We start from the raw sequence: 58,788 nt of genomic DNA, 5'->3' as shown, positions 1-58,788 counted from the left end.
CTGTATGAAAAGCTGCATCTTTTTTCAGCAAAGGGAGCTTTATCCTTCCATTTCCTCTTCTTTTGTTACCCAGCTCTTCCCATTAGAAGTCATGTTCCTGCCTGGCTTTCCTTATTAGGATGCTGATTACTTTGATTCCTTTATAGGGCTGAGCATATCTGTGGCTTAGTGCACTAGTTTTCTTTGACATAAAGCCATTATCATTATTGATGAACCTGTCACTAGCTGGCAGGTTACCAACAAGTGCTCAGAGGTAAAGCTTTTCTAAGGCTGTGCTTTGCTACAGCACTGTGTGCTAGGGCTTCAGATGAACATTGTGTTTTTGGAAAAAATATTGGGTAGCTGTTAGATGGAAGAGGGGAAGGAGAACAAAACCAGTGCCAATCCTCTTTAATTTCAAATGTCTAATCAAATGCAAAGCTCTTTTATCTAGTGATGTCCTAATATGTAATGAAAGCATTGGCCTTTTACAAACTAAAGTATTGCTCTTAGTATTACCTACTTGCACTAGTGTGGGTTTATCAGCAAAAGAGGGAAGTGGGATATGGGATCCCTTTGTGTTTCTGTATGGTACATGAGAATATCTAGTGAAAGAGAAGAAGTTGAGTATAGTCTTCGTCACTAAGCTTGAGTACTTAGACAATGGAAAAATGATAAGCAACAGAAGGGCTTTCCAGCTGAGCAGGCAAAGCTGCAATAAACTCTGATTCCTGAAAACCGAAGCTAACCAGATCTTGAAATAAGATGTAGTTTCCTAACAATGAGGGTGATGACACTCGAAACAGTTTATGGAAGAAAGCAGAAGATTTATCATTGTTTGGAGTTTTTCAGGTAGAATTAGGTAGCTTTCTGGAGGACATGCTTTAACACAGCTTTGAGGAGAAGTCCTCCAGCGTGTTCACACATGCAGTTGGTTTAGATGATCAGAGGTCTCCATGCTCTCCAAAGAGACTGCGAAATCTAACTTCTGCAGTCTGACTTCTTAGCCTATTTCTGCTACAAATACTATTAAATATAGACACGTGCTTTCTTTTTCCTGCTTTGGTTTTATATCAGTGAGATAAAGCTGTCGTGCCCCTTGGGCTTAGCAATACACAGAAACTCTAGTTTCATACCTACTGAAATTGCATGGACGAATTCTTACTCAGCATACCACCACAGACTTCCTTAAGAAAGATGTCTACTACAAGACAAACTCAAGCTCTTTCTTGACTAAATCAACCAACCCAGAGTCAGTGCAGCATGAGAAATCCAACTGAAAGATCAGTTATTTCTTTTGAGTAGGAGAAGGAGCATGAAGTAAAATAGTATGTGAATAACCTATGCACATCTACACTTCCATTGACCTGAAAGTTAACATTTACAGAGTGGAAATGCACTGCTGGCTTTGGGTTAAAGATTTATTAAAGGACAAAGAGGTCTAGTAGCTTTGGAGGTTAGGACTAAGTTCAGGATTTTTATCTTGCTGTCTGACACTCTCCTGTCTTCCTGAGGCTTGTTCTGCAGTGGCTGACGTGGGCTTGGTGGGCTGTCCTACCCAGATGAAAGAAAAAGGTCAGATCACAAAATTTAATGACTGTCCAAAATTAGCTCCCTCCTTGCCAGTTGCACCAGAGAGGGAAGGGCAGAATAGGCCAAAGTGACTAATTTTTTTCCTGACTCCTGGAAGTGGTTCTTCCAGCCAGAAGGCAGAAGCATCACAGCAAGGTGCAGTGAGCAGGTGGCTTCTCCAGTCTCTATCCAAGCAGCATCTGCTTTTTGCCTAAAAGGCATGTGCGCTCTCTACTGCAGACAACTCTAATGACCTTTCCTACACAAATAAATGATAATAATTAACCTGTCTGGCATCTGCTGCTGAATGGCCCCAGAAAAATGACAAGGACATATTTCATAACAGCCACTCTACAAAAATGTACATGTTATTAAAAAAGCCTGGTTTTGCTGCAAAGCTGTTAGTAGTGACAGAGAAGTACAAGTATTGCTTTATTGTCTTATATTATGACAAAAGATTACAAAATGGGATTCAGATAAACTGGTACTAAGTGGTATACTAGCAAATAAACAAAAGAGCTGCTCTAGAGAGCTCCTGTAGGATTTGGCAGTGCATAATGGGTTAACAGAGAATAGATGAGAGTTAGGGAGGTTGAGATCACAGATACAGGTGGGAATGAATATATTAATAAATATGTACCTTAATGAATGCATTTTAGCTGGACAGGGATAGGCAGGAGATGAGATTTGTCCTTTTAGAAACAAGATACATCGCTATGAAAAGCAATGGTCCATTGCAGCAGCAGGTCCATGACCTCACCAGGAAGGATTCCTGTCTCTCATTTGCCTCCTGCATACGTTGCACACGTGGCGAGTCTGGCAGTTTACCCGAGTAAAATTCCCAGATGTTTCAAATCTTTTGCTCTGGTACAATATTTTCTGTCATTTCCAGTATTCTGTGACATATGGTAGAAGATGACACATTGGATTTCTAGCAGGGCTTATTGCCTGCACCAATGACAAACCCCATCACTGCTATTCTGTGCCGCTGCATTAATGCGTGCCTAGCTAGTCCTGTTCCTGCCAGTCCCCTTTTTTAAGCCATACGAACATGTTCAGACCAAACCAACACAATGGCATGCAGCCCTGCGCTGTACCTCCTATGCACACAGGACAGAGTGGCTTTTGTTTTGGGGCTGGACAACCACTTGCTACAGGAAATGATGGTAAGCTGTGATCCAGTAACTGTACTCATATTATCCAGTAGCACTAACAGACTACAGTCCACCCTGGGATCGACTGCACTAAGTATTGTACAGATAGTTACGAAGGTGTAGGCCCTGCTCTGAAAAGCCTATACCCTAATAGGCAAGTACCCAAGTGAAAGTACAAGGAGGGGTGTACAGCCTGGCTTCTGTCATGCGTAAGGAAGCATGCATTGCATAGCGGGATACTAACGGAGAGCATTGTGACACAAAGGGGCTGCTATCACCTTATTTCTCCCCTCCTTTTCTCCAAGGAACCCAGATCATTCACCCCCACATAGCCCCATCACCTGAACTTGTAAGTGATATGTCAAGAAACAAAAAGGCTTTTAATGCACATGCTAAGAAGCCTGGTTATCTGAGTCTCCTTTGTCTACCGGATCAAATACAAGCTGCCCCATCTTCATTTTCAAAAGCTTTTCCCATTGTCCTCCTCGTCTTTCATTTACTATTGAGATGTCGAACAGTGGATGCCATCTTCCAGCTGTTAAAATTTCAAGCAAGCCCCTGGTGTTTTCTCTCACTCTAACTTTCTGATTTAGATGAAGTCCTTGTAAATCCCCACAAAACTGCCTCAAGATGCCTGTGAAAATGGTTCATACCTGGTAATCTGCTGGTGTGCAGGTACCATACAGGTACATACACATCATGTGATAGTTAATACTGGTGCATTTTCTTCTTATGCTTTTTCAAGATTTCTCTCTTGGGTCTTGTCATGTATTTCAGCTGGAATTGTTTTGGGGTAAAGACCACATTAAGCCTTGCACTGGACAGATGTCATTAACCCAGAAGGATAGCTGAGAAGACATTGCACTTCTCTACCTTTAATTCATTATGCTTATGAATCATGTTTATGTGATAACAAAGACAGTTGCTATAATATTAATGAAGTTCATGTGTACTGATTGTTTCATAAGATCTATATTTAAGAGCTGCTGCAACTAACTAAAGGGGTTGGCTGGGCTGGATCAGAAACACCATACAAGGATATAAGGAAAAACTGTTTGACTGTGAGGACCATCAAGCAGTAGAATGTGCTGCCAATGAAGCTGTGCAGTCTCCATCACTGGAGGTTTTCAAGATTGGATAAAGTCATGAGCAGCCTGGTCTGATCTCAGAGCTGACCTTGCTTTGGGCAGGAGTTTGGACTAGAGACCTCCTGAGGGCTTTTCCAGCATGAATTATCCTATGGTCCTGAGATCCTAAGATCAGAGCTGACAGCCAAGGAAAGCTAATATGGACTTTGGTCACAACATATGCTTCTGGAAAGGGCCAGCTCTCCCCTTAGGCAAATGTCTATGCCTAGCTCTGGAACTGAGCAAAGGCAAACCCTCCTCTGCAGACCTTAAAAAGTGGCAGCTCTCTGTGGCTCCCAAGTATAACTCAGGGTGGTGTGAAAACGTACTGGTCTTTAGAGAAGATAAAATTTTGAGACCTGCCCCTCTTGGAGCCAGAGCTCTCTTTGACTGCCATGGGGTCACGCTAGCTGGTGACTGCTGTGGGGAGTGAAGGCTTCCAGGGTGTTTTAGGAGAGGATCAGATGTTAATGCCAGGGTCACATTCAGCTTTCAGCATGTGCCTCCCCGATTTCCTCCTGGAAAGACCTGTAGAAGAGCAAGCCAAAGAAAGGAGAAAATATTGCTTTTTTTTTTTTTTGAGGAGAGAGAGGAATCCTAAGTAAAAAAAAAAACCCAAATAACATCAACCATTTTTTCTACAACTTGTGAAAATGTAAAGTTATTTACATTAGAATTCTGTAGCTACTTACAACAGCTTTCTTGAAAATGTAAATATTTCAGAATTTTAAAAGCCCTCTTCACTAGCTCTAATCACTGAGATAGAAAATCCTCCTTTACTTTTGGCCCAAAACTGCTGTGTAATGTTGCTACACAGAGTTTTACAAATATCACTATATCTTTACCAGAATTGGGATGTGATCCTTTCTACCCCTTATGTACATAAGATAGCATGGCTCAGAAGCATAATGAACAAATATTTGTTACACATTTAGAGTACCATATATGAAAATTGCTAGAGGTATAATTTTCAAGAGTCTTATAAAACAGTTGCAAAAATGGCTTTTTTTTACTCTTAAGTGTTAAGTACCTTCTTTTTTTCCCCATGTGTAAGAATTACAGTTCCTTTTTTAACAGCTAATGGGAAAAAGGAGCAGTGAGGGACCTGTGTCCCCCCATCCCCCATTTATTATCTATCTTTAAAACAGTCCCTGGATTGGTTCAATGGAGAAAGGCCTGTATCTGGTTAAACGCAGACTGGGCTGAGTAAACAGTTTGAAAACTCCTTTGGACTTTCTCACTTACGGCACAGTCAGTTTGCAATCAGTCTGGTTTGGTCCATGCAGCTCCTGTCACCCAAAAAGTATCAGCTAGAAGCATTTGTTTGAAGAAGGCAACAACGGATCATTTTGGCCAAATACCTACTTGGGGTTTGCATCTGCTCAGAGTGACAAAGGAACCAGGAGGAGATGCCTGGGTTGAAGGTAAGGGACAAGGCACCTGCGAGCTGTGAACGCTGGGTGTGGGACTGCATGTGGAAAACACCCCTTCTCAACACCTCTGTACCTTCGCTTCATTACTGGAAGACAGTTACTTTTCCACCAAGCTCTTCGGGTGTTTGGTGGAATTTACCTGCAATGAGGCACTGAATATGTGGGGAGAAAGTGGTCCCTGTGGAGGGAGATTGGTCAGAATGAGCTGGCAGAAAATTGTCAGGTTAAAAGTGAGGTGTCGGGTTCAGGTTTGGGCTGGTATCATTTTTTTGGCCAGATACAGCACGACTATTTCATTTAGTTTTAATGTGCCTCTCCTCTGTGTTTCAAGGTGTGTTTAAAGCTCTCTTGGGATAAAGGCTTTTGCTGAATTTCATTTGAATAGGTTTTTAAATCTCTCTTTTCATCCTTTTGAAATCATTCTTGATCAGGCTGTCCCATTTCAAGAGCTTTTCAGCACGATATTTGTTCTTCTCTCCTCTCTCTGTACACCTCCCTCCTTCTGCTCTGGCTGCCAGGGGGGTGTTTCCCCCTCAGCCTATGAGATCTGGCTTGTAACATCTGTGCAGCTGTTGCAACCTTCACTGGGAACTTTCCCAGCAACCCCAGGCATGAGCACTAGCTTTGCTGTGGGAATTCCTGGCATTCTTGGAAATGCCTTGCCAGGGGGATAGAGCAGGGCACAGCAAGTTGGGATACTCGGGCTCCAAATCTGGCTCTAGCACCGTTTCCCTCGGACAAGTCATGCCTTCTCCTCCAAGCTCCAGCCCTCCCTGTTTGTGCAACAGGGCAGCCAATGGGAACGTTCCCCTCTGCGTTTTCTCAGAGTCTGCTGTCAAGCATGGGGGAGTTCTGAAACAAGGGCAGGAGGTTATTGTTTTATTATTTATTCACAGAAACATAAAGATTGCCATCAGCACCTTGCTGCCTTAGCAGTGGGGGTCAGTCACCCCTGTGTCATGGGGATGCATGAATAATGTTGTTGCAGGCAGGAATGGCACCATCTCCTCCCACAACTGCTGTGGGTGTCAAGAGCTGATACAGCTCTGCCCATGCCAGACTTTGGAGTTGCCATTGTTTTTAAGACTTTGTCAAGTTCTGGATATTTCTGATATATATGCATGTGTATATATAAAAATGTGTGCGGTTGTATGTATAATTACAAACATATGCACACACACACACACACACACATATGTATATGCATACACACACACATACACATGTACTTCCCATCCTTTATGACCCAAGACTATCATTTAGCAATGGCTTCCACTGGCTTATGATGGATGTGAGGAAAAGGACTTGCTTGTATTGATTTTAAACTTGCTGCCTTTTTGTCTCATTGAATACCCCTTTTTCTTGTGTGACTAAACAGAAGTGTTCTTTCACTTTCTTCGGAAGCATTCATTATTTTATACAGCATTCTTATATGTCTTCTTACTCATCTCTGAATAGTCCTGTCTTTTCCATCCTTCCTCATATAATAAAATTTCCTGTGCCTCTTCCTTGCCATCTCTGAATCTCCCTAAGCTTTCACTGTCCTCTTTCAGCAGTGAGACAGCCCAGTCTTGTATCACTTCAGATGAGTGGCCTAGTGCTTTCTGTCATGGCCATGACAATATTTTCTGTCTTGGTCTCCACTTCCTTCCTAGAAACCCTTGCACCTTGTTGGCCATTTTGTCAGTGGCTGCACATTGAGTGGAGAGGGGCACAGAGTTGTCCACAAGGATGTACCAGGTCTGTTGCCAGTGACTCCCCCCCTTAGCCGCTTGAGTAGACAATAGTTGAGAAAAATGCCATCCAGGTACCTCAAGATGTTTATCCTGTCTTGAAGCAAGGCAAAGTGACTGGCCGGTCCCAAATTGGCACTCTTGAACTGGCTGGGGACTTCCCTGGAGGCTTTGGTTCCCCTGAGCTTTTCAAAGAAGCAAGTTCCCTCCACCAATCAGAAACTCAAATACTAAAACAGCCCAAGATCAGCTTGTTAAGGGTGATCTATCCACTTGCTCCTCTCCCAGCAGTTGAGTGCCTGTCAGCTTCTGCCAGCGATGTTCATAAACTCTGCAATGCCATGACAGCCATAGCCAATGGCCATAGGCTTTACCTGGAGTCCTGCAACCCCATGGGGCAGAGTTAAGATTAGGGTGCAGTACCTGTCATCAAAGCTTTTTTTCTATGCTGCCAGGTGGCTGTGGAGCCCCACACAGGCCTGCCTTGTCTGTGGCCTCGTATTTTCATTTCCTTGATTTTGCAGGTTGTGTTAGATGCTCTTGTGTCGACTAATCTGAGCTGATGCAATGTGCCATGCTTTTGGCTGATATGAATGGCTGTTGTTCTTCTGTAAACTGCAGCAGTAGCTGATAGAGAAACATATTATGCAGTGTTTGAAGAAGGGCCTTAATTATATTGCAGTCTATGTGTTCAGACTTCAAATGCATTTTTCCCATGCCTGCTTTCTAATCTGGTGAGCAAAAGGTTATGGTTCATAGGCCAAGGCATGACATCCATTGAGAGCACCCATTGAGAGCACTGGGATTGCATCCCAGTTATTCCAGTCGATGAGCTTTGCTGAGCTTTTTACACTGTGCTGGGCTTTTCTCTCTCCCTTTTTATTGAAAAATGACAAAACAAATACAAAGTGTAATCAGATGAATTCCTAAGATCCCATTTACATAAAAAGCTACAGGATCATGAACAAAATATTAGAAATAATAATTAAAAGCAGAAGTGAAAACAAAGGACCATAGAGAACTTTTTGTTTTACAGAGAAAGCATCTGTTCAGTTACCCAAAATAGTCCCTCATCAACCTACCTGACCTGGAGCTGTTCAGAATATTGCTAGGAGTCATGGAGATGAAACAGAGACCTAAAGAGAGGTCACTTTGGCCTAAAAATCCTGTTTCATGTCATGGAAAAGAAGGGTTAATTTTCAGCTTTCCAGCATCTTTTAGAAAGATGCTGCACCGTGGGTGCCAGTTCCACCAGCAAACCTGAGCAGGCAGAGTTTCCCACGTCTGCTGGGGCCCACCAAAGCGAGAAGGCCTCCTGTGACCTGACTCAGGATCATGGTGTGCAAAGTGAGCGGAAAGCCGGGATATGTGTGCTCAGAGGGTCACCAGGGAGAAGGCACATGGGGCACTTGGTTCTTGTGCCATTGCTCCAGACCAGCCCACAACCGCAGAGGTCATGAGAGGTGCTGGGAGAGCATCCTGAAGAATGAAGCACCACCAGGACAAACGACCAAGCGCCATGCCCCAGCATCTCCCAGTGCCCCCTCCTGCTGGCGTGGGGAGAGGATGGCTGGCCTGGCAGCTGTGCCTGCTCTGTGAAGACAGCAAATGAGGGAAGTTGTTCGTTAGGACCAGGTGAACCCACCAGCTTTGCTGGAAAAGCCCCTACAGTAGTCACACAACACTCATCATTTTAGTTGCAGTCTGCATGAGCTGTGTTCAGAGCTGTAGCTGAGCACTGGCTCTCCCTCACGCTGAAGCGTCTGAGTCCTTTCACATTTTTATCACTCGACAGCACTGATTTTTGGAAAAACAAAAACCAAACAAACACAACCCCCCCGACCATAACATGAACATTCAAATAAGGCTTTAGCTCACCAGCTCTATGTTTATGCAGGAGTGCTGGTGTGGGATTTTTTGGCAGATCAAGTAGTGTTTTGAACTGACCTCTAAGGGATTAAAGAAGAGATGAGTCTTTCTGAGGTGTTCCATAGGGAAAGACAAAATAAAGCAAATGAATGAGAAAACCCATGCCAAACAACCAAGCAAAACCTTGGAGCCCAACTCAGTCCAATAAATCACTGATAGGACAATTCCTCCCCTCCCTCAGCTACAGCCCTGCCAATGAGAGGGAAGTGTCTTTTTTTTTTCCCCCAGCTCTCAATGCAGTTACCTGAGGATTTTTTTTTTCTTAGCAGGGAAAACTGATGTGACCAAACAGTGATGCAGCAGCTTTCCCCTAGCCTGGTTCCCAGCGGTGAGGTGGGCACGGCAGTGCAGAGCTCCTGCAGTGCAAGATGTGACCCTCTCCCAAACACCAGCTCCTCCCCGGCTCAGCTCGCTGAGCTCCCTGCAGCTCCCTCCCTGCAGCTGTCTGTCCAGCCTGGAGGAAATGTGTCTGCAGCCCTGAGCTCTCAAGAGCCACCTGATTCGGGCTGGACAAGGTGCAGTGCAGCACAAACGTGCTGCATGAAGGAGCTGCCAGGACAAACTGCTTGCTGATTTTTTTCCTTCCCTTATTGCAGCAAGCAGTAGCAAAGGGGATCTGGGGGGAGGCTAATCGGGATGCAGTGGCCGGGGCAGGTCAGCTATGCAGATCACTGGCTTTTTAGCCTGAAGGCTAGGTGATGGGCTTTTTAAAGCACAAACTTGGTGCAGTGTGAAGCATCTGTCCTCCTTGACTCCTCCTGCACTGCTCTTGCTCTCAGCACCATGGCACGGGGCGGCTGTGGAGCATACCCAGGGTGCCAGATATGCAAACTGTGTTGCCAAAGAACCACATACCGTCCCCTTCCCCCTCTCCACCAGCTTTAATTCAGAACATTTTGCAGGTATGCATATTTGGCAAAGCAGCAGGCATGTTGCATTAACCCTCTCCCTGCTGTGCCGATGGCAGAGCCTGCCAGGCCTTGCCATCTGGGCCTTGAGAAAATAAGAATAACCTCCCTCCTCTTCTTCCCCCTTTCCTCCCTCTGCCTTTTCACCAAGGCTGTTGTGCAAGCTAATGCTGCCACCACCTTTAGTTGTTGGCAAAGGCAAATGCAGCGAGGAGGGCTTGGTTAATTCTGGAACTGCTGCAGTCCCATCAGATATTGCTGCATTTCCGTTAAAAAAAAAGAAAAAAAAAGAAAGAACTAAAGAAAGAAAGAAAGAAAGAAAAAGAAAAGCTCCAGTACAATACACTTGTCAAGGCTGCTTAGGTGACCTGCTGCTTTGCATATCAATATGCTTCTTGCAGAACACTGTAGAAAGCACAGTCCTAGCAATGTATATTCATTTGTAAGAAGGAGGAGAGCAATATCCTCTTTTAACCTACTGAAACCAAGATGTTTTCAGGTTTGGGCCAAGCAGGGCTTCAGCCAGTCTCGGTCCCTCTGGGAATGCATGGACTTTTCTAACAGACTTCAGCCTGCAGGCAAGACCCCTTTAGCATTTTTCAGTCCCAAAGGGCAGCTGCCCAACCCAGCATGCAAGTGCCGGAGGCCTTGGCATGGTGCTGAAACTCCCTCACCCCTGTTTACACGACGTCTGTCCTCCCTACATGTTACAGCACACTGATGTGAGGGTGACTGGCATTTGCTGTGTTTTGTCAGTGCTTGAACCTGGGGTTAGTTGTGTTGGTGCAGGAGTATGGCAGTGGTGTAGCTACGTAGGCATAGCTGTAGGCTACATGAGTAGCGCATATGAGTGTATATAAGCCCAAGTGTCGGGGCTCCCGGGCTTTGCGATCCCAGCTCTGCTGCATTAAGTCAGACAAGCAGCCCAGACACTCTTGCAATTGACAGAGGGAAACATTAATATTTAACTCTGTCTCCAGGCCTTGACACTGAACCCATGGATCATTGCCAAAGTACCTCTGCGTTCATGCAGAGTTCAATGGAGCTGCTTCATGCCTTTCTATAGGATGTGAAGGGACTATATTTACATTTCAATGCAAAGTTGAGCTCTCTGTTACACCTTCTTCCCTCTTGTGTCTCAGACTTACTGTGGGGCTTTTCTCAGCAATGCAGAGCTGGGGGCTGCAGACTCTGGTGTCCTTGCAGCTTTTAGCCCTGCTCTCCCACAGCAGATATAGGCAGAGCAGTCCTAGGAGAGCACACAGATCTGTTCCTTCCACATATGTGTCTGTCAGGTGGGCATTGCCTTAGAGGACTGAATTATAACCTGGTAATGGTTTAATTGTTGCTTGCTGTCATGGCGGCAGAGTTCAAGCCCAACTGGGTGATATTAGTTTAGGGCAAATCAGTGACATAGTTTAAGTCCCAGCAGAGTTTCCTTTCCCCCTCATCCTGACTAAATCCTGATCTTTTTCCTGGTGATTGTGGGGATGTATTACAAGATGTATCACAAGAACCCTACAATCAAATGGCTCCCAGTTTCAATCCCTAAGTATCTGAGGGCCATGACTCAGGGCACTCATTTACAAGACAGTCTGTAGACTTTAGAACATTAAAGAAATCCACTTTTAAATTGGTAGCAGTTTTGACTTTGACGGTGGCTAGCATGCCTCCATAATATTGGTTCATACTTCTTTCTCCTATACATCACCCTGCTGTTCTTGAGTCATATTATATATATGTTATTTGGCAGGCTTCTAAATTGGTGCAAAATGTGATCAACACGTACCTGCAGATTTAATAGAATAGGAAATCCTGTCTGTTTTTCCCAGTTAAGCACGTGGTTAGCTAACGAAGGCAGTCTCACACTGCGGACCTGTGAAAATGGTCCATGGAGATAAACAAGTAGATCACCTGAGCAAGTCTTAGTGCATACAAAGGGTCTGGAAAAAACTTGGGGAAGGGCTGGATTGTTTGGGGAGGTTTTGCTTGTGTTTTAAATCACTGGTGTGTTTGTGGGGTTTATTTTACAGTACATGTCGGGATTTGGAAATGAACACGTTTCTGAGGATCCACGCTGCCCTGGAGCTTTACCAGAGGGACAGGTACCAAATTCTTTAATGTGTTATTTTACATGTCATGAAGTAGAGTGAATATCTGTTCCCTGTGTTTCTTTTTGTCTGAAAACATTTCCATTCTTTTCTCTGCCACCACAAAAATATTCAGGAGCCTTCTTTATGCAGGACTAGAATATTAAGATGCTGGCAAAAATCAGAATTAAAGATTTCCATTCAGACTATCTGTTCTCAAGTTCTTTGAGAACTTCCAAGTTTCACCTTGGGAGTTGAGGCTATCCTGACTTACTTCTGCTCAGTAGCATTTTTTTCAGAAAGGATTTTGGAATAAAAATGGCTCAGCCATGTTGGGAATGAAGCAATTGGCTCTAGCACAATTGGCTCTAGCACCAGAATAAATTGGAGTAGAAGTGTACAGCTTGGCAGAGAGATGGTGCTCACACAGAGGACTTGACTTTCAGGATTTCTATAGGAATTGATTTTGAATAAGCTGGAGCATAAGCCTGTGACAGGACAGCAGCTTCTCTGTAAGGAGGGGACAGGAATGCATGCAGCAATAAACTGACAGTTTTATTGTTAAAAGTAAATAGTTGCAAACATATTAGATTACAATAAATTATGTTGGTTTGTTTAGTTTTAAAGAAGGGAATCACCACCCCCTTGATGCTATCCATTCAGTCCACAGATATGAGAATGAACCATTGAAGAATTGAAACTGTCTCACCCCCTTTATGTTGGTCTACTTTATAACAGCATAAATTCTGTGAGGTTGATTGTGCCCTCCCTTGAATATTGTGTAATCCCTTAGATTTGGATGGCAGCATTTTATGCTCACTTAATGATTTCCCTTGGTGCAAGTCAGCTCTTCATCATTTGTGCAAACAGGCATGCAGAACTAAGGTTAAACAGAGAACTTCACCCATAGCATTTCCTGAGTTTTTGTATGTCCCCAGTTTTGACGTTTTACTTGAAGGATGCCAGTATGTAGAGTAACACACAAGACCAGGATGAGTTAAATATGTATATAGGTCCCCTAGGTCTGCATTACAGTCTACGGTATACCCACGAGAAAGAGAAATTGCTATGCTGGATCAGACACTAATGCAGAGTCTCATTTCTGAGAATGGCTATAGCAGATGGGTAGAGAAAAGATATATGAAAGAGACACCTTGTAACCGGGAGATCGATAGCAGTGACTGCCAAACTGAACAGGCAGTGCTCCAGCCTCAGGCCAAAGTGTTCTCCTTGCAGGCTGCAATCTGTAATTTCCCAAGACAACACCACCATAGGGTGAGGGCATCCGAAATTCATACTAGTACATGTAAATTAAATGGAGTCCTCCAGTTCCCAGTTGAGGTACCCTTATGTAGACAGAGTTTGGACTCAGTGACAAAAGAGTTAATAGAAAATCTGAGAATGAGTGAGACAAAAAAATCTCCAGTCCCGAGAGTGGATCCTTTCCCCTCTGCAGTATTTGTAAGGCTGGCACTCCCCCTGCTTCACTGATCCCCCTGCTTCACTGCATACCTGCACTGACAAGATAAAGTTGGAGAGCTGGAAAGCTATGCACATTATGAGGGTTTTACCTCTTCCTTACACTCACCTGCCTAGGCAGTGTTTGATACTGCATGGGTGGCTGATCTGCTCTGCTGCGGCAGGATTGCAGGATGCTAAACTGAGCCCTGCAAGGGGGAGCTGGGACAGCAAGTGCCGGATGCCCACCGGGGCATTTCCCCCTGTACTTGGATGCCTTTGCTTCTTGCTGGTCTCGGATAGATACTGGCCAACTTAGATCAAAATGTTTAGCTGCTCTTCTCTGAGAAGTTATAAACTCATAAGAGCTGTTAAACCTGTGCTAGTCCACACCCATGGCTCTGCAAAGGGGAAAGCACGTCCTTTGTGCTCCAGAGAAGGAACTTCATTGCCCAGAAGCCCTTCAGAAAAGCAAAGACCCCACACAAATCACTCCCGCTCGTGGGTAACCAGCAGCATTGGCAGAAGGCAGCGTTACACCATGGAAATGTCTGCTCTGGGCACCTTTCCTCTAGGCAGAAGGCAGGGTGGGAAGGGGAGGGTCAGCATGTTAGAGGGAAAAAGCAAACACGCAGCTTCTGTAGGGTGGGAGTCCTTATCAGCTCTCTGCAAAAGACGGAGAAACATGATGCTTCTCCCCGCTAGAGCAGCCCCTCTGGATATCTGGTCTCTAAAAGGTGTGCTTAATAACTGGCTTTGTATTCTGTAAGCTTTGTTATTAATTCCCTTTGCCCACATGTTCCTTTCACAGATGCTCCCAAACGCTGCCCTTTACGGATTGCTCCAGCAGCTGGTGTATCTGCTCTTGGCTCTGCCGATTCCTTAGGGCACCTCTTGAAGCTCTTGTGTGTGGGAATAGGTTTCAGGGTCTGGCTGATACCTGCTGGCTATCTAAGCCTCATGAAAGTAGGAAAATGTCACTGCCTGGGCTGCGGAGCAGACCATGCAGTCGCAAGGATGCACTCCACCTCGTGGCATTAAGCTACCAGGTGCCTAGGGCAGTTCCCTGCTGGGGGCTTGAGAGCTGAAACCTGTGCTGTTGTGTCTCATTCTTTATTTTTCTTTCCAATTCAGAATAACCCGCAAGTCTGCCCATATGGCCTGTATGCAGAACAGCTCTCGGGCTCTGCTTTCACCTGTCCCCGGCCCACAAATAAGAGAAGGTACTGTAACACTGACCCCCGGCAGTGACCAGGTGATGTGTGTGTGGAGGGAGCAAGCGGCAGGGAGCGATGGACAAGCTGGCTCCATGCAACCAGCCTTTTCTGCAGTCCTGGTCGGTTGGGAACATTGAGTGGACACATTCAAAATACTTCACCACTGGAGCTGGCACTCATAACCACCTGACTGACAGTGTCAGAAATATGCCTTGAAGCATGACTCTTCCCTCACTGCAGGAGCAGCCCTGCCCTCTGGTCAGGGCTGGTGAGGGCTAGCTTGTGCTGCACCCATTTTGCAGTGGCCAAGCAGCTCAAGCCAGCACCTGCCCCTGGCACGCCACTCACTACTGCGCCGTCCCAGCAGATGCTGGAGACAGCTTGTTCCACTCCAAAGCAAATGACCTGCACTGCTCCATCTCAGTCATCTTGCTCTGGCCATTATCTGAGTGCAGAAGATGGGTTTATCATTTTGCTTTTCCCACAGAGGCTTTTCTGTCCTTTCTGTTGTTCCTTCAAGTGAAAGGCAAATGCATCATCTGAGCTGCCTAGCAGTGCTCTGCTCGCTGGGCTGATGCCAGCTCTCGCTGTGCGTGGGAAAGGGGATGAATCATTGTTTGCTGCATGAAGATGTCCTTGATGGAAATTTTCCAGCTCTCCAGGGAGAGCTGCCTCCTCCCCTCTCCCACCCACCCAGCCAAACTGCAACCAACACCGTTAACACATCAGAGGCTTTGGCAGCCCTGACTAGCTCAGGCTTTCATGCTTACCTCTGCTCTCCTGCCTGGTTAAAAGCCCTTCTGGCTCAGTGGTGGGTGTACATGAAGCGGGTGTGCTGGCTGTGATGCCGGGTGCGGAGAGGGAAAGCAGGGGCTGTAGTAACAGGCATAAGGAACAGAAAGGAAGGAGAGCAATAGTGCAGAAATCCACGTATGCTGACCCAAGGCATTGTTGCATTTCCCTCTTTAGAGGGGTGGCAGAATAGCCCAGACCATTTCCCCTCACTTTGACCCTTGCTGCAGGACAGTGAATGGCTCTGCGATGGCTGGTGACCCAAACTGACAGAGCCAGGAGGCCGCAGTGGCTCTGCTGCCGCACTTGGCCTCAAGGAAAAGTGGCCCGAGCTTAGTAACAGGCCACTCAGCAAACCCAGCAGTTAAATCACACCAGGCCAGGGACTAGCAGATCTTACAGCTTGAGCAGGGCCAGTGCTTGGACAGAGACCTCTAGAAAGAATTCCAGAGAGTGACAGAGTCACAGGTGGCCCACACAGTGTTAGGAAGTGTCATACCTAAAACGCTGGTCTTCACTGCCTGGGCTCACCGACGCTTCTATTCGCGCAATCAGCCAAGCATAGGATGCTACTTTCAGTAACTCATCCAAACGCAAATGCTGGCTGTGATCTGCTGTCTCCTGAAAGCTCCTCTGGGCTTTCATTTAGACACTGTGCTCTTCCCTGCCTTCTCTGAACAGCTTTGTAGCTCTGGTTAAATAGCCCTTGTCCTCCACCTCAGAGAGAGCTGTGTTTCAGCCACAGGTAAAGCTTTGTCTTTTTATTTAATATGTATACACATATATATGTGTGTGTGTGTGTGTATGTGTATATATATATGTGTATCTATATGTCTGTGTGCATGCATGTAATTATATAGAAATATATATGTAGACATCTACCTATATGTAACAGCTGGTTTTCCTATGTGTACTCAGAGCCTAGAAAAAAATCCATATCTCTCTGGAAGTCTCTAGCTGTGAAATATGTTTGATATTTAACATACCTTTTGGTTTAGTTGCTGTTAATGTGAATTTCATTCACATCTTGAGGAGTTAAATCAGCCAGTAGTCATTCAGACAATTTAAGCTCTTCCCCAGCCAAATCCAAGTCTTTTCCTTCTTTCTAGCTGGCTGTATCGGATCCTCCCATCTGTCTGCCACAAACCCTTCCAGCCTCTTGAAGAGGGCCACTTGACACACAACTGGGATGACATTGAGCCTGACCCCAACCAGGTAGCCATGTTGGAAAGCAGCCTGGCCAGCCTTGTTATACTCTGTCATGGGTTTTACAGCTAACATGCAATAGGAAGATGCACCATTTGTGTGGCTGCAAGCATCTATCTGCTGTAGCCAAATTCTAGTTGAGTTAAATCCCAAAAGTGTGTTTAATAACTGCATCCTCTCCATGTCCCATTTGCCCTGCATCATGCCCCGGCCCGGCAGGCAGAGCAGCAGCACGTCTCTGCTATCCATCCCCTCCCTTCCCGGGCTTCCAGAGAGGCTGCTGGCTTCCAGCCTGCTTCTCTGCAGCCCTCACGGGAAATCAAGCTTCATTCTAGAGAGTCACGCAGAGACATGGCATTTGTCTTCCTCTCTTATGGCCTCGCCATCATCTTTAATCATGATTTCTTCCCTGCCAGCCCCAGAACATTTGGCTTTGCTAATCTGGCTCTTTCCTCCTGCCATTCTCCTCTCAGCATAATCTCATGTTCATTGGTTTTAGCTCCTCTCAGGTTTTGCCCTTTGATGCATCATCATTAGCTAATTTTCAGCTTTCTGACAGTCTTGCCATTTGTCTAAATATTTTCCCACTTCTACTGGAATATGTTTTCCGGTCACTCACTGAGGAGCAGTGACAGGCTCGTATTTAGGTGTCTTTGGTGCTCCATGTCAAATGAAGCTCCAGTGACTTCTGTTATCACCTCATCCATCCCTGATGCCCTTTCATAGCCTGCATCTAAGATTATGGTTATCTGTGATTATGGTATTTCCAAGGTGCCCGTCTCTCGAGCATGACAGGCCATTTACATGCAGTACATCTGCTACCTAAGAGACTAGCCATGCGAGGGGCATCCATACAAGAAATGATGAAGCAGAAGAAAGCTCTCCAGCCTGGGAAAGAGATGACTGAGGGAAGCTACGCCTGAGGGGCAGAGGGAAAGTGAATAGCCCTGATTAATGGCAAATTCAAAAAAGAAGGAGGGCTTCCTTCACAAAGCACAAAAACTATGGAAGTTGTTGTCACAGGATGTTGTGAACGCTAAGGGTTTATGTGGGTTCAGAAAGTGATTGGACAAATGTGGAGAGAGAAAACCTGTTAAGTAATACCAAACACGGAGGTACCATATCTCAGGAGGGCCACAGATCACTGGAGTCTGGCAGAATATACCAGGGAAATAACAATATAAGTTTTTCCATTTTAAGCACCCACGGCTGGCTGCTGTTGGATATTATGGACTTTTTTTCCAGCTCAGTGCTCTCATTCTTGTGTTCTTATGTCCGAGAGAGCCAAACACAACAAAGACGCACCAAACGGAGCACAAAGCCCAGCAGTGGCCCAGAAGCTTGCAAATCCTTCGGAGGAGAGGGAGCCAGATGCCATTTTCAGCTATGATCAATGGTCTGGATTATACATTGATTTCCCACTCTCCTTGTTCAGCAGTAATGAGGGCTGCAGAGGTTTCCACAGAGACCAAAGTGAAAATGAAGCTGTTATGTGGGAACTGCACTATACTTATTATTTAATCTGTAGACTTATTATCATCTTTGATATTCCTCAGTGAGAAAAATTTGCTCCCCTTTAGGCCATCTTTATACCTGACATTTATTTCTCTTCTTTTCCCTGTTCTCTCCCTCTCTCTACTGTCTTCTGGGTCTTCTCTCTCCTTCCTTCTGTGTGTTCTTTCTGTCAGTGGTTCCCAATTCACAGCTCTGGAGGCTTAAAGCAATCAGCAGATGAATAGTTCATATAGAAAGGTCATCATTGGCCTTCACAGCTGTCATGCTGATAAACAGGAGACAGGGAAGTTCACACTGCTGAGTGGCAGCAGACTCAAGAACTTATTCTGGCCATACTTTGCATTTACTCTGGGTTCGTATTTGGGTGATTGTCTTGGCAGGCACAAAAACAAAGGAAAACATGCTTTGAAGAAGTTAAAAAGCCAAAATTGAGGTTCATCATTATTTTACTGGCTCATCTGGTATGTGTAAATACCTCACAAGGGTCATATCTGACCTACTGGCAGGTGCACTTGGCATCCCCTTCCAGAACAAGCAACTCTTCCAGCAGCCTCTTCCTCTCTGCCTGACATCTGAGCAGTTTGACCCTGAGCAAGCACCAGTACTGATCCACTCAGGTCTCTTCATGAGGCAAATGTGCCTCTCCCCAGCAGCAAACGGCTTGGTGCACAGCGGAGCCTGGGTTGCCATCTCCTTCATCACTCCCAGCCTTTTTCCTGGTCACAGCACATGCCAGTTCCTGGCTGGGTTTGTGTGAACTCTTAGCTCATCCTTCATCCCAGCTGTGGATTGTATAGTTAATAAGCAAATAATACCTGTGCCCTTCTCCAGCTCTCTCTTGCCCCTTCCTTCAAAGCACTCCATGACCTTCAGAAAATAAGCTTTGAGCCCCACTTACACTATGAAACAGTGAAACAGGAACTACTCATTCCCATTTTATCAAGAAAGAAGCACAGTTTGAAGTGCCACGGTCCATGCAATCACAGAGGTGGCCTGGTGAGCCTGAAAATTGATGTCCCAGCTGTGTGCTTTAACCACCAGACTGTCCTTTCTCCTTCACAGAGGCCTCCAGCCATGATCCTTTAAACTCCTCCTCCTCCTTTGATCCTTAAGACTCTCCAAGGCTTGGTATATACCAGGGCAATTCACAAGTCTTTCACTCACACTGTTTTTGCACTGCTTGCCAAGACCCACTTAAAAAAAAAATGTAAAGAAGCACAAGTTCTGCCTCCCTGCGTGCAGGGACCGGTGGGAGGAGGGGACGAGCAGCACAGCTGGCCCAGGCGAAGGGGACCTGCTGCTGGGTTCCTGCAGTGGGACACCCTTCAGAAGCAGACAGCTCTGGAGAGCAGAACGAGGAGGGCCAAGTGGTGGTGCCAGGCCTGGGGCACAGTGGATGAATTAGCGATGAGCCCTGTTTTGCTTGGCGTTACTCACCAATGTGTTCTCTGGGTCCAGCGCAGCTGTATTTCTGTTTTGTCCTGAGGCCGGCTCTCGAGGAGACCCTGACAAGTCATTTGGGCCCTGTGGTTTGATTTTACTTTGAAAAACAGAGTATTTCTGTGAGCAGCCAGACTCCCTGAGCAGAGCTCCCTGATCCTGGCTGCTTCTGCATGATGGTCTCTGAGACAAGGCAGGCTCACGCCGCAGCTGTCCTTTGGTGTGCATGGAGGTGCGGGTGAGCAAAACTCAACTTTTTAGACAGTCAGCTGCTTTCATGAGACTTAGGGGAATTTAGTTCATCTTTAAACCCCTCTCAACTTTAGCTAAAATTTTTCCACAGAGTTCAAAATTATTGGGTAGGGCAGATACACACATGTACTCAGAGTCCTGTAAGCCTTGTTTTCTCAGGAAACCAGCCTAAAAACAGTGCAAGAGCTTCCAGGCCACGTAGTTAAAAGTAAGACAGAATTCTGTGGGTGCTCTGAGTTACAGACACTTCAGTCTGGGGTAAATCATATTAATGCAGGGGATGTTTCTCACGGCTGCTGGCAATGAGATCTGGCTGTGACCCAAACACATCCCGATGACTGCAGGTGTTTGGGCTAGTTTGCACCAAAACCCTTCCCATGGTAGGCACTCAGCTGCAGCACCTCATTCCCAACAACTGTGAAGAGGTACTGATTATGACATTAACAGTAATAAATACTTTGGACTCTTCTGACACCTTCTGTCTGAGGATCTCTACAGGCTTTGCAAGAATTAATTAGTGCAGCTCGCAGCACCCTGTTATGTAGATATAGATAGGTGTGCTTTGGATATGGGGAAAATAAGGTGGAGCAAGAAGAAGTGTTATGCTCGGGTCATGAAGGGAATGAATCATCCAGCACAGAGTAAAGCACAGGCCCGTGGAAATTTGGTTGTGGAAAGCCAGCTCATTTGAAATTCTCCGCTCTCAACAATGTTGTTAGTAATAGAGGAAGAGACAGTTTTTTTATTTTAACCTTGACACCACACAGGCCAACTAATTATTCTACAAAATCATGCTTCAAAAGGAAAAAGCTGCATAAATCAAAATATACTCATGAAGAGGAAAGCCACCTGAGTTAGCAGAGAGCAGGGAAGTGAGGGGTTGGGGTCTGATTTCTTTTCCCATTTCATCATTTGCGCTATAACCACTGCTGTTTCTTTCTTGCTTTTGATTCACTGGAATCTAGCTGCGGTGGAAACCTTTCGAGATCCCCAAAGTCTCCCAGAATAAGCTGGACTTCGTGAGCGTAAGTCAGGAGGCCTGAGCTGCCTGGCATCCTCCACCTTCGTTGCTCCCCAGGGTTTAGATGTGAATACTGCGAAGTTTGCTGAGGGGAAACTGAGGCTGGGACGTGTCCGGGATCATGAGGGTTAATGGCATTGCTTAGGGCTCTGACTCAGCCTGTGCAAGGGTGGTAACGAAAAGTTATCGCAGCCCGCAGTGACGCAGGCACAGAGGCACTGTCCAGCCCCACATGCTGGAGCAGGCAGCCTCCTGCAAGCCAAGTACCCAACCTTGGGAGGAGGATGCAGGCTCCTCTCCTTCCTGCCAGGCCCGGAGGCTTTCCACTTCCCCATAGTTTTGCATATTCACACCATCACAGGGAACCTTAAAAAAAGCAACATGGTCTGGCAGCAGGTGCACTTTGGAGGATGCTCAAAGTTCAGTGAACAGCAGTGATTCTTACACCTCTTGATTTGCAGTGCATTTGCAGGAGGGGAGAGGGGGAGGATCCCAGATTTCGATCAGCTGACAGTGGATTTGACTTATTTCTTTACTTTTCAAAATGGCCCCAACCCCCAGGTCTTCCTAGACCGTGGGCTGAAAATCACCAGCTTACACGGATTTCTAAGAATCCCTTAAGATGTTAAAGAGAAGCCAACAACATATTTGGACAAAGGCTGTGCATGGAAAGGCTGGTAGCAGTACAGGGAGCAGGGAGAGGGGAGTGAGCCCCAGCAAAGAAGTGGGCTGAAGGGAGGAAAGGGGGCTGCTCTCTGCCCAGATGTGCGTCGCTCACTCTAGATGTTGTGGGTTGGTCTCCAGGGACTGCACACCTTGTGTGGTGCTGGCGAGCCCCGAGGACGCAATGGCATCGCCATCCATATCTTTGTCTGCAACACCTCCATGCTTGACAGGTCAGTGAGTGGTATGTTGGAGGTTTGGGCTTTCCTGGGCTGGTGCCTGCAAGCGTACAGGCCAGGAAAATGGGCTTCCCATGGATAGTGCGTGCTGACTGCTCTGCCAGTAACACTCGGTCTATGTCCCTGTGTTCTTGCGCATGCAGGTGAAGCGCTTGGCCAGCAGGTGTTTGTAAAGCAGGTCATGCTCCAGTGCTAAGTATTGGGTGAATGGGTGGGGAGCCACCGAGAGAGGGGAGGGAGCTGGACATGGAGATGCAGCAAGAGGGGATGGGCTAGATTGAGGTGTTCTTGTTCCAGGGTCCAGAGTTGTCCTGAGGAGAGGAAGACCACTGAGTATGCACACAGCATCTCAGGGGCATCACTAGCTCCTTGCAGCAGTTGGCAGGGGAGTCAGCCTATTCCCCAGTTTGCAAAGACTGATTCACCCAAGGTCACAAAGACAAGGATTTGGCAGAGCTCGGAGGAGGTCCTGCTTCAAGCTGTGCCCATTAAAACTCCTTGCTTCCTTTGCACCCGCCCATATGTCGCATTCACTGACCATTGCTGGTGCTGAAGGAGACATCTCTGCCATGTCAGTCTCTCAGCCCCAAAGACTCTTTGTGATAGTCTGTAGAGTGTGCAAATGCCTGGGGTTTATGAGACCTTGAACTCACCGTTCTTCTTTCTCTTTAGATGCTTTTATAATTCAGATGGTGACTTCCTGATTGGTAAGTAGATGCTTTGGCTTTTCATTCCCCCCATGAGGGTGTATGTGGGTTGCCACCTGCCTGCCCCTTTGTTCCTCCAGAACTTGGCCCCTACAGTCAGCTGCAAGGATTTGGAGAAGAGGATTGGCTTCACTCTTGTGCCATCCAAATTCGATGGTTTGGCACCAGCTGAGCTGTTGGACCCATTCCATCTCCCTCACGCAGCTCAGAGGACATATGTCTATGCCAGGACTGAACTTTGTTTTTGAAAAGTGACCCAGGTTCCTTGGCAAGGTGTTCAGAGATTTTTCTTAGTGTGGCAGATTGGTATTGGACACACTGGGGAGGTTTTCTGGAAAACATAAGCCTTAGGATTACTGAACAGCTCACAGCTAGATGCCTTCATTGCTTCAATCCAAGACTATTTGGCAAGGCAGTTTAGCTCCTGCATTCCCCCAGCCTCAGGCAACTGTGATGAGTGCCATGAAAAGTGTTGAGGTTGGCACATGAAATGCAGACATGCTGAAAGATATTCTGACCAGTGTTAGAAGACTGAGAGCCTGATTTTTCCTTGAATCTTTCTTGACTGATGGACAGAAATACCTTGGGCTCACCAGTAAAAAACATTTCTCCCATAAAATAAATATTTAATTGTACTTGTTCAGCTCTCACTACCATGAGGTAAAAGCACTAAGACAGGTTTTGCAAATCTGCTGGTTTGTCAAGTCAAAATGTGAGCTGTCCCGCACCAGGGCAGTCATGGAAAACAATGTGAACATAAGTGAAGCATTATTTCTACCCTCAGGCGGCAAAGAGAATTAGTTATTCCCAGACATCTCACAATACTGCAGCATGACAAGGACAGGTACATGCACCATTTTATGTGAAGATCATGAGATGGACAGGTACAGCCCCAAATATATCAAGTCCCATTTAGCTGGGCTTAATGGCACTAAACTATGTGCTAGACTGTGCCTTCTAGCAAGGCATTTCCCTGGATGCAGAAAAACACCAGAGCTTTTGCTCTGGCCACCCATGAGCTGCATGGAGCAGGTTGATCCACCATCTGGCGGGGTCTGGCCCCAGAGGTCCTGGGGCAGCACCTCATTGCAGATGGGAGTGAGGCAAACTCTACGGCAAGGGAACATGATGTGAGGGAGGGCCGGTCCTCACACTCAGTTTGAAAGATATGACAGGTCTGGGTACGGGGGACATTTTGCAGTGGAACAAAGGAGAGAGAGGCACCTGCTGTGATCGGAGGACCATGCAGCCGGTCTAAATGCTCTCTGCGCAGTGCAGGCACCTCTGCTGAAAGGCTGTGTGCGAGAGAGAGCAGGGAGCAGCCCTTCCTGACACTGTGCTGCTCTGAAGTAGGGCAGAAAGGGCCTGAAGCACTTCCAGCAGGTGCTGCCTGGGAGCCTGCTTGCCCTCCCAGCAGAAGGAGGATGGCATTCAAGCTGCTGCTTCCAGCGCCGGAAACCCCAGCCAGAAACCCCTTGTCAGTGCGTCTGTTGCTTCAGTTGCCTCTACCTACATTTTGTCCCCACAGTGCCTCAGCAGGGGAAACTGCTCATCACAACTGAGTTTGGGAAGCTGTTGGTGGAGCCCAATGAGATCTGTGTAATCCAGGTGAGGGCACAGCCTTGCCTGTGGCTTTGGAGCCTGACTGTGGAGCAAGCTGCTGAAACCTGAGCTTTGAACAGCCTCTGGTGAGCTCTGAGGGCTGGATAAATGCAGCTCTGAGGTGATCTGAGAGCTGCTTGCTTAGATCAGTCCCTGCATCCAGCTCACAAAGCCACAGAGTGTCTAGCTCCTGCATGCAGCTCTTCTTGATTTGTCAGCAAAGTCCTGAGATGATCTTGGTGTCTGTTTTATTTTTCTCCTTACTCCAGCAAGGAATGCGTTTCAGTGTGGAGGTGTTTGGCGAGACCAGAGGCTACATCCTGGAGGTGTACGGCGCACACTTTGAGCTGCCTGACCTGGGACCCATCGGTAACCATTTCCCTCCGACCTACTGTGAATTTCACAGGGATAGAGTGAGGAACTGCAAGCCAAAAACTGAAAAAATGCAATGGTTTAGTCATCCCTATATTCCCCTGGGACCAAAGGGACCATTTCTCTTCCACCACCTTTTCCATTTTCTCTCTCCCTTCCAGGATGGGAGTCCCAGTCTGCTGGCTCTGTACCTACTCATACCAAAAGAAACTCCAAAAGCCCATCATTGATGCTTATTACTTATGGATAGGGCATAATCTGAAGTAACTGGAGAGCATTTACATGGAAAAAGGAAAGGCAGAGTTCAGAGACAACATTTTCAAACCCTCATTTTAGAATTTATCAAGTGTTTTTTCCCCTCATTGCTCCAATGGCTGGACTCTGCTTTCTAATGCACAGCCTGAGTCATGGTGCAATGGGAAAGCCATGTAAAATGCCAGAGAAAAAATGCCCACATGTGTGCACAAACCAGTGTTAGCCTGTGTAACCTGAGAAACTCGCTGCTGTCCACAGAGAGACCATACCTAATTAAAGCATGTAAACACTCAATCATGAACAACAATGGTGTATGAAACTTTCCTTTCTGGAAGGGAACTTGAAAAAATTGCTAAACTAGCTATAGTTGCTAAACCATGTTTTCCTTTATCTTCTTCTCTATTATAAAAAAGGGAGGAAGGAGGGAGGAAGTGTCAGCTGCTGTTCTCCCTGGAAAATTAGAGATCAAAAAAATGAGCAGCATAGGACTCAGATCAGCAACACGTTCACATCTCCATGTTTGGTACTGGCAGAATGAATCTGCTTTCAGTGAGCACAGGTCTAACTCCCTCATAAATCACAGCTCCTCTCTGCTAGCAGCTTTCCCTTCTGCACGCTGTCACAGATTGGGAAGAGACCGTCTCTTGCTGCCATGACAGAGGTATTGCAACAGTGAAATGCACCTGAACTTCATCTGAGGCTGTCCCACCCTCACTGCTGTGACTTCCTAGCCAACACTGAGGTGTTCAACTCTAAGGTTTTCTCACCTTTCTCATCCCCAAAGTACTTGTTTCCATACACCTCTTGCTAAGAAAACGCCTCCTACTACATTGTCCTGGTTCCTGCTACTAAGATAGTCTCAGTGCAGTTTCACTTTTCTTATAACAGCTAAAAAATCTGCATCGCTAACTAATATTTCTACACTTTCAGACCAGCGTTTTGGGGAGTTATTTTGTTTTCATTTCTATTGCTTTTCCCCCCAGACTGGGCTTTTTTGTAGCCCTCAGTGAGATCTAAAAGATGAGCCATGCTTGAAGGAAATCAAATAAATATTACAAATCAGTAACATGTTTGGCATGGCCCATCTGCATTCAGAGGGTTTTGCAAATGTCTCACAGCAGTAGTGAACCTGAAGCTGGCTGTTCTTCCGGGCAGAAATGGACCCAACCTGAAGTCATTTAATTGGGCCCTGCTCAAGTATCTCTCCTGGGCGAACAGTGCTCTCCCCTTCCACACTGAGTCAAAGGTGATTTTTTCAGCAGCTTTCCCTTTAGCAAGCTGAGATACTCTCTCTTCATCCAGTTGCTACATTCTGTGCCTGCTCCACTTGGTTATTGATATTGTTACACCTGCCTATTTGTAAGAAGTTTTCCCATTAGCTAGTTTTTCAGGCACCCTTGGAAGGTTCCCTCCCCTCCCCCCCCCCCCCCCCCCCCCCAGTCTCCACAAAGCAGGAATCTATAATAACATTTACTTTCTGGAGAAAAGAAAATGAGTGCACTTGCCTGTAAACCTTTTCAGGAGCTGGTAATTATGAGAGCTCCTCTTCTCACCACCTACCATCTTCCCCTCAGAGACCAAGATCCTTTGTATTTCATTCTTACTTTATTCTGACTTCACTTTCTACTTGAAAAATGACAGCTGGAGGAAAGCACTGACTGTTAAACCTTAGCAGCAGGTAGTAAGGTCTTGCATTTTTGTCTGAGAAATTCAAAGCACTTTGTAACAATAATACTAATGAGAAGAAGAATGCTTTAGCACCTGTATGGTGCCTTGCACTTTGAAAAAGCACTCCTTGCACTAACTAGCCCCACAATATGACCGGACTCTGTAAGTATCACCAGCCTTATTTTATTACTTTCTTCCAAGCATACAGAAATGTATTAGCGTCCCTCATGACATGTCTCACAATTTCTGCATGGCTAAATGTCCAACCAGCAGATTGTCCAGGAATAGAGAGCAATTCAACCTTCTTTTTTTTGCTTAATTCCCAATTGTTACATTGAGGATGAAGTATTAATCTTGTTCAGAAAGAAACTAGGGGACATCAGTCTTAGTCACATGAGGGGAACATGGTCTTAAATGCTAGGATGTATTACAATTACCTCCTCATAGGAGCGAAAGCACATGAATATTTTAGGTTTTGTGGTGGGCTGAGAAGCAATGAGAAGGTCGTTCAAAACACAGAAGGACACCCACAAAGCCAGGAAATTGCAACAGCCTCGCACCTCATTAGCAGGTTGCCCAAAGACCTTGTTTTTTTTCTTTCTCTCCTAGGAGCCAACGGTCTGGCTAACCCTCGGGATTTCTTGGTGCCTGTTGCATGGTATGAGGATCGCCAAGTGCCAGGGGGCTACACAGTGATCAGCAAGTACCAGGGCAAGCTGTTTGCAGCCCAGCAGGTAAGGACATCAGGGAGGACAGATAACACTAAAGCGCAGTGACTGGCAGAGCATGACATAGGATATACAGCTCCACTGGCGTGCACAGTCTCAGTTTTTGATCACTGGCCACAGATCTGGCCTGCTGCTGCCAAACCTAGTGGTCCAGCAGCACCAAGCCCTTGCCTCGTAAGCTTATTCATCTTTCCAGCTGTGGCTCCTCAGCATGGAAAAGATATTTGTAAAAGTTTGATTGACCCAAAGACTCAGTGAAAGTCTTTGCCTCATGCTTTCCACATCTTTCTAGTGGCAGAGTAGAGAAGAGTAGCTGGGGCTGCTGCAAAAACCTGGGGTTTCGTTACTAGAGAGCCAGTGTTGCAGTCAGCCTTGTTCATGCACAGTCTGTACAGTCAGCAGCCTTTGGAGACTGAACCCGCTCCCATCTCTAGAGGGAAGACTGAGGCTCAGCGAGTGGAAAACCATGGTGAGGAAAACCATGTCCTCACAGTGCTGGGCTATGGCTAACTGGCTTCATGCTCCAAGCTGTCAGTGTGCTTCTTACCAGCGCTAAACCTATTTTTAATTTGAGAAAGGGGAGTGCCCTGTATATGTGCAACATGTTGGAGAGGTCTGTATCATAATCTTCTGTCTCTGTTCTTATTGCTTTGATAGGATTTCTCCCCCTTCAATGTTGTAGCCTGGCATGGGAACTACACACCATACAAATACAATTTGGATAACTTTATGGTCATTAATGCTGTTGCTTTTGACCATGCGGTAAGTTCTGGAGCTGTGCAAAGCAAGGCAATGCTTTGTGGATACCATCGGATCAAAACTCATCCTGAGCTCCAAGGGCTCATCACCTGTTAAAAAATACATTGTCCTGTAAGAAATTGTGTGAAAACCCTTAAGCTTTTTTCTCTGGGCCCAAACCAAGCTTTTGTGGGTTAATACACCCTCCTAAATTGACATAACTGGAGGTGAACCAGCTTATTAAACAGCTTTATGCAGTTCAGCACAGAATTTCTGTGCCCTCAAGGAGGGCTGAATACTGAAGCCAACATACACCAAGCAACTCAGATGTCTCTGAGTTCTCAGTTTCTCTGAGACTTTTTGCTTCAAATTCTTGTCTTGATTTATCTCTTACAACTGTACAAACTCCTTCCCCTCGTTCCTGTGAGACCAGGACTGGAACCGTTTTTGAAGAGTTGGCAGCTTTCAGTGCAATAATTTCTAGATCTCATGGAAAATAACAAAAGCCAAAATCAATGTGAGCAGCTCTCCTAATGAGGAAACCAGCCCAGTGGGAGATGTGCCCACAGCTACGCCATCTCTTGGCATTGCTTCTGCAAGGGGATGTGCAAGGAGACTGGAGCATTTCTAGTGAGACAATCAACAGAAAGTGTTGTTCAAACTCCAGAAAAGCCTGCCAGGAGAAGAACAGTTTTGGAATTAAAGCCCAGAAAATCAGTTTACTGGACAACAGACCTCCAAAATCCTTGAAGCAAGTCATAGTTTCTCTGTACTTTCTTCACCCTGTTTGCAAACTAACAGGGACTATGAGGCTAAATTCCTAAAGTAGAATATTCCTGTTCTCTGTAACATGCTAAGAAAGAGGTATCACCTCAGAGGAGTACTGGAGACAATGCTCCTGGAACTGCAACATCTCACTCTTGAATCCCAAGCGAGTCACATTTGCTCTGTCTCTCAGCTTCCTCCTCTACTCAAGGGGGAAGTAATTTTGACCCATTCAGAGGAGAAAAGGGAGAGAAAGCAAACTAACTTGAGACCCTCAGAACGAAAAAAGTAGGGAAAGGCCAAGGACTATTATTACTGCACACTGTTTGCTTCTTCATACCCTGACACTTCCTCACTGCCCCCCTCCACCAGCAGTATCCAGTTCTGAAACAGGTGCCAAGCCCATCTGAAGATCCAACACTCACCACCTCCCCACAGTTGCCTTGACTGGGCCTCCTTCCCAGCATGGCTCCAAGACACAGGCATGCCAGGCTCCTGGCCAGTGTTGCTCTCCGGGCCGCATCTGTCCACAGAATCACCGCAGAATTGCCAAGGCTGGCAGGGACCTCTGGACATTGTCCAGACCAACAGCTCGGAGGATGGTCAACTAGAGCTGGTTGCTCAGGGCCGTGTCCAGATGGCTTATGAGTATCTCCAAGGATGGAGACTCCACAATCTCCCTGGGCAACCTGTTCCAGTGTTTGACCACCCTCACAGGAAAAAGGTTTTTTCTTGTCTTTAAACAGAATTTCCCATGTTCTAGGTGGTGTCCATTGCCTCTTGTTCTGACAGAGCTGGCATGGAGAGATCTTTCCACCACTTATACCTCCTCTTCTTCTGTCTGTGAGTCTCACTCTCTTCCAACTGGCCTCTCCAGTGTGGCAAGGAGAGGAGACGAGCTGCAGGATTGATGCCAGTATCCTCTTTGGGCAAGGAGGAGGAAGCAATTCAGGTTCAGGGCAGTCCCTCACCTGAGTTTGTGTCCTGGACTCTGAGGAAGTCAAGACCAGGTGCAGGGAAGACTCTCTGAGGGCAGCCAAAAGAAGAACCAGCCAGTCTCATCTCTTGCCCCCATGTTCAAGATGCTGAGTGGTCTCACACACAGTCACAGATCTCACCCACACCATCAGGTGCAGGGTGTAAAAGTGTTTTGGCAAAGGAGAGGCTGCGGTATTCAGGTTTACCGGCAGGATAACCTGAGCAGGCAGTTCTGAGCCCTTCTCTGTTTCATGCTATTCACTTTGTTTTTTTCAGGATCCTTCTATTTTCACTGTCCTGACAGCCAAGTCTGCCCGTCCTGGAGTGGCGCTAGCTGACTTTGTCATATTCCCCCCCCGATGGGGGGTAGCTAACAACACCTTCCGGCCACCCTACTACCACAGTATGTTTGCTGTTTATTGCTTTTGCTTGAGTACAGGCGTGCAGGAAAAACAAGCCTCCATTTTTTTTTTTTGGTGAGGTTGCACAGGGAAGAAGCTGTTTGTTGCTCTTGGCACAGTTAAACTCAGTTTCTTGGAGTCAGTGAGTCCTCCTTGGAAAAGGAGCAAAACTAAAGCCATTCCTATTTACAGTGTCTTAGGAAAACTGAGAGGTGATGGGCTGTTTGTGGCTACATAGATGGATGTGTCTCTACTCAAGGGGCTCCTGCAGAGATCAAATGCATATTGAACTGTGCATTGCACAGACACATCAGAAATTGTCCTGTCATCCAGCCATAAATTTCTTAGTATCCCATTAGAATATGTAGATAGAGAGCAGAAGAAAGGAAAACACTACATCACAGGTGGAGAGCAGGACAGGGAGCCATAGAGTTGCCCAAGGACACTCACGGGGTGAGATCAGTTACAACAAAGGACTGAACTGGATCTCCTGAGTCCTTCTCCCACTCTGTCACCGGGTGCACAGCGGTGCCCTTCAGTGCACTCTGAGTCACAGTTTTTCATGCTGCTTTAGCTTTGCCCACAAGGGTGAATATGTATACAGAAGTGGTGGTCCGAAAATTTCCCAAGCTGTTTTTTTACTGACCAACCCATTCTTCCTAAGCAATATTATGAGTCATGTGACACATCTTTACCATGGTAATGGCACACAGGTGATGAAGCTCTTACAGTCTGCTCCTCGTTCTGAGTGCTCCAAGCACTGTACATGAGCGAGTTTGATGAAAAAATCCATAACAACCCAGTCTTACATGAGATGCTGACAGTTTAGGATGAAAATTAATGATGTTTGCATACATATATAGGGCAACTGTGCTTTGAGCTAAATTAGTTTTGTTGTTAAATATTTCAGACCCTGAACTGTACTTAATGAAGACTGAACTAGTGGTTAAAAAGGGCTATATTTAACATAGCTACAGAAGCATGTCCTGATTTTGCAAAAAAAAAAGACTACTAAGCATAAAGTTGCCGTATTGTTTAGTCACATCAGGTCTACCAAGGCTGAAAGATTGGGATGGCAGTTGTTAAAGTGTTTCCTCTACAAGGAGTATAACTTAATAAGAACTGGATGATTAGATTTAGCCATCTTTAGACAACTTAGTGGTATATTACTCCATTGGTTTCAGTGGGTCTACTTATAGTATTTTTCCTCAGGGAAGGACATAATTTGGCTCCCTGTCATTGAATATATAGTGGCTCTTGAGAACTAAGTAGATAATGGGTGAATCTAACTCATAAGATACTAAAGTGCCTGGTTGAACTGGAGGTGGTAGAAAAATATGGAGCAAAACAATTTCATATCTAGGACTGTTGACTAGGTTGCAGCCTTTCACTTCTCCATTTTGTGCCTCAGTGCATGTAACACAGAGATAATTATACTGAACTTCCTTTCCAGGGCCTTAAGAATTCAAATCAAAGCCTGTAAATATCACGTCAGGCTTTATGCAGCCTATATGCAGTTTAAATACTTACATAGCTCCAAGTAGTAGGAAAAACACAGGTCTACCAACACCAGCGCGTCTCTTCATTAGGGAGCTCCTAATTTCTGAATCCAGATAACTGAGTGGAATAAAACTTGTATGTAGCCCAGCTTTACAAGCATTGCCTATAGGTCACTGATGTCTTCTCTTGTGAGACACTGCTTAGGAACCTCCACTCCATATACTGCCCACTCCATATACTGTGAGTTACAAGGAGCTCATGGTCCAGCTGCAATGCCTTCAAATTGCATGCATTGCAACTTCTTCTCTTTGCCTGCTCCCACAGGGAACTGCATGAGTGAATTCATGGGGCTCATCAGAGGCCACTATGAAGCAAAGGAAGAAGGCTTCCAGCCTGGAGGGGCCAGCTTGCACAGCATGATGACTCCTCATGGGCCAGATGCTGACTGTTTTGAGAAGGCAAGCAAAGCCAAGCTGGAGCCTGAGAGGGTTGCAGAAGGAACTATGGTAAGAACCCAAGGAAGACAGTAAGATTTTGTATACAGCACAGTCTGCTGCCACTGTGGGACTCTCAAAGAATAGTCTAGCTTCTTGCTGTCAAGTTGGATAAGTACTCGAACCAAACTGTTGCAGTATTCACACCCCTTATTGATCAACACTTTTCAGTTCCCAGGAGCGTCCTTGGAGGTATGAGACACCAGGCAGCTTTGATCATCTGCCTACATAAATTGATGCCTGAGAAGGGAGCTAGGAATTTTCTTGCTGATTAAGTTAATTTTTACCTTAGCCTACAGACAAAGAAGTGAAACCCCTGACTGTCCTCCTCTCCCTAACCCCTAAAATATAATAATGATGATCGTCAACCGGCCCTGTGCCAGAGCTCTTGGAACAACATGGCTTTACTAGATGTGGACGGAGTTCCAAAGTCATATCAGAGACCTAATTGATATCAGTATTGCAATGCCAGCTCTCAAGAGCTTTCACGATCTCTGCTGGGAATTGTTTTCTCCCCCTGGGTTGAGCAGGTTAGAGGAAGAGCCACCTTGCCTGAACTTAAAATCTCTCTCTCTCTCCTGCCCTAATGTACCTTTCTTTTCCCAACAGGCCTTCATGTTCGAATCTTCCTTCAGTTTGGCTGTTACCAAATGGGGCCTCAAGACCTCCAACCGCCTAGATAAAAACTACTACAAGTGCTGGGAACCTCTGAAAAGCCATTTCAATCCTAACTGCAAGTAAAGAAATAGTTGCTTGCAATGCATGAAGGAAGACAGGGAAATCCAGTACACTTACATGTGCTGGGGTAGTCAACTCAGGCAACACAGAGAGCTCCAGTACAGAATGGTAATTCCAGCAGCCATTGAGTAACTAAAAAGATCATGCCTATGTAACTTGAAATGTGGTAAAAAACACCACTATTCTTAGTTTTCATGTATCCAATTAAAGCTTTCCTTGTGACACACTGAAGCTGAAATACTTGTATGGCTCTCACCATGCCAAGTTGCTGTGAATGCAGTACCTTGTGTGGCTATGACAGTCAGCCCCATTTCATAGGGGCCTCCTGAAAATATGACATGAGGTATCTTCCACAGGGTGGGTAGCTGGGGCTCAACAAAGCATTATGCTATCTATAAGGGAAGAGCTTTCAAAATAAGAGCTGAAGACTCTACCAGGCCTACCTTCCATCAGAGCAGGGCATTTCAAACTGCTTTTCTGTGGGTGGTTGCCAAGAAAAGCCTTTATTGTCGGGAAGGTATCCTGCAAATTGGAAGAGATTGGAGAATCCTAAGTGTTTCATTGCTAATTGAGGGAATATTATCTTTTTAATCTTACAGCCTAGGCATTTTTCTACACCAGTTTGTTTGTCAGCACTTGACAATTTTTCTCCCCAGATATGTGCTAATTTGCACCTTAGGGAATGTGAAAGGGCTTGGCTGGCCAGCCCAAACATTTGTTCCTGTGAAGGTGCCTGGAAGAAAGTTGAGTGCAGACAACTTTATGGAGGACCTCAAAAACCATTGGAATATTCAAGCCACCTACTCTTTGTACGTGGTGATTTCAAACCACTCTCCTATTCCACAGGGTGGAGGCAGAAAGTGAAGCCCCCGGTAGGCTAGGAACCAGATGCACAACCCAGGAATCCCAACACTCAGGTCTGTGCTGTAGGCACATACCCACTTAGCTGTCATGTCAAAAATAGGATTTGGAGGGCTCAAGTTTAGTAAGACATCAATGTGGTAAATGTTGCTGTCAAGCCATTTGTCTGTCTCATTTGCATATGTGCTGAACTGTCTATTTTGCTTACAACACACACTACTCATTTATCTTGTGTGTGGATCTGATTTCTTCTACTGAGCCCACCAAGACTAAAGAGAAGTTTGGGTAACAGTCTAGAATATGAACTGGGTAAGTTTGGTGCCATCAGGATCTATGCTTCTTACTCCTGAAGAGAAATAAACTCCAGTTTACCAAAAAGGGAGAAAATTTGGAGCTGGAACACCTGACTTCAGTCAGACATGTCCATCAGTGGATTTGGACCTGCACCAGATTCTTGGGGAAAAAAAGCATTGGCTTTCAGCTAAGTATTACATTATAAAATCCTCAGGGAGATGTTTACTTTAAAATAACCAACTTAGAAGACCACATTTGGGAGAATCAATTTGCCAGAGAAGTTGATTTTATCAGACTGATCCAAGGACAAATGCTTTACTGGCAGAGGAGAAAAGCTTGTTTTCGGTTTGGGATATAAATTATTATCCAGTGATCTGCATGCTTGAGCTTTCCTTGCTATAGACTCATCACTGAAGTAGATATGGGCTGTGATACACCAGTCAAGGGTAAAATTATGTAAGGCACAATCACTCTTTTGTCTTCACCCCCCATTTTTGAATGGAAAAACCTCTTTGATTCCTCTAAGGACACAGTCTGACCAACCCCACCTCCAGGAGTGTGATACGCTCCTTTCAAAAAAACAGCTTGGAGAGTTCAGCAAATAACGAGGGAAAAGTAGGGCAGCCTTTCCCCAAGCACCATGCTCAGATCTGCAGGGACATAGCATCAGACACTTTTATCTGCAAAGGAAAGGGCTGTGGCAGGTGCAGCGAGCCAATCAAAGGCTGACCTAAAAGACTAGAGGCGCTGTACTCATCTACAATCCATCCTGAACAATTTGTTCAACTGGCCTGAAACAAATACTGCTGCGAGGGAGAATTTACATGTGTGGAAGCTCAAGTTCCAATTAGCTAAGGAAATGGGTCCTGGGAGATCAAATTAGTTTGTGGCAGCAGGAAGACAGTTAATTTAGCATGCTCAGACAAGCAATTATTTCTTTCCCTAAATACCACTTTCTCCATGCATTGCTGTCTTTCTCTCTCTGCATTGACTCACACCCATATCTTGTACATTTGTGAGTCTTTTAGAAGCAGTTCTGCAAAGAGAATAATCTGGGTTTTAGTTAAGATAGCAGAAGAACAAATTGCAGACAGGCCCAAAAGGGTTGCTGAGAACACATATGGAATTGCAAATGCAGGGCAAAGCCTCGAACAGCTGCTGTACACAGAATTAGTGCCAAGCCCCCCACTGCCTGGACATTTCATGACAGGAAAAGGGAAAACTACAAGTTTATTAGTTCACTTTCATCAAGGAGGACTGCAAATGTCCCATCCTTACACCCTAATCATGCCAGAAAGGAACTTATCAGAACTGTTTTTGCTTACTTCACTATCAGAAACATAGGCTGCTTTCATAGCACACAGAGGTAAATTTTCAACTATTGCACAAAAGGACTGGGGCTTGACCTTGACCTCAAAATTTGGAAAGAATCCTCTTCTTTATGATGTTTGACAAATGAGGAAAAGGTTTTGTTGTTGGGATCATGATGGCACCTAGAGGCCAAGTGAAAATTCAAGTCTGAATTAAAATCTTTCCTTTGCACTTGAGTTTCACTCTTTTGTCAATAATTATTCCAGGACCCTTCTAAACCAGTTATCCTGGATAGAAATGACTTGTGTTCTTACAGAAAACTAGCAGAGAGGACACCTTTGCAGGCACAAAGTTCAGATGTACGTGGTGGGCTTTTAATCATGCCCCATTTCCAGAGGTAAAATGGAATTTTCCTAGACCGTAAAGGAATCTGCATCAAAACAAAATACCTTATCTTTTTACTTTTTGTTCTACACTAACAGGAATCAGAGAAGTAGTGGAAGTGCTATTAATCAGATATAAAATGACAACGTTCAGCTCAGTATTTCCAAATCTGGTATGGTAATTTTATCCAGAAGCTTATTACAATAAAATACAAGCCTAAATCCGGTGTTTGTTTATCAGGGAAAAGAAAAATTAACTCAATTTATTGGAAGCAGTCAGGCAGGCTATTCAAAATGTTATTCAAAATGTACCGTAGAGGTTTCCTATTATTTGATTAGGGCAAGCTACACAGCCAAATTGACACCAGGAAGAAATACCTAGTACTCAAGCAACACGGTTCTTTTGGAATGAGCCTTGTGCTCACTGAACATTTTAACCTGCTACAAATTTTAAGCTTTAAACAGTCCGAGCTGTTCTTTGTCAGCAGCAACTTTCACAGTTTAAAAGGAGCCTCTCTGTGTAGACCCAAAGGAATAAATTGTTGAGTTCAGGACACCCTCTATATATCTGCATTAGATATCAATATTCTGTACTGTTGCACTTCCTGTAACTGTTAAAGATACAAGACAACAAAGGGGTAATTAAGATTTATTCTTAGGAAGGAGAAATATCAGTGTACAATATATCTTATTTATTTTATTTGTGTCCCAACAGCAGTGCCACTTGATTCCAGCACTGATTCCAGGAACTTAAAAAAGACTGAGTGGCCGCTTGTATTTACCTTCTTGGATAAGCTTCTCTTTACGATCCTGTGGAAGAGAGAAAAAAAAAAAGTTCATCACTACTCTATTAAAGAAGACATTTCAATCAGCCTAGGACAAGAGAAAAGCAACTCTAGTATTTCAGCACTGAATAGAGGAAGATGGCACCACAAAAGCACAAATCCTGACAGCCATTGTGGTTAAAAAATAAAAAACAAAACAAAACAAAAAACCCAAGACATATAGCTTCACCTATCAGCTAGGAAAGCAGTGCTCAGATTGGTCTCTTTGCACATCTATCCATTCTCACAGGCCAGCAAGGTCCAACTCCCGTGATATATTTTTCACCAAACTAGTTATGTTCTAGTTAATTTATACAGCAGTTTCTACCTCCTCCTTCTGGGTGAGTAATCCACAGTTTAAGAAGTTTCTTCACAATGAAATCTTTCATAACTTGCCTAAATGTTCCTTTGTTTGCATTCACCCCATTTGTATCTCACTCTGCAGTCACGTGCCATTCTACTGATAGGTAGAGTGACAGTATCTAAAAACTTGCAGGCATTGTCAAGATCCCTTCTGCTGGACAAAACCAGAGAAAAATTCCTACTTAAGGTCTTACGTCTGAGCAATTTAAATTTATTTTCTACTTCCCCAGGTCCCACAACAGTCACTTCTTAGAGAAAAGAATGTAATAACCACCTTGCTTTACATAATATTGGAAAACAAAAAAACCCCCCAGAACATCAGTAAGGGAACCGGAGTAAGGAAAAAGAATTGTCCTGGAGACTGCATCAAAGACTTCAGCTTAAATATTCCCAGGCAAGTATGTCTAGATTTCACTTTCAATCACTCAATTTTATTTTCAAGCATTTATATGCTAAGCCACCCAAGTGTCACAAAACCAGCATGACAAAATACTGTAGAGACGCTAAGTTTTAAAGATATTTATATCATCGTGTTCTATAAGTTTCCTAAAACCTGTATTTTGGATTTATCCCAAAAAACAGCATTCCTTACAAATATTTTGTTATTTTTAACTGAAGTTTGTACTTCCTGGTCTATGATTTGATCTAAAAAACAAAGTTACTTTCTTGTAAGAGAGGGAAATAGAACTGTTTGACAACAGCCACAAATTCAGTAGTAAAAACAGCTACTGTCTGCCAGTCAGCTATTACTTTCTCATGCATATATCTGAGCATTTTAAGAATGATCTACCAGTGCTTAGACTATGACACCCACATTTCAGGAGCCGAAAGAAAAGCAGAATAAACCTTCCAAAAGCACAAAAATCCAAGTGAGATCAGGAACAGTAATTGGGGTTAGTACTCATCCTTACCTACTTCATAAGAATGGCAAAAGATCACAAAGACCTTGCCGGTCTGTCATCCATAAACTGTCTATTTATTTACTAGAAAACGCAGCTACTGTGTGTCAACAGCTGGAAATAATAGTCTACTATAATTCATTTACATAGTGCTAGAGAGAACTTTAATATAGTCAAGCATCCTAATCAGGGAGATTGACTGGCTATATCTGTGGATACAATGCAGGACACTTGGCACAGCTGGACTCTGCAACTAGGCATAAGGTAGTAAATTCAGCACTAGTCTTCCTCCCCTCTTTGCTTTTCTGGGATTAAGCACCCTTAGGACCAAGGGTCGCTTATTCACTCAGTGTCTAGGCAGAGCTCTGTTTTACGGTTTGGCTTTCGTGAAGGCTCAGAACACACTCACCCTGTCAGCCTTAAAGACATAAATCCAGAATAGGATGGGCCCTACGGCAGACACGACCCCCAGGAAGGACGTCTTGGGTGTGGGGCGGAAGGTCGGGTACACGTTCTGCGTCCTCGCGTAGGCCCAGCGGATCAAAGCAGGGTCTTCCTGGGGGCGACAGAAAGCGGCAGTGAGCCCCCGGTGCCGCCCGGGGCCCGGCCACGGCCCCCGCCGCCGCCGCGCCCGGAGGCCGCGAAGGCCCCGGCCAGCCCCGCCGCCGCCCGGGCGCCAAGGTCGCCGGGAGGGCAGCGCCACCCGCCGCACTCACGATAACGGCCGGCCGGTGCGGGTCGTTGAGCTGCAGCTGGTACTGCCGCTTGAGCCGGGCGCGGATGGCCAGGCGCTCCGCCTCGGCGCGCCGCTTCTCCGGCGACGCGTCGTACGTGGCGGGGTCGAGCTCGGCCGGCAGCGAGACGTAGCGGTTGGGCCGGTACGCCTCGGCCGCCCACCCGCCGGCCGGCCCCGCCGCCATCTTGCGCAGCCCGCCGCGCCGGCGCGCGCGTGACGTCAGCGCGCCGCGGCGGCAGCAGCGCCTGCAGCAGCGCCCCCGCCGGCCGGCGCCGCTGAGGCGAAGCGGGGCCGCCCTAGCGGGGCCCGTGCCGCCGCCCGGCGGAGGCGAGCCAGGCTCGCATCGTCCCTTGGGTCAGGTGACAGCGTGTCCCTGCCCGGCTGGCAGCTTCTGGGGGGGAGGTAGTCCTCTGAGGCCGTGGTTCCTGGCGACCGTTAGCAGGCAGGGCCGCGGGGCCCAGCTGGCTGTTAGGGCCTGCAGGGAGAGCCCAGTGCCCCGGGTTAGCTCGCTGTCGGGGAGCTATGGGTAGTAGGTGCTGCCATCTGCTGTTTTCTGCTCCTTGGACATCTCCACGTTTGGGTGCCAGCAGAAGGTCATTTGGCATTGAATAGCTTTTGCTGCTCTCATTTCAGCCCTCAGAGCTGAGGAACTTGACAGTTTCCAGCACTCACCTCCCAGCCTTGCAAAGTTTCTTGTTAAAGATAGGTAGGTAACCACTTTCTGCAGTGGGGAAGAAGAGCTGCAGACAGGAGATGTGATTTTCTACAGCCACGTGAGAAACGAGCAGACCAGCTCCACCAGAACCCAGCCAGGGCTGTGCAGTGACCCATGGGAATGTTCTCTGTTTCAGCGTCGCATGTCCATGACACAGGGTTATGAGCAGTCTTCTTGTGAAAAAACCTAAGATGGCAGATGAGAAACAGCTGCTAGTGCGGCTTCTAGGTCTGCCATTTCTCTTAGCAAATTTATATCTGTAAGTACTTCTAGTTTTATACTCTCTTGTTGATGGAACTGAGCTTTCATTGTTGTGTTGAACAGCACCTACAGCTACTGCAAAAATAATCCTATGGGAATTAGAAACATGCAGAGCCAGTCAGGGAGACAGGAGAGCAAAAATTAGCGGAGAACAGGAACTTCTTGCTGTTCTCTTGCTCTCTGAATCCAATGCAGGCTGGTACAGATGTAATCCTTTTCTCCTGTGATAGCTCTTGGGGGGCTCACATGAACTGATTTTTAGCGGATAGGTGTTCACATCAAAGGCAAGTTTATCCCTTGTTGACAACAGTCTCAGCAGGTTGAATGGACTCTGCCCTCCCCCCTGAAAAAGGGACTTCCATAGTAGAGCTGAGATGTAAGGAATGCTGTGCTGGTATATTTGTTGTGTGCCCAAGCACAAACTTGGACAATGTGCTGTCTTTCACAGCAGTACACTATGCACATTTAAACAAAATACTCAGGTTCTCATTACATAAAAGTTATATCACAAGCAGGTTGAAAGTTGCAAAATCTCACTGTCATTGATTTTTATCTTCAAATCATCTCTTTAAGCAAGGCCAGGCTGCTTAAATATGCTGCCAGGTAACCTTCAAAATTATCTTGTGATGACTCACTGCTCTGATAAACTTTATTGACAGGTTCACAAATCAATACCTGCTGATTAACACAAGGTGAAGAAAGAAAGCTCTGTCCTGTAGGTTTTGGCTTTAGGAAGTTTCTGTTTTGGCAGTATTACAGACTTTTTGTTCTGCAGAGATGTAAAAGCTATATGCAAATTGTCTTTCCCTTTCTGGAATTAAACTTGCCAGTTTTTCTTCTTTCTGTATACAGAAAGAAGCAATGTTAGTAGTTATGCTGATTGAAACCAAGTAAGGTTATGGCTGTATATATATCTTTATGATCTCATTTACACTGACGTGACAGTACAGACTCAGGTAATGTTGGATGAGGGATTACAATTTGCTCCTAAGCACACACAAAATAATATTGCTGACTTTATTTAAGAGGCTGTATTTTGGCACCACAGTAATAGAGCAGAAGCTTGCCTCATACCATATGATTTCACTCTTTTTTTACCTGAGCACTTGGAAAAATAGATGATCTCCTCTTGGTCTGAGCAGCTAATTAGAAGTTGAGCTTTGGGACTTGCTTACAACAGGAAGAAATATGAGTTGGATGTTTCTTTGGTTTCTGTATCTTGAGCATAACAGCACAGCGGGATGTACTTTTCCCTCTCTCAAGTACAAGCCTGCAGTCTTCCCAGAAGCTTGCTCTCAGCTTCCTCTCAGTATTTCTGTGGCTCTTCCACCTTCATTTTCTTCACAAACACATAGCTGCAAATCCAAGTGAGAATTTCAGCTGCTTCATTTGCAGTCAGCTCCCAAGGAGGTATTTCATACATGCCCAGTTCTGTTCTTTCCTAGGGCTTTCAGCACAGCCAGTGCTTTGGGCAGTGGCTTCTATTACATGAACAAATTTACTCCCTTTACTTTCCTATTTCATGACTTAACAGGACCATTTAATGAGCTCCATGATTGTCTCTAGCTCCATGATCGTCTCTCTCCATAACTGTCACGTATGCTGGCAGCTACTGAGATACTTTAGCAGCACAGTATGTATACCAGCAGCACTGCCATGTGGCACTTCTGTGGTACTTTTCATCTCTAAGGGTTCCCAAACACTTTGCAGCCTGTGTTACCCTGCCAGTGGAGTTCTTTCGCTAGCATTTAAAAGCTGTTCCTCCCTGCTCTGCGTTATTTCTGAGTAGCTGGGCTCTTGCAGTCTTGAAACAGTGGGAATCCTGGCAGAAATGGAAGTGTGGGTTACAGCTAGGAAAGAAGATTAGCATACTGGAAGGGATAGCTGCTCCTGTGGGAAATAGTGGGTGTTTTTTCCCTCTCTTCTGCATCACAGAGTAGAACAGAAAACTTCTGTCCCTGCAGATCTCCCAAAGGACTCCAGAACAACCAGACACTTTTCCCCCAGTCTGTTGACTCCTGAGGTCTGCAGTCGTGTGGGACAGTTCCTGTGGACAAGAGCAAAGATGATCTTAGGATGAAGTCACTTGGCAAAGGCAGTGGGTTGAGCTCCCAGCTTTGTTACAGACACTATGTGATCTTATCACATAGTACCAGTGCAAGCTGTGACTTCTTCCTCTCTCCAGAGCTCACAGCTGTGGGTTTGCATGCTTGGCATGCAAACAGTGCTGAGTTAATTCTACTGGGAGAAAAACAGAAGGTGAAAAGCTACATTTCCATTAACAGTGTAATGTACTGTATTAGAAAATCAAACAACCAGCCACTATGCTGAAAACACCTTTGCATTTCATCTGTAATCACTAACTCATCCTCCCTCCCAAAGGTTCAAGTTCCCTACAAGGAGCCTTTTTTGAGAGATGTCACTTATTTCATGGGGTAAGAAAATAACTAAATCACTTCCAGAGGTGTATATTCTCTGACTTCAAGCCTCTGCATTGCAATTTGTTATAGTCATTCCTCCTGATGTGATATTGTGCATTTTCTGTGTTTGATAGCAGACATGTCTCTAACTTTCAAATATCATCCTTCAGCAAAAGCCCAAATTATCAATGGTAAGGGTCTAAAACTTGCATAATGCAGTGCAAGACAAAGAGGAAATACTGCAGTCAAAACCCTTAACAGAAATCAGTGATAGTTTTTTTTACTGGCTCTGCATAGCGGAAGCTGCTACAGCAACAGACTGGACTCTAACCAGTCCCTGAGCAGACCTTCTGTATTATCCAGTCGTTCTGGGTCACCCTGTGGCAGATTCAAAATATAGCCTGGCTGCTACTGCAGATCATCTCTGAAAAAAGCATTTTGCAAGAAAGAACAAGGCCCATCGTACCCCTCTCTTTGACAGCCAGTGCACAGCTTTGCATCTCTAGCACAGCATCACCTTTTGGGGGCATCACTGTGGTGCTGCCAGCCTGCAGCACTTAACCCGGCTGCAGCTATTGGGATATCTTGCACTACACAGCAGCCTTTCCTCCAGTGCAGTTGCAAGTCTTTTAGGCCCTGTGCTCCCAACACAATCTCCTAAAGTGCTGGACTGTTGCAGTGCTTTCTGGAACAGGGCAGCTCGAGCACAGGCCTGGACAAGATAAGTCCTGCTGCAAGCCTATATATGAGAGAGAAGGGACAGCAAAACTAATTAGGGTCCTGCCCACAAGGCTAAGAAAAAAGATCCATGGGTGCCCAACACTGTTCCTAGAAATACGGTCATACACCAGCCAAATGCAACTGACTTCTCTGGTTAGTAATCCAAAAAACAACCGTGTTGGATGTGGCCACAAATTTTATTTAGAGCCAGGAGGGTAGCAAAGAGGATACAACCCAGAGGAGATATTAGGATATAATTTGAAAAAGCAGGTTTATAAAAAGGGCTAAGGGAATTGTAGTCCCCCTCCTCACCTTCCCCTCTATCCCTTCACTTTATATTCTCCAGAGAGAAGCAGAGAGTATTCAGGGGGGCCCTGTCCTCCCCATTGCTCAGATCGCTGCCACCTTTGACCCTGCTCAAAATCAGATGTGATTCCAACCTTTCAGCACTGATGTCACTTTGACTTCAGCGCAAACTCTACAACATTTGTTTTTAAGCATTAGTTCTTTTAGCTGAGTGATTAGTAACCTTTCTCAAAATAAATACGGCTATATCTCTCAGGGTTGCAGAGAAAAACTTGAAAATATGACCCCAGGACAGTGTGACCAAAGGCATGGCTTCATGTCACATCTAGTCTAAATCTAACTGTGGTCCTGCTATTCCACTGTGTTGTATTGCATTTAGATAGCAATGGATAGCATATGCGTATCTGCAGAATGACTCAGATCAGTTGCCTCATCCACTGAAAAACTAGTCTTCTGGGATTTTCTTTTTTGGAGGTCCTTCTAGTGGCTCATCAAAATAACCCAAATTCCTATGCAGCTACATGCTCAGTTAAGCCTATCTCGTGTAGAGTTCCTGTCTCCTCTCTGTCAGAACAAGCTGATCCTGAGGACAGCTAACCTTTGTTCATGGTGGGTTTTCAGCCAGATCATGAAACTCATTTAGCTCTCTTCTTGGCTGACCTAAGACAAACAGTAGGAATGTAAAACGGACACTAGTGAGAGTGATGGCCTAGTCTTGAACTAGAATAAGCTGATCATAAAGAACATGCTGGTGGGCTCAAGCACCAAGACTTAAAAGACAAGACCCCAAGTGTTTTTTTTCTTTTTAATCAGGACTGTTGGTTATTGAATGTTTGAGGTTGGCAGTACTGAACCAACCTGAGAATTTGCATATGAAAATGCCTTTGAAGGCATCATCTGTTTTCTTTGTGATCAGAGGTATCTAAATTGAGTGAATCAACCAGGAAAATTAATCTTTGTCTGGAACACACCTTGACTATTCAGTCTGAAACACACCTGAATTCTGAGACTGTTCTGATCCAAATTAGAAATCTGAAATCAGAGACGCTTCTATGACAGACTGTTTTGTAGAAGCTGCACATACCTTTCAGCTTGGATTTTAAGCAACCCAAGATAATAACATTAATTTTAGACCTGTGTGATTTTGTCAGTAGCTTTTCAATCATGTTCCAAAATATACACAGATTAAATTTATTCAATGATATATACAAAAGTGCTGTCTTTTCAGAATGGCCAGGCTAAGTGGCTTGGTGTTTCAAGTGAATGAAAGCAAAATTAAACCAAACCACAGACCTGAGTACCTATCTGCAGGAAGATTGTGCATGACACTTTCTCAGAAGAGACAGGAAAAATCTATTGTTATCTCCAAAAATACTTGTGTCTGTCAAACTTATGCTGAGAGCTAATGGCTGCCCCATTTGCATTGGTTGTCAGATTGGGTCAAAATATTGTTTTTGTTTTGAATTTGTGTCTGTTTTGAATTCTCACTGATCTTTTTCAAAGAAAGCAAAGTGAAAAATGGGGCAGAAGCTGACAAGATCATTCATATCACAGGAAGGTTCCTGAACAAAGTCCCTTGCTTCTAATTCCTACCAGTAATGGACAAGAAGGGTCCTTTGGTTCCTGCTCCAATTCCATATGGATGAATAAATTCTGATGTGTATGTTTCCCACCTTCTCCTGAGGAGAAACGGTATCAGCCATCCACTTGCACAAATAAATCCATGATAAAAAGTGTACTTGAATAAGAAGGGGAGCAGTGTGAAAGGTATTAGGATGCAGCTTGTCTAGGCTCAGATCAAGTGTCTGTAATTGCAGTATATAGCTATATTAATAAATTGTCCAGATAAACATAAATCATTCTGTGTGAAGAACTGAAGTCTCTAATATCTTTATCTTACAGTTGTTTAAGGAAAAGCTGGCACACAAAGGAAGGAGTTAACGTGGTTAGGGGAGTTATGAATAGTTCAATTGTTATTACAGCCAGCAGGCCACCCATAAATGTATATCAAATGTTGAGCTCAGCAGGAGTTTACAAAACCAGGACACTTAATGAGTCATAAAGTGCCAGGAATAATGAGAAATGGCATTAAACAAACCATTTCTGCCTCTCCTGGGCTCATCCAGAGATGGTGACAAGAATCCCTCTGCTGTCTCAGCTCTTCCTGCTTAAATAAAATTTTTGACTTACACTGAATTATAGCTCTGGCTGAGTTGCCCAAGCCAGGGAGCTGGTGCTGCTTGAGAAGCTCTGGTGGAAGAAAGAGAAGCTGGCAGTGAATGTCTCTTCTCTGCTCATTTGCAGGACATTGATTGTAGTGCTTCCTGATGTAACTTGTTTTCTTAGCTCTCCCTCTGCTTCCAACTCCTTGCAAGAGAGACTATTAATAGTCATGTAATGTTGGGGGAAAACTAGAGTGGGAGAGGAAGAGATCTGAGAATGAAGCATGCCAACAATTAAAAAGCTGAATGTCTGAGGATGAGTCATGTTACTGGCTATGACTATGTCTGTGCTAGGACTGTGTAACCAGTCAAGGGATAACTATTTCTGGACTTCCCCTACCTATAGCAGTCAGGACCCCGAGTATACCAAGAAGCCCTCGCTACCCTGACCAGCCATATCTGGGTCCTCCACTTGCGCACCCTTTGTCCACTGGCCCAAGAGCTGCATTTAAGCTCAGACCCTTTGCCTTGGCTCTTGCCTGAGCTGCGTTGTCTGTGCTGTATCTATTCTTGGACCTTACTGACTTGACTTTCCAGGTTGACCTCAGACCTGCCTTTTTACTTTGTCCTTTTCTGGCAATGACTGCAGCTGGTCCTGGTTACTATCACTGGACTTGTCCTGCTCATCTTGTTCGGGTACTGTGGGGTGGGCCCTTGTCAGTGAGGTCACTGCCCTGCCTGCCTCTGTCACCCTTGGCTCCCAGCTCACCTTCCCTTGTGGAGCATCCCATTCTTGCTGTTCCCTGATTGCACCGTCATTTAGGAAGCAGTCCTCAGTTAATCCCAGGACCGTAGGGATTGTATCCAGCACCAATGGGTGGAGTTATATTGACTCTCGTAAAAATTCAGAAAGTTGATTCCCAGTACAGTCAGTGAGAGGAAACTCAAGTGTTGCAGGAAATGTCTCTTATACTGTGCAAAGAGGAGAATCTTTTCTGACCTGCTGTTCCTGACACATCACTGCCAGCAGCTGACATTTTTCCCCCTTTTCTCCCCAGGTGTTTTGCTCTGTTCACATCAGAAGGGGTGGATCTGCCTGCTTCAATTAGAGCATCTGAAAGGTAGAGGTGCGCACTGTGAACTTGGTCTGCTTCTATCTAATATGATGGAGGGAGCTCAAGATCATGAGTCATCCTATCCTGAGACATGGCTAAGAGGCTGTGAGCCATCCCCTAGGGAAGTCTGTCTTTCTACATGGACTGTGGAGTGAGCCTAATTTAGCCTGGACACCTCTACTTCTAAAGGGCTAAAATTAGATGGGGTAAATTCTTCTACCTCCCCAACCCCCAGAGTATCCGAAGTGCGTCAGAGTGCCATGGCTCTTGTAGCTTGAGGCCAAATGCTACACAACCTTTATTTTACCTGGAGGATGCTCCTTTAATTTCTACCTAGAACCACAGGTGAAATCTTTGCCTTGCTGACAGCTCTATGACAAGTGGTTCTGGCACACAAAGCCATCAAATTCTCTGCAATGCTTACTTAGCTGCTTTTCCCTTCACAAACAAAATCAGAGTATGAGGAAAATGCCACTGCTATGTGTGGGAAGGTACAACCAAGAGGGCCGGTGAGACCAATCCTTAACGGACATGGCCACTCCTCCTCAAAACAGAAATACAGTGCCCAGGGGTTGGTTTGTGTGGTGGAAGACTTGCGTGTCCTGCTGGGGACCCCCTGTTGAACACAGTCTTGAAGGAAGACTCACTTTGTGGGATCATCCAGTCCAAAGCTTCTCCACAGCTTGAAAATCATTTTTTAATTGGAAAAAGAGCAACAGTTTATAGACAGTAGCACTTCAAGAAGTCAAAAATTTCTTCTTTGTGCAGGAAGATATTTAAGCCCTCTGTGGGGAAAAAACAGCCTGGAATCCATGATCAGCCTTGAAGGAGAGGCAGTTCCATTGTACAGTTATGCAGAAAAAAGAAACTGACTTTATTTTGCTTTACATGTTTGTGAAAAGTCTGGAACTTAAAATTTAAGGCAAGGCTAAGCAGACCAACAATATGAATAAACATGTTAGCAGGGACATGCTGAATTTATTGTGACTGTTTGGAAATCTCTGTATTGCAGTAGGGAAGTATTTAGTTGTGGCAATGCAAAGTGGTTTTTTTGCTCAAGTAAAATACAGAATACAAATGAGGCTGTTTCTGCAGAATGCCAGCTAAAGGGAAAGATATACAATGTCCAGGTTTGGTATTTTAGTGTTATAAAAATTATGACAATACTAAAATTTTAAACTTCTGACCTATAGAGATAGAATGGCAGAGCTGTGCTTTCCTTACACTCTTGTTATCGTTTTATAAATTGGAAACATTAGCTAAAAAAGTACATATCCTTTAGCATTGCAGAACCCTGTATCTATCAGGTTTCACCTGCCTAATTGAGGAGATTGGCTAAGGTGGCTGCCAAGGTTAAAATTGGCCTCCTTAATTGGTGTCTCTTACTTCTCTAGATAACCTCCTAGTAGAGAGGTTTGCTCTCTGGATAAGCCACTTCTGCTTACAGCAGCATGTGTCTCTAGCCTAGTCAGTGTAACTGTGATTTGCAACCCCAAAGGAAAGATTTTTACCTCTGGTGTGAACCTTGCAGGCCCCTTTACCAAAAAGGTATAGTGCTTGCCCCGTTCTCCTAATGCCAATGCTAATGCCAAAATAACAATGTTATTTTGGAGCTGTTTTTCATCTGAAAACAGAAACACCATCCTGATAAAAATATGAAAAAAACTCCCTTCAGCAGAAGCTATCTGTTCTCCACATTCCCTCAAATCAATTCCTGCTGCATTGTGTGTCTCTGAATGTAGCAAAGGCAGAGTAACATAAGGCATCCGGAAAACGTTGACCTCTGATAACATCCCTGGTTCAGTTTTAGAAGTGCAGAAAAGCAATGCTAAATAGCTAATCCTATTTATTGCCTTAACAATTATCCATAACTGGTACTTTGCTCTATACAGTAACTCTAAGTTGCTTCTTTCTGCACTAGTAGTGAAAGGCTTCTGAGACTCTACATATGCTGGTCTGTAGATACGCTCTAGTTCAGCCTGGTTTGCTGGAGCATGCTTCAGTCCTACTCTAGGAGGATTATTATTGATCTGAAACTTCTGTTGCCTTTCCTGAGTCAAAATCAGTGAAGCTCTACAGAAAACAAGGGGTTAATAGCAGTGACACAGCAGAACTGTTTACTGGAACAGGCGATCTCTTCTACAATTGTTCACACTGCCTTGTGGAGACCAAAGGAGAATCAAAACACAGTTCTGTAATCGTACAGGTCATATCATACATTTTGTGGCAAAACTAGTGTTCCTTATTAAGCTTTAGAATACTTTTCTATTAGGGAGTCTTCTCTGGAGGTAAAAAATACGCACAGCTGAATGGGATTTTGAGCAGTAAAAATGGTCTCTCAGACTAGTAAAACAGTGAAAGAATTCAAAAAGGAAGGGAATACTGGTGTAATTCAAAATTCAGTATATGTTTTCAAAATGCGCCTCTGCTGCAACAGTAAAAGTAATAAGGATCAACAGTAATTCTGGCCAGCTTTATGTGTACTGGGTTGCAACCCAAAGCAAAATTCCTTGAGGGAGAAAATAAAGGTTTATAATAGAAATGCTGACCAGACTGGAGCTGCGATCAGTAATGCTTCATCTACAACTTCATTCTTAACCCTGGGCTGCTTTCTGCTGGTGAAAGTAGCTGCTGCCAAAATACCAATTACTTTAAAGGAGCTGCACTGTTATCACTTCTAGAGGAACTTCCTATTGTTTCTGTGTGCAGCATTAAAATAAGTAGCTGCTTCAGAAAATAATATTAGGGTTGAAGTAGAGCTCTTCCAGATGCTGTTTAGCTTTCACAAAGAAAACAACAGGGAGAAATTGAAATACAAGATCCTTGCTTAAACAGAGCCCTCTCATCCCTGTAGGCAAAACTGGCCACATAAAATCCTGAGCTGAGTTGAGATCAGGCTCTGAGGTTCTCATTCAGAGCAGTCCCTGATGGACGGCTTTACTGGGTTTCGATGGCAGAGGGAGGCTGCAATCTCAGCAGGAATACAATGAAGCTAAGGACTCTGCCTCTTCAACAGAAAGGACAAGCTTTTTCCTTGGCCCTGCAAAAAGGCACAAAGGGAGAAGGACAAACAATCTCTCTCCGCTTGCTCCTGTAGACAAAGCCTGTCATAAAGATATAATGTGTAGGAGGGCTGGAAAGAGACTGAAATACATTTCCAGGCCCCAGTCTTGTGGATTATTAAATGTCAAAGCACCCTGCCATCTGGTGATGGGGTCAGCACTCTTTCTTAGGGCTGCTTTGAAAGGTTCATGCACAACATGCCATCCTACAAAGAGGTGAGCAGGAACTGTGTACCCTTTCTTTGCCTCTCTCCAAGCAGAGGCAGAAGAGCTTTCTACAGGGCAGGACTGTGCACACCTGCAGCACGCTGGGGAAGGCCAAGAGGCTTTGTGCATAATGATCTCCCACTGGGGATTTGGAATTTACCATCAGCATGCACTACAGGCATTGCCTGTGATGTGCAGCCTGGCCCACGGCCCCACTAGCCGTTATAAGTGGGACAATCACGTTCAAAGATGTCTGTAGTTCTTATCCATTAAACCAACGTGATTGACATGCATTTACAGCGATGGCTGTTCATCTCTTCTGTTTATCTGTTTTTGTCAGGAGTTTGGGGAATTATAAGTGGAGTACATCCCATATGCTGGAACTTCTTAATGGAAATTATGCATTTAGTTTTCCAAGGAACTCAGGAGTTCCTTGGAACATCTAGTGTCATGGTTGCACCGTAATCGTCTTGAAGTTTAGCCCTGCTGTTGCAAATGAGATAGTTATAGACCAATGTCTAAGAGCTGGAGCAAAAAATTATGTATGGAAAGCTCAGAAAAGAATTCCCTCTAGTCATCGCAAAGGTACCATTAGGACTGGTTCCACCTTGCTGAAAGCCTGGGTAGGAAAGAAAATTCTGCGCCTGTGATATCTAGTGTTTGGTTGCTGAGGTTAGAAGATGGTGAACTTTTTCTGAGTTCCTAATTCAGAAGTTTTGCCCAGGGAAGTTTCAGATTATTCACATTGCATAATATTTGGAAGTACATACAGAGCCATTTATAGCACCAGGCATGTTCATCCAGGATTAATGCAGTGGAACCTCAGTGTTGCCAGAACAAAGTCCCCAAGTACCATCTATGTAGTGTTTTTGGCAGAGAAGACAGAGAGACATTTGGCAACTACAGGATGTAGGATTGAAACTGAACAGAGATTATGTTTTTAGCTGCCTTATATTGGACAGGAGATACCAAAAGAAATCATGGGTCACATCACAGGGATTTCTGACATGATTAAGATGTGTTCTCATTGCTACCGCATCTGGTGGAGGAACCGCAGACCTCAGACCAGAGATCTACTGTGGAGTGCAAGGACTGACTATACCACATTGTGGGCATTCTGCCCACAATATCCGTAGGACCCTGCCTTGGGTTTTTGCAGTGCTTTTGCAGGCCCCAGTTTAAGTGCCCGAATTTCATGAGCCCTTTGGGAAGAATTCCAGCAAAATCCTGGGAAGACACCCCTCAGCTGTGTCGTGCTCTTCTTCACTGATAATAATTGTCTTTCCCTTTCTTAGTTTCCAAGACTGGTCACCTGGCAGCTCTATATTCTCAAAGACAGCTGGTGTGGATGGAGAGACAACTTGTCAGGGAGAGAGGAAGAAAACAGTTGTTTAAGACACCATTGAAGACCTGCTGATGCCTTATGGTAAGCTTTCATGAAGTGCTGATTTATAGACATTTCTGCTTATATAAAGCAGATCCTTTCAGTTTCTTTACTTCTCCTGGTATTTTTAGTAGCCTGAACATCTGCATGGAAATACAGTCTTGGTTGCCTGGGAAATCTGTAGGTCATAAGTCACCACTTGCACACTCCTAATCCTTTCCATCACAACAGACTCTGATACGTGGTACTTGGATGTAGCAATGACTTAGAGTGTCTTTTATTTTTGTTTTTAACCACTGAATTGCCTGAATCCAATTCATATCCATTGTGTTTGAAAAAGAACAACAATGTTTACTTGTGTTCTTCCCTATTATTAAATCACTGCTTTGGTAAGAACGTGTTTCTGTCTTTTGCATGGATTTTTGTTCGTGTGGATGGAAAATTACTGTTCTTTGTTACTCCATACATAATTGTTTCTGAATAATTATGTTCATTGTGACCAAAATTATTAGTAGCTAGTAAAAAAGGACTCTTAGTTTATGAACAAAAAAAAATTTTTCACTAATTCAGTTTTTTTCTTATTATTTTTAGTGTTTAAATGAAAAGTTTCATTCATTCTAATGAAGAAGCCAAAAAAACTGATGATGCCACTGTGGGATACCAGTCATATGTCTCATAAGGAACAGTGAACAATTTGCCAGCACCTCACAACCTGAAATGTATTTGCATAAATTCTTGGATGAACACTCATGAGTGAGAAATATATCTAGGAAATTAGTACTAAGTCCTCAAACAGCATAAAAAAGCCCATGCTGGTTTGGAAATGCATTTGTTCAAGAAAACGTGGCCAGCTTTGCTGCAAGCTGAAGTTTGTGCTCCCCAATGGCTCTTAGAAAGCCTTATTGTAAACTGAGTAGAACTGAGCCTCCATCTAGTGCAAAATTGCCATCCACACAGTGTTTCTTCTTTGCTTTGTTCTCAGTGTTACTGAATTCACCTTATTCTGACTTCCCAATGGCATCACTAACATCCTGTGTTTTAGCTTATATTTTTGAGGCATTTTTTATTCAGGATAATAATTAGGATAAAAAATCAATAAGACAAAAATGGTTCAAATCCTGCATCACTCTGGTTAGATTTCTATTGTTATCTCAAAGCAGAGGTTATGGTGACCATCACACTGTGCTGGGAGTGGTTGCTAAACAAGAAATAAAATAAAACTTGCTGTTTCCCAGATGTTCTTTGCAAAAATGGTCACTGTCCTATTAGTCTCTGCTCTTTACACTGCAGTTCTGAAATGGCCATTAGGGCAAATCAGGACCTAGTGGCTTCTTGCAGTCAAGAGCTGCAGAAAGACCTGCACACCCGTGTCTTGATCTTTGCCTTGCCTTTGAAGCCCCAACACCTGCCTACCAGTACTCATCGGTGTCCTGGGGTTTGAGGCAGAGAATTATGACTTGAAACAGAAAATAAACAGCAAAGAAGTGGCCAGTGCTATCTTCTGTGTACAAGCCCATTTCCAAGCGGGGATAGCCTGGGGCCCCTTTGTTCCCTGGAGAACACAGAGGGGGATCCTCTGACTGGGACTCTCCTTATTCTTCGGCCTGCTGTAACAAGCCTTCTAAGACCTAGGGTTGCATCTTTCCTTTGCCTCAAAAAGGGACCAACCCTGACATTGAAAACATGGCAGTGCAGGCTAGCCTAATTTTAGGCTGAGCTGGTCCTTTGTCTTTCTGTACAGCCCTTTCAAGGTCTGTACAGTAAGGAGAAGCAAAAGGAAATGGCTTGGTAGGAAATGCCTGTGAGCTCCTCAAAGCAGGGAATTGCTTTCTAATGGATCTGTCAAATGCACAGCTTGTCCTGCAGTGGCAAGAAATACCACTGACATTGAAGTAGAGATCCTGTTGCCACACAAACCTGCAGCACAGTGCAAACAGGGTAGAGCAGAAACAGAAGACACGGCATGTTGGCAGAACTGTTCCTAAATGGGATCCATTCTGATTTTCTAAGCAATATCAGATGTTCTTTCAAGCCATGCAAAGTGATGGTTGGCTTCATTCCCTTTTGTCTCAGAAGCTGCCAGGTCTCTGGTAGCAAGGAGTCTGGTGAGGAAAATGACTGTCAACAGTCAATAGTGGATATGTGTTTTGTTCCCCCGTTCCATCTGAAAGTGTTCCCTTACCAGAGCTGTCTAACAGCATGCATCTTCTGCCCAGACTGTGTTGGCTCTGTGTTACAGAGCTAGATACTTCTTCCACTTATGTGAGTAGTGTGGGACTTCTGTCAGTGAACAGAGACCAGGAACACTGCCATCTTGGAGGTGTATGCCTTCCCCAGCCCGCCCTCACGGCAGTCTCTGTGGGCTCTTCGGGGCTTTCCAGCTCTGAGATGGATCCAGGCAAAGCCTTGAATGAGGCACTCTGTCGGAATTTGTGTAGCATCACCCTCTGTCCCTTGGGATTTCTTTTTCTCAGACAGATTTTTAGATCTTTAGGTATTTTTTTTTAGGTACAGCCAAAGGGCTGCAGCCTGAAAAGTATGGATGGAGGAAGGTTCATAAATGATACCAAACTTTCATAGCAGGCAAACCTCTGGGATTCATTGCTGTAGCTTTTCTGCTTTTCAGGGAAGTGAGCCCTGCCCTCTGGTGGCAGAACAAAGAAGAAATAATTAATTAAAAACCTTTCAGACTCTTCAGTCCTCATTGCAGCACCAACAGGACAAGGTCTCTGCACTGTGACCCTGGCTGAAGCAGTGTTGGGCCTCCAGCTGGGATCTTATTGCTCTTGAATTTCAAGCAATTCTCATATTAGGTGGACTCCCCAGCTGCAGTCAGAATTTTCTTGCTGTGGTCAGAGGCAGATATCTTTGTTTTTCTTAGATGCACTGTCTTCCAGCCAGAACAGTATAATTATTTATATGATACCTGGAACAGCTTATTCAGAATATGTCCTATTCTAGAGTTCAGTTATTTCAGCTTCTAGATATGTGGCCATGGTTATTAGCATTTTGAGAGCTTCCATTACTGCCTCTGTTTCTCAGAGCTTTATAACAAGCCCTTCACACAGCACAGTTAGGAGGTTTTTAACAATTCATAGTGAAAGATTCAATTGACTCAGAATCCAATGCAGGCAAAAAGCAAGCAGGAAAAGAATAATTTGCTGCTTGAAAGGAGAGTTTGGACCAAGTGGGATTTGCTAACAACACCTGACTTGTGATTAGGGTGTCTCAGTTGTTCGTGGCCATGAAACTGTGAAGCTTTTTGTTTTCTGTGCATGGAAAAAGGCATGCTTCTAAAACAATCTCCGTTTGGCCAGCAGCTACTTTGTTCTTGACATTGGTGGTAGCTGTTCCATGGGGACCATGTCCTCACACTCATTCACTCAACACTCATTCCTGGGTGCTTTCCTTTTGTCCTTACTTGCTTCTTTCAGTGTGAACTGAAAGTCATTGAAGAATGAGTCTCTTTTGGTTGCTTTTCACCCAAAGGAATATAGCAAAATGTTTAATATCTTTAAAGCTCTTGTTTCTCACTGCTGTATGTGGTGGAAAGCTGTTGCAGACAGGTGTCTTCCATCTGTTTATAATGCTTTCTGTGCTGTTCCTACAGTGGAACTGGTGAGTGCCATATATGGATTCAATGACTTGAGTGCTGAGGAAAAATGCATGGAAATACATTTACAGCTGCTCCAGCTATCAGTAGTATCTTCTCTGCTGTGTTTATGCTTTTGTGCCAGAGCTGCACAAGACACAGCCTTTCATGTGTTCCCAAACTTAAAACCATTATGTGTGAAGTACCTCAGTGCAGCATTTGAATGTCACTTGAGCAACTGACCATCTGCTTCCACTCACAGATGCAGCATGGCACAGCACAGACAGGAACCACTGCTCTTGCATCCACTGGTGCTGATGGGACCTAGTAGCCTAAGTTTGGGGATCCTTAGTCTGCAGACTGCTTGAATCCTGGATGGAACAACATTGCTGTTCGTAGGCACTCAGAGCACCAAGAAGATCCTGACAACTCCTGATTCCTATTAGCTTTGCCACTAAAGGAGGCCAGCAGCACCCTTCCTCCCTCCTCAGAGCCTCCAAGCTTAGATTGCTGCACATTCCCCTCCCCGCACTTTTCTTTGCACAGACAAGTGGGTGCAGACCACACAGGGTCGCAGCAGTGAGATTAGAGAGTGTGATACTTGGAATTAGGAAGAGACAGAGAGAACAAAGTAATTCCAGAGTCTCCTGTCCCCATTGCTGTGGTTATAATGGCCAGTCAGTGGGTGATATCACTACAGCATTATTTGGTGTCTTTTCTTCATGGATCTGGACTTCAGGAGAGCAAACTTTGGCCTCTTCAGGGATCTACTTGGAGGAATCCCATGGGTTAGGGCCCTAGAAGAAAGGGGGGTCCAAGAGAGTTGGTTAATATTCGAGGATCACTTCCTCCAAGCTCAAGAGAGGTGCATCCCTATGAGTAAGAAGTCAAGCAAATGGGGCAAGAGACCTGCATGGATGAGCAAGGAGCTCCTGGCAAAACTCAAACAGAAGAAGGAAGTGTACAGAATGTGGAAAAAGGGACAGGCCACTTGGGAGGAATATAGGAACGTTGTCAGACGTATGCAGGGATGTGATGAGGAAGGCTAAGACCCATTTAGAATTAAATCTGGCAAGGGATGTCAAGGACAAGAAGAAGGGCTTCTTCAAATACTTCAGCAGCAAGAGGAAGACTAGGGAAAATGCGGGCCCACTGCTGAATGGGATGGGTGCCCTGGTGATGAAGGATGCAGAGAAGGCAGAGTTACCGAATGCCGCCTTTGCTTCAGTCTTTACTGCTCAGGCCAGCCCTCAGGAACCCCAGACCCTGGAGGCAAGAGAGAAAGTCTGCAGAAAGGAAGACTTTCCCTTGCTTGAGGAGGATCGGGTTAGAGATCATTTAGTCAAACCTGACACCCACAAATCCATGGGTTGCCTGATGGGATGCACCCACGAGTGCTGAGGGAGCTGGTGGATATTATTGCTAGGCCACTCTCCATCATCTCTGAGAGGTCATGGAGAACAGGAGAGGTGCCTGAGGACTGGAAGAAAGCCAACGTTACTCCAGTCTTCAAAAAGGGCAAGAAGGAGGACCCAGGGGACTACAGGTCAGTCAGCCTCACCTGCATCCCTGGAAAGGTGATGGAGCAGCTCATCCTGGAGGCCATCTCCAAGCATGTGGAGGACAAGAAGGTGATCAGGAGTAGTCAGCATGGCTTCACCAAGGGGAAATCATGCTTAACCAATCTGATAGCCTTCTGTGATGGAATGACTGGCTGGGTAGATGAGGGGCAAGCAGTGGATGTTGTCCACCTTGACTTCAGCAAGGCTTTCCACACTGTCTCCCATAACATCCTCATAGGCAAGCTCAGGAAGTGTGGGTTAGATGAGTGGACAGTGAGGTGGATTGAGAACTGGCTGAATGGCAGAGCTCAGAGGGTTGTGCTCAGCGGTGCAGAGTCTAGTTGGAGGCCTGTAGCTAGCGGTGTCTCCCAGGGGTCAGTACTGGGTCCAGTCTTGTTCAGTGTCTTCCTCAGTGACCTGGCTGAAGGGACAGAGTGCACCCTCAGCAAGTTTGCTGGTGATACAAAACTGGGAGGAGTGGCTGATACCCCAGAAGGCTGTGCTGCCCTTCAGAGAGACCTGGACAGGCTGGAGAGGTGGGCGGAGAGGAACCTCATGAAGTTCAACAGAGGCAAGTGCAGGGTCCTGCACCTGGGGAGGAATAACCCCATGCACCAGTACAGGTTGGAGGTTGACCTGCTGGAAAGCAGCTCTGCTGAGAAGGACCTGGGAGTGCTGGTGGACACCAAGTCAAGCATGAGGCAGCAATGTGCCCTTGTGGCCAAGAAGGCCAATGGTATCCTGGGGTGCATCAGGAAGAGTGTTGCCAGCAGGTCCAGGGAGGGGATCCTCCCCCTCTACTCAGCCCTGGTGAGGCCACATCTGGAGTACTGTGTCCAGTTCTGGGCTCCCCAGTACAAGAGGGATGTGGCACTACTGGAGAGAGTCCAGCAGAGGGCTACAAAGATGATTAGGGGACTGGAGCATGTCTCCTATGAGGAAAGGCTGAGAGAGCTGGGCCTGTTTAGCTTGGAGAAGAGAAGACTGAGAGGAGATCTTATCAATGTGTACAAGTATCTGAAGGGATGGTGTCAAGAGGATGGGGCCAGACTCTTTTCAGTGGTGCCCAGCGACAAGGCACGAGGCAACGGGCACAAACTGAAACACAGACAATTCCATCTGAACATGAGAAAAAACTTCTTCACTGTGAGGGTGACAGAGCACTGGAACAGGTTTCCCAGAGAGGTTGTGGAGTCTCCTTCTCTGGAGATATTCAAAACCCACCTGGACGCAATCCTGTGCAATGTGCTTTAGGTGACCCTGCTTGAGCAGGGGTGTTGGACTAGATGATCTCCAGAGGTCCCTTCCAACCTCAGCCATTCTGTGATTCTGTGATTCTGTAATCTGTAGCCATGAACAAAGGAACTTTCTATACAGCTGACCAGATCTGTTTTCTGGTCAATACAGTGGTACAGTATTACTAACTGTAGTTTAATATTCAACCTCTTGACTTTGAAACATTAACAAGAAGCATAAGACAGGAATGGACTTTCCAAGTGAAAACACCCACTCTCCTCCTGTTTGCCTAACCCTCAGCATTACAGCAATATGGAGCGATAGAGCAATGACAGCAATGACATGAGACCTCTGTAACTTGATTCTGAATTTCTACTTGAGCAAGCCTGGTGTTTGGTTCTTGATGCAACTGTTATATTGGCCTAATGCTGGAGGGACATGGAGCGTGTTAGTAGATATGTGAAGAAGGTTGCACATCACTGTGATTGCAAAGATAATTTGTTAAGCGGAGCTGTCTGTGCTTGGATATTATAGTTATGTGGTTATTAGGATGTTCTGATGTGAAGTCACACTCAGGAGAGTTTAGGCATACCATTTATAGCATTCTTTTAAATAATTGAAACAGCTCATTTGAGAAGATTATATGGTCAGTCACAACCAAAATTAATTGCTAGAGAAGACTGGTGTAATACTCTGTTAGCTGAGAATTGATTCCTCTAGCTCCATGCATACTGGGCTGCTCAGCCTGCTAAACCCAGTGGACCTGGGAAGGTTGGTTTTAAATGATAGAATAGTAAATTGAGATTTATTTTTAAAGGTGTCCCATAAACAGAAAAAGAGTGCAGAATTGGGCACTTTTGATTTCTTCATAAAATATATTAGGAGCCTAAAACTGTTGATTTGCTGTTTGAATATTTTTTCTGCTTAATTTGTGCTTTCAAATGGGAGTGCCAAGCCTGATATTCCATTAATTTTGTGACGGTTTTACTGAAGCTCCAGCAATGTAATTGGATTTTTGTCAGGTCTGAACTGAAAGGGTAGACACTGAAAAGATATCTTTTCCCCTAATTGTTTGTCTGCCATTTGAGCTAAACTATTTTTAACATAAAGCAAACAAATCTCATTTTAATGGATTAACAGGAATAGAAATTAATTCTCAATTAAAATTTACACTCAGTAGTATATTATCTTTGTGATAATACTGCTAATTCTTCTGTTGCCTGTAGAAAATTCCAAGAAAAATAAAGTAGGAAATTCAGAATTTATAATGTAAGCAACCAGCAGGTCAAAAAAATCATTGTTTGGAAGAGGACTTTCAGCTTCTTTTTTTTTAGATAAGTAAAAGTTATTCTTGCCCTTTGAAAGCAATTTTTAAGGATTCTAGATTACCTGGAGAAATAGAAAGGAGTACTTTCAGCTTCTATTCTACGCTTTGGTTTTGCATAGGTTTTTCTTGTTTGGGAACGGTATTTTTGTCACATGCACTCAGAGTATTAATTCCTTGAATTACTTACATATTTCATGATAGTGTTTTGGATCCAAATACACATCTGGCCTATGTAGTTTCAGAATGCAAAGGGTTTTTTTGTAGCTAGATATTAAAATATTGTCTCAACTCACTGGTCCCTGTAGAATCATAGCAATGTTGTGGAAAGTCTGTGTCTCCCTTTACCTGATGGGGAAATAGGTGATTTTGCAGAA

At 45.0% G+C, this 58,788-nt stretch overlaps 2 protein-coding genes across 3 annotated transcripts; one reads left to right on the top strand and one right to left on the bottom strand.

Annotated features, from left to right (window-relative positions):
• The first annotated feature begins 5,072 nt into the window (after nt 1-5,072).
• HGD (homogentisate 1,2-dioxygenase) lies at nt 5,073-32,893 on the top strand. 2 transcript variants are annotated; one of them, XM_013958172.2, is made up of 14 exons: nt 5,073-5,256; nt 11,869-11,940; nt 14,518-14,606; nt 16,502-16,607; nt 20,771-20,830; nt 21,631-21,722; nt 22,401-22,435; nt 23,964-24,043; nt 24,307-24,406; nt 26,942-27,066; nt 27,718-27,822; nt 29,818-29,944; nt 31,767-31,948; nt 32,546-32,893. In XM_013958172.2, exons 1-14 carry the CDS (start codon nt 5,242-5,244, stop codon nt 32,675-32,677), a joined length of 1,320 nt encoding a protein of 439 aa, XP_013813626.2. In that variant the 5' UTR covers nt 5,073-5,241; the 3' UTR covers nt 32,678-32,893. The 2 variants fall into 2 exon arrangements, with proteins under 2 accessions (XP_013813626.2, XP_013813627.2); XM_013958173.2 differs by lacking the exon at nt 27,718-27,822.
• Nucleotides 32,894-36,155: 3,262 nt separating this feature from the next.
• On the bottom strand, nt 36,156-38,562 carry NDUFB4 (NADH:ubiquinone oxidoreductase subunit B4). Its single transcript, XM_067289819.1, has 3 exons — nt 38,326-38,562; nt 38,019-38,165; nt 36,156-36,333 (listed from the first exon to the last, which is right to left on the bottom strand). Exons 1-3 carry the CDS (start codon nt 38,527-38,529, stop codon nt 36,274-36,276), a joined length of 411 nt encoding a protein of 136 aa, XP_067145920.1. The 5' UTR covers nt 38,530-38,562; the 3' UTR covers nt 36,156-36,273.
• Nucleotides 38,563-58,788: the final 20,226 nt, after the last annotated feature.

The sequence above is a fragment of the Apteryx mantelli genome, chromosome 1, assembly GCF_036417845.1.
Source record: "Apteryx mantelli isolate bAptMan1 chromosome 1, bAptMan1.hap1, whole genome shotgun sequence".
In the NCBI taxonomy this organism is placed as follows: Eukaryota; Metazoa; Chordata; class Aves; order Apterygiformes; family Apterygidae; genus Apteryx; species Apteryx mantelli.
This window is presented reverse-complemented; position numbering and strand designations above follow the sequence as displayed.

Excerpts from the sequence above, each read along its gene's own strand:
- HGD (XM_013958172.2), top strand. Across the intron at positions 21,723-22,400 it reads AACACCTCCATGCTTGACAG|ATGCTTTTATAATTCAGATG; the intron begins GTCAGTGAGTGG and ends CTTTCTCTTTAG. Across the intron at positions 22,436-23,963 it reads AGATGGTGACTTCCTGATTG|TGCCTCAGCAGGGGAAACTG; the intron begins GTAAGTAGATGC and ends TTGTCCCCACAG.
- NDUFB4 (XM_067289819.1), bottom strand. The coding sequence starts at position 38,529 with ATGGCGGCGGGGCCGGCCGGCGGGTGGGCGGCCGAGGCGTACCGGCCC. Across the intron at positions 38,166-38,325 it reads CGCACCGGCCGGCCGTTATC|GAAGACCCTGCTTTGATCCG; the intron begins GTGAGTGCGGCG and ends TGTCGCCCCCAG. Across the intron at positions 36,334-38,018 it reads ATGTCTTTAAGGCTGACAGG|GATCGTAAAGAGAAGCTTAT; the intron begins GTGAGTGTGTTC and ends TCTCTTCCACAG.